Raw genomic sequence first — 72,089 nt, forward strand, 5'->3', positions numbered from 1 at the left:
ACTCAAACGGAGGAGATCGAGTCTTGTGGGGAAAAGTGCGCAAACCTCTGCAGAGTGTACAAACTAATCATGATTAGCCGTGTCCCCGGTTATGGACATCTTGAGTATCTGGTTCTTGAATTATCATGTTGATCTCAACACTTTATTTAATTAATTTGATTGGGTTGATGATTATTAATTTGGGATTGAGTTGGAGGAACCTTCTCAATGTTTTTAACAAACTTTGTAGTTAAATAAAATATATTCCTTTGATGTAGGAAAAAATTGGCCTTATGCAAAAATAAACTTAGAGCTTTCCACCAGCCAAATATGCATGTAGCGATAGCTATTATTCATCATTATCCTATGGTGTGAATTTGCCAGTACATTCAATGTACTGACCCTTTGTGGCTGCAACGTCTCATGTTGCAGGATCTTACGACGAGTAAGTGATACGTTAGGGTTACGATTTCTACACTCAACTTTGTCGTTGGTGTTGATGGGAATCCACAACCTTGTTGTTACATCCGCTATTTTGGATTGAGGTAATAGTATTTACGTTACTTTATACATGTGATTTACCTCTGTTATAAATCCTCGAGTACTGTGTGTGTCAGCATACCGATCCAGGGATGACACTTAAGTACCGAGACTTGACCGTCTGAGGTCGGGTCGCTATAAGATGGTATCAGAGCACATGTTGACTGTAGGACGTGACCCCTAGAAACTGGCAAGCCCATAGGAAAGCTTTTCTCTACAACTTCATTTTCTAAAAGATCTTTTATCTCTCTTCTCTTCTGAGCTTATTCAAATATTCCCTTTTAGTGAGACTATACCCCTTTCCCCTTTTGACCACATGAAGATCGACTGATGAGACCACTACAAGGAGTACAAGATATCGGACAACTAAGACCGCTTCAGAATGAAGAGGATTTTACCGTGCAGTATAATAATGGAAACTACAACGGTTGAAGACTCCGAAGACTAGGAGAATTTGAAGGCTCTGTAGAATTTCCAGATTGGTATGACCTAGGAAGGCTACCCTTATGGAACTTGGCAGATTATGGAGGTTGTCAATACCTGACATCAAGGTGTATCGGAGAAAGACCGGAATATGGAGCATTAGAACTCAAAGTTTTGTCAAGAAAACCCTAAGGCAGGAGAGATCAATTATGGAATTAAAGCTCATGGCGGAGATATGGACATAAACACGGATATCCATGATGTTAACGCTCGCCTATGCTAGTGTCATTGTGATGGGTTAAGCATGCATTTCCTCAGAAGGATTGGATGGCAAAAGGCTGATGAAGCACCTATCAACAAAAGATGAAGTTTTAACCTTAGCTGGTGTATCACCAGGGTTTGGAGAATTACATCAGGAGTTTTAAGATGGACCTGCAGGAAGCCGTATTTGATAAGGAAGCATTTCGTGAAGAACTCAGGACCCAGAAGCTAAAAGTAGCCAAGCTGGAGGAGCAAAACCTCGAGATACCGGAGATTCGTAAGGAACTGAAGGATAGTAGGTCTATGGTTCATGCCAAGGATGTTGAAACCCAGAAGTTTGGAACGCAACTCCAGAAATATTAAAGGACGTCACGAGAGACTTCGCATCAATAGAGATGATCTGGCAAAAGAACTTGAGAAGGACAAGCATGATCGGAAGAAGCCATCGGAGACATGAACAAGACTTGGAAAGTTTGGCGATGTTGAAGATTTATTGACCTTTAGAAGACCAAACCCCTGTTATATACCTACGTTAGATGCAACGTTTGTGAGCTGTCATTTATTTGATGTTTTTTTTCCGACAGCCACAATAAAAACCTGTCTTTTCAAAACTATTGTTTGTATTGTGTGTATCCCTCTCCATCTCTCTTATCCCCCCCCAAAAACCATGGACCCAATAGAGGATGAATGGAGAGGAACTCATGTTTCCTGGACCGATAAGTCAATTGGAGACGGACCGATGGATTCAGAACATGGAAGATCAAATGGAGAATAACTCTGTAGCCGAAAAGGATATGGCCCAGCATGCTCTTCAGTGCTTCGAAAGAGGTGCTGCTACTTGGTGGAGGATGTACCAAACCATCAATGGATGGCAAGGAGTGACCACTTGGAAAGAATTTAAGTTGACTTTGCCAAAGTCTCATTTTGTGTCCCAGGAGTTGAAGCCTTATGGAAAGGATATGAAGAAGCCTTGTGCATGCAAGCTCTGTGGAGAAATAGGACACAACCATAAAGAACACAAGGATGAATGCCCTCATTGTGAAGAAAGTCACCTAGCTGAAGAATGCCCCACTAGGCAGATTACTTGTTTCTTGTGAAGGAACTACCCACTATCCTGCTCAGTGTCGCGTTTACCCCATGGTTCGAAGAACCATCCAGCAGAAGAAAGAATCAATGAAAGGAGCCCTCATGGAAATTTTAGAAGAACCTGTGATGAAGGAAGAGGTGGAGAACACACCCGAAGCAGACCCAATTAAACCCTGCACCAAGTCATGCTATTCATGTGGAGAAGAAGGACACATATCCCAGAATTGTCTGAATGGGGACCTAGTAGAATTACCCACAAAGGAAGTAGAGTATGACCCACATGAAATAGAAGCCCTGATTGGAACGGAAAAGTCCAGGAAGAGAAGTAGAGTGGATACCAGGAAGGACCTGAGTCATATCACCTGTTTCAGGTGCAAGGAGTCAGGGCACTACTTCAGCAGTTGCCCAAAGAGGAAGCCGAGGACCCAAGGAGGCTATGTAATCATGAGGAAACCACGAGATTTTTCAGAAGTAGTATGTTTCTGTTGTAATGAAGCAGGGCACTTTGCCACGGATTGTCCCAAAGAGAAGGAGGCTTGAGCTAAATAGTTGAGTTGGCAACATAGTAGTAGTAGTGGGAACAATTCTTTTATATTGAGGTGTTGAGTTAAGGCATGCAATGGAAATGCAGGAGATTGTAGTAATTTGAGAATCAATAAAGTTAGCATCGTTGGTACTGAATTGGATTTTATGAAGAAGGATTTTGACCATTTTCGAGGATATGAGAAATATGATCTATGGAAGATTGGAGCATTTTAAGGGTGGTAGTACCCTATGAGGACACTTGAACCCTAGAGAAGATAATGATATTCCACGAAGTGGACTTCAGACAGAATAAGTAAGAGTTTTATCCCGATATGTGGGAGATCCCAAGTATATGAAGGGATGAAGTACCATTGGATATAAGGACGCCGAATGTTGGTAATATGGAGCAATTGTAACTCCATGATGAGTCTGAGTAATCACATCTTTGTTTGGTACCAATAGAAGGAAGGGAGACAGTAGAAGTGGATGGATTTAAGAATGCTAGGAAGCTGGATGTTGGATTAATGATCAGTTGCCCCGATGACGAGTTCAAGGTTTACAAGTGATGAGATGGGCCATAACCCACAGGCCCCAGGACCTGCCAAGAAGCAAGCACACTCTTGGTGAAGGAAAAACCCTGGAAGAAGATACGATTTTATTGACAGACGATTTTTTAGGAGTTACGCAAAACCTGAGAGTTGTGAAGGAACGATAGATGTTTGTTTGGCTTGCAGAATCCTTGGATTTATCCGAACTTAGTTTGTCGACAAGAGAAATTCTGCAATGCTTGTGAGGATGGCCGAGTGTTAGAAAGCGAGATTCGCTAAACCATGTACAAGGTATTGATTTGGGTGCGGGATGGATTGATCACCATACCGACTTACTCTTATTATTCGCCTTGCTATGTGGGATGGTAAATCTGAGTGACTTACCTATAGTAGAGAGACAAAGACTAAAATCTTGTTTGAACCTTAGAATGGTATGACAATTTTTTCCCTTGTATAAGGCAGCTGCTGCCAATCGTAGGATATACGGTGAGGTTCAACCCAGACCGATTTCCTGCGGGAGAAACCATAAATTGTTGACCACCATGAGATATTGATAGTTGTTTATTGTTGGCGCCAGACCGTCAGCTAAAAAGACCCAGTCTTGGTATAACCTTGCCAAGATGAAAGGACGACCCAAGGAATCGAGGAAAAGGTTATGCCACTACCGGAAGAGCCCAGAGAAGGAATTTTCCCAAGAATCTGAGAAGACCGACGCTGTCAACAATAAGGATGGAGTATATAAGTTTTGATGGAACCGTAATAATGATTTTAAGGGTGGTAGCACCCGAGACCCCGGAGTCAATCGATGGATTTTGAGAAGACCCCCGACCCTAACCTATTTCTTTCTAGCCTCTCCGAATCTCGAGGACGAGATTCATTTTAAGGGTGGTAGGTTTGTAACATCCCAAAATTCTAAATTTTGGAATGTTATATTAAATAGATAGTTTTGAATGATTGTTTGATTGTGGTGTGGTTGCTTGTGTGAAAATTGAGTGAAATTTGAAAGTTTTTGAAAGTTAAATGAGAGGGAATAAAAGGACTTTCCCAAACTTTCATTTTGCATTTATGATCTCCATGAATTCAAATTCTTTTCATCACAAAACCCTAGAGTGAAGATGACATGGCTTCTTCCATTTATTTAAATGAAAAGGGTTTTGAAAATATTTGAATTTTATTTGAAATACTTTCCAATTCAGAAACTTTAAGCAACTCAATGATTTTCATGAGAGAAGATAAAATGACTTCTTCAAAACATATGAAATATGAGTTGGAAGTCTAAAAGGATCAAATTCAAAGCCCTTTTGAAATCATTTTCAATTTGGAGTTATTTGGCTTTTATTCAAATTATATTGCTCCAAAAATAAAAATATAAGGAAAATAGGGAAACATGATTCCCTACATCAGAAAATTGGAGATAAATAAATTTGAAATCATTTTGGTATTTTTAAAATGATTGTTAATGGATTTTAGTAGGGCAGTAGCACTCTTTGAAGTATTTGATTTTTTTATCGATTTTATTTGACTCGAAAAATGTTCATGTCATAGAAAATCTTTTTCTGAAAATTTAGATATATTATATGCCTATATAATATTTCTATTTTTTTTCTTTATCTGGAAAAATGTTTTTTTTACTTCTTCCGGACCGACTAGGCCGAAACCCAGCCGGCCTAGTTCGCCCGCCGCGACCCAGCTGGCCCAGCGCCGTAGTCCCCGACCTCCCGTCGGTTTCCAGCCGCCTCACGACACCGCCGCCGCCTCGGCGTTCGAGCCGTCCCCGCCGCGGACTCCTCCTCGCCGCCTCTCCCTTGCCCCTCTCCCACGCCTTCCGAGGCCGCCCCCTCCATAAATACCGAGGCGCCGCCCCAGCTCTCTCTCTCCTCCTCGACGCGCCGCATCTCGCCACCGCCGCTGCCGAACTTCGCCAACCGCGCCGCCGCCGCGGCTAGACGCCGCCCGCGCCGCCGTAGTCCACCTCGCCGGCTCCGCCGCTTGCTGCGCCGCCCCATGCCGTCTTCGCCCGTCGCCGCCGACGCCCGCAGCCTTCGCCCCGCTCCTCACCAACGCCCGCCGCCGCGGGAAGCCGCCGGAGATTCACCGCCGGTTTTCAACGATGGACCGCACCGAACCGGTAATAAAACCGCCCCGGTCCGGTTTAGTCGTTTGGTTTTCTTAAGTTTTGTTTTAAAACCGGTTTTCTTTTAGTTAGATCTAATTAGCGAATGTTCATTAGATTGGGTTCAGCAGTGAACAGTTTCATTCGTTAGCGTTCGGTAGCGAACGTCCGTTCGATAGGATTTTTCTTTTTCTTTTAATTTTCGGCGAGGGACCTATTCATGATGATTAGTCCCTGTACTTCAAACGATCACTACTTTTTACTCGTTTGTCCAAATCCAATGAAACCAACGCCCACTTCTTCGTTATGATCTCCTCTATCCAGTAAAACAACTTAAACATGTTTTTGAAATTTTAAAATTTGAATTCAAACATATTTGTATTTGAATTTAGTTTGATCATAACTTAAGTTTTATAACTCCGATTTAGTTGATTCTTTTTGAAAATTGAAGCTCTTGACCTAAACTTTCTGATAAGGCCAAATACACATAATTTTGGTACTGTTAGAAATTGTTTTATGTTGCAAGAGTTATTTGCCTGGTTTTGATGTTTTCCGAATTGTCTTTTTCGTTCTTTCCGATCTTTTGAGTGATTGCTTATGTGTGGTTACTATTGCTTGCTCACGCTAGATTGACCGGAGTGTGACGAGTAGAACTATCAGGAGTTATGAATGCAAATCATCTTCATCAACCGTACAAGGCAAGTTCACACTTTGATCATATCCCTTTCATACCCAGTTTTTATGCATTAGTTTCACCCTCAAACATTGCATGGTTAGGAATTTGATAACATGTGGGTATTGGGAAGTAGTTGATGAGGTAGGAGCCTATTGTCCTGCATTCAAACCTTGGGAGTTACTTCTATGTTATGCTTATACTGCTATGCTATGCTCGTAGACATGGATTGGGTTTGAGTGTATCCATGACAGATGTGAGATTATTATTTAATGGTTAACTTAAGGTAGCTACTTTGATACACATCTGGGTGGATTGGTTGGGGCACCCTGGAGCACCCAGTGGTTTGCCCGGGCACCTGGAGAACCCAGTGCTTGCCCAAGGGAATCCCGGAGGACCCGTGTGATTACCCTATGGAATGCCACCCAGGCTCAAAGGGATCATAAGATTATTCATGCTAGAAACTTCCGTGTGCAGCCACAAGCCATTATGGGCTCTGGCATAGTTGAGTAAGTTGTGTGAGCTCTTGAAGAGGTGGACTAGCAGATGTAGGGGGATTGTAGGTGTACCGGTCTGCCCGGAGTAGAGAGTAAATGCTTCTGAAAGATTGTGTCTCGGTCATCCGTTTCTCAAACACCATGTAGTGCGAGAACTCAAACGGAGGAGATCGAGTCTTGTGGGGAAAAGTGCGCAAACCTCTGCAGAGTGTACAAACTAATCATGATTAGCCGTGTCCCTGGTTATGGACGTCTTGAGTATCCGGTTCTTGAATTATCATGTTGATCTCAACACTTTATTTAATTAATTTGATTGGGTTGATGATTATTAATTTGGGTTTGAGTTGGAGGAACCTTCTCAATGTTTTTAACAAACTTTGTAGTTAAATAAAATATATTCCTTTGATGTAGGAAAAAATTGGCTTTATGCAAAAATAAACTTAGAGCTTTCCATCAGCCAAATATGCATGTAGCGATAGCTATTATTCATCATTATCCTATGGTGTGAATTTGCCAGTACATTCAATGTACTGACTCTTTGTGGTTGCAACGTCTCATGTTGCAGGATCTTACGACGAGTAAGTGATACATTAGGGTTACGATTTCTACACTCAACTTTGTCGTTGGTGTTGATGGGAATCCACAACCTTGTTGTTACATCCGCTATTTTGGATTGAGGTAATAGTATTTACGTTACTTTATACATGTGATTTACCTCTGTTATAAATCCTCGAGTACTGTGTGTGTCAGCATACCGATCCAGGGATGACACTTAATCACATAGACTTGACCGTCTGAGGTCGGGTCGCTACACCGTTTTCCTATCATTGATCCGGAGTCTAATAGTGTTGCTAGCCACCTTTCTCATTATATCACTGCTATCTACCTTATGATCCACGAGCTGGCTCGAGAGTTGACTCGTGCTCGTACTGCTTTAGCCACTACCAGATCTTTCACTACTCCATCCTTTACGTGGTTTACTCCTTATATTCCATCCAGTTCTAGTTCACCTATTTCACCGGTTACTCCTCCGAGTAGCTCGGGCACCTCGACCGTGAATCCTCTCAGTGCTCCTGCTGAGTGGGTTTCACTTCTCACTACTCCCGTAGCCCGGATGCTTCACCCTGCACCTGCCCCGGAGGGAGAGCCCTCGAGGCAGTGTTGTCGTGTTACCTTTAACCCAGAGGTTTCAGTTAACATCGTCAGTTCTGGATCCGAATCCGCTTCAGGAGAGGACCCCACAGCACCAGCAGAGCAGTAGAGCGTTTGAGTATCCGCAGTCGTCAGGATGATGTACGGATGTAGTCGTACGAGTCATGATGCTCCGTTTCATGTATGAGAGTAGTTGAACTTGGCATGTTGTTTATCTTTCATGTATGAGTCTATGTATAATTATGTTGGAACTCTATTTTATTCATCGTATTTTCTTTGTTATTTTGCTTTCTCTCGGGCTTTGTTGCTGGCTTTTCCCCAATTTATTTTGGATGTTTCTCATCTCGGTTGCGTTGTCTTGGGAAAAATCCACAATAGGATGACGCGGCGAGGCAGCAGTAGCGACGCTCATGAGGATGCTCCTGTTCATCGTTCCGCACGACAGGCAGGACACTCCCCCGAGCCGTACGTTCCACCACCGCCTCCACCGCCAAATCCGCCCTCCACCGAGCAAATTCTGCGTATGTTTGAGGAAAGGAGGAATAATGATCTGATTGAAATATTAAGGAGTGTGCAAGCTGTGGTTGGACAGAATGGAAATCAGAACGGTCATCATTCCAAGCTGTCAGATTTTCAGAGAACCAAGCCTCCCAGTTTCAATCAGGTTATTGATCCCTTGGATGCAGACAATTGGTTGTGAACCATTGAGAGGAAGCTTGATATTGCTCGTACTGAAGAAGATGATAAATTTCCGTTTGCAACTCATTATCTTGAAGGCGCTACCGCCATATGGTGGGAAAATGCAAAAGCCATGTGGCCTGCCGATGAAGAAATCACCTGGGCAAAATTCAAGGATCAGTTTCGGAAATATCATATTCCTACTGGAATTATGAAGTTTAAGCAGCGTGAATTTCTCGCGCTCCTCCAAGGAGGTCAGTCTGTGGGTGAATATTTGCAAAAGTTCAATCATTTGGCCCGTTACTCCCTTTATGACGTGGCCACCAAAGAAAGAAAGATTGACAGGTTTCTTGGAGGATTAAACCCGCAACTCCAATGTACCCTCAGTATGTTTGATTTCCCAGATTTCCAAACTCTGGTAAACAAGGCTTTCATTGCTGAAAGGGAGCACAAGCTCGTATCAGACAATAGGCCTGCTAATAGCGATCACAAGCGCAAGTTCGAGCCAAGGAAGGAAGTGCAGCCAGTGCAAAAGGCTCGTACCTGGCAGCATACTCAGGTGGAGTACAAGCCCAATTTGTAGCAAAATGTTAACAAAACCACCACACAAGTCAAGAATGTCATGACCAACCCGGTGCGAGAAGAGTGCCAGCGCAACAATTCTTGCTTCAGTTGTGGGCAAACCGGACATTATGCTAGACAGTGTCCCAAGAACGGCAAGGCAAATGCTCTATTCAGGCCACAAGTCAACTTTATGGAGTCATACCCTACCCAGCAAAACATCACTAGGCACGTTCATCATCTCTCCGCAGACGAAGCCCAAGAGAACCCCGAAGTCGTCATTGGTATGTTTTCTGTTAATAACATACCTGCCGTAATTTTATTTGACTGTGGGGTTTCCCACTCTTTTATTTCACGGAGTTTTGTTGCCCAAAACAAATTTCCTTGTTCGCTTTTGGGCAAGAATATGCTGGTACAATCCCGGGATCTTTGATCAGGAGCAATCTGGTCTGCTGTAATCTGGAAATCAATATCAACGGAGCCCGTTTTCCAACTTCCTTGATAATCATTGAGTCTGTAAATCTGGACATTATTTTGGGTATGAATTGGTCGACCCAATATCAAGTATGCGTAAATTGCGCGACCCGAGAAGTCACTTTGACCAGTCAAGAGGGGCAGACTACCAAATTCTATGCTCGCAGGAGCATACCCAAGAAAGAAATGGTCTTCACCGCTGTGGCTGGTGAGTTGGAATTAATTCCTGTGGTCAGTGAGTTTCCTGATGTATTTCCAGAAGAACTGCCAGGCATGCCGCCCGATCGAGAGCTTGAGTTTGCAATAGATCTTGTGCCCGGAACCGCACCGTTATACAAGAAGTATTATGCTACCTCTTGAGCATTGCGTTGGTTTTCCCTTGAAGAGGAAAGGGTGATGCAGTAAAGTAGCGTAAGTATTTCTCTCAGTTTTTGAGAACCAAGGTATCAATCCAGTAGGAGACCACGCTCAAGTCCCTTGCACCTACACAAACAAATAAGAACCTTGCAACCAACACGATAAAGGGGTTGTCAATCCATTCACGGCCACTCACAAAAGTGAGATCTGATAGAGATGATAAGATAATATTTTTGGTATTTTTATGTTAAAGACAAAAAGTAAAGAAAACAAAATAAATGGCGCCAGAAATAGCTTGTTGACGGGAGATTAATATGATGGAAAATAGACCCGGGGGCCATAGGTTTCACTAGTGGCTTCTCTCAAGATAGCATAAGTATTACGGTGGGTAAACAAATTACTGTCGAGCAATTGATAGAATTGAGCATAGTTATGAGAATATCTAGGTATGATCATGTATATAGGCATCACGTCCGTGACAAGTAGACCGACTCCTGCCTGCATCTACTACTATTACTCCACACATCGACCGCTATCCAGCATGCATGCATCTAGAGTATTAAGTTCATAAGAACGGAGTAATGCCTTAAGCAAGATGACATGATGTAGAGGGATAAACTCATGCAATATGATGTAAACCCCATCTTTTTATCCTCGATGGCAACAATACAATACGTGTCGTTTCCCCTACTGTCACTGGGATCGAGCACCGCAAGATTGAACCCAAAGCTAAGCACTTCTCCCATTGCAAGAAAGATCAATCTAGTAGGCCAAACCAAACTGATAATTCAAAGAGACTTGCAAAGATAACCAATCATACATAAAAGAATTCAGAGGAGATTCAAATACTATTCATAGATAATCTTGATCATAAACCCACAATCTCGGCAAACACACCACAAAAAGAAGAGTTACATCGAATAGATCTCCAAGAGAATCGAGGAGAACTTTGTATTGAGATCCAAAGAGAGAGAAGAAGCCATCTAGCTAATAACTATGGACCCGAAGGTCTGAGGTAAACTACTCACACATCATCAGAGAGGCTATGGTGTTGATGTAGAAGCCCACCGTGATCAATGCCCCCTCCGGCAGAGCGCCGGAAAAGGCCTCAAGATGGTATCTCATGGGTACAGAAGGTTGCGGCGGTGGAAATAGGGTTTTGGCTCCGTATATGATGATTTGGGGGTACGTAGGTATATAGAGGAAGAAGTAGGTCGGTGGAGCCACGAGGGGCCCACGAGGGTGGAGGGCGCGCCCAGGGGGGTAGGCGTGCCCCCACGTTTGTTCTAAAAATCACGTTCCCGAAGGTTTCATTCTGTTTGGACTCCGTTTGGTATTCCTTTTCTGTGAAACACTGAAATAGGCAAAAAACATCAATTTGGGCCGGGCCTCCGGTTAATAGATTAGTCCCAAAAATAATATAAAAGTGTATAATAAAGCTCATTAATCATCCAAAACAGAATATATAATAGCATGGAACAATAAAAAATTATAGATACGTTGGAGACGTATCAAGCATCCCCAAGCTTAATTCTTGCTCGTCCTCGAGTAGGTAAATGATAAAAACATAATTTTTTATGTGGAATGCTACTTAGCATAATTTTCAATGTAATTCTCTTAATTGTGGCATGAATATTCAGATTTGAAAGATTCAAGATAAAAGTTTAATATTGACATAAAAATAATAATACTTCAAGCATACTAACAAAGCAATCATGTCTTCTCAAAATAACATGGCCAAAGAAAGTTATCCTGCAAAATCATATAGTCTGGCTATGCTCTATCTTCATCACACAAAGTATTTAATCATGCACAAGCCCGATGACAAGCCAAGCAATTGTTTCATACTTTCGAAGTTCTCAAACTTTTTTAATCTTCACGCAATACATGAGCGTGAGCCATGGATAGCACTGTATGTGGAATAGAATGGTGGTTGTGGAGAAGACAAAAAGGAATAAGATAGTCTCACATCAACTAGGCGTATCAATGGGCTATGGAGATGCCCATCAATAGATATCAATGTGAGTGAGTAGGGATTTCCATGCAACGGATGCACTAGAGCTATAAGTGTATGAAAGCTCAACAAAAGAAACTAAGTGGGTGTGCATCCAACTCGCTTGCTCACAAAGACCTAGGGCATTTTGAGGAAGCCCATCATTGGAATATACAAGCCAAGTTCTATAATGTAAAATTCCCACTAGTATATGAAAGTGACAACATAGGAGACTCTCTATCATGAAGATCATGGTGCTACTTTGGAGCACAAGTGTGGTAAAAGGATAGTAACATTGTCCCTTCTCTCTTTTCCTCTCATTTTTTTCTTTCCCTTTTTTTATTGGGGCCTTTTTTCCTTTTTTTATGGCCTCTTTTTTTTCGTCCGGAGTCTCATCCCGACTTGTGGGGGAATCATAGTCTCCATCATCCTTTCCTCACTAGGACAATGCTCTAATAATGATGATCATCACACTTTTATTTACTTACAACTCAAGAATTACAACTCAATACTTAGAACAAAAATATGACTATGTGAATGCCTCCGGCAGAGTACCGGGATATGCAATGAATCAAGAGTGACATGTATGAAAATTATGAACGGTGGCTTTGCCACAAATACGATGTCAACTACATGATCATGCAAAGCAATAGGACAATGATGGAACGTGTCATAGTAAATGGAACGGTGGTAAGTTGCATGGCAATATATCTCGGAATGGCTATGGAAATGCCATAATAGGTAGGTATGGTGACTGTTTTGAGGAAGGTAATGGTGGGTGAATGGTAGCGGCGAAAGTTGCGCGATACTAGAGAGGCTAGCAATGGTGGAAGGGAGAGAGTGCGTATAATCCATGGACTCAACATTAGTCATAAAGAACTCACATACTTATTGCAAAAATCTATTAGTTATCGAAACAAAGTACTACGCGCATGCTCCTAGGGGGATAGATTGGTAGGAAACGACCATCGCTCGTCCCCGACCGCCACTCATAAGGAAGACAATCAATAAATAAATCATGCTCCGACTTCATCACATAACGGTTCACCATACGTGCATGCTACGGGAATCACAAACTTTAACACAAGTATTTCTCAAATTCACAACTACTCAATTAGGTTGACTCTAATATCACCATCTTCATATCTCAAAACAATTATCAAGTATCAAGCTTCTCCTAGTATTCAACGCACTTATAAGAAAGTTTTTACTAATCTTGGATGCCTATCATATTAGGTCTAATTTCACTATTTAAGCAAATTACCATGCTGTTTTGTAGGACTCTCAAAATAATATAAGTGAATCATGAGAGAACAATAATTTCTATAAAATAAAGCCACCATCGTGCTCTAAAAGATATAAGTGAAGCACTAGAGCAAAAAACTATATAGCTCAAAAGATATAAGTGAAGCACATAGAGTATCCTAACAAATTCCGAATCATGTGTGTCTCTCTCAAAAGGTGTGTACAACAAGGATGATTGTGGTAAACTAAAAAGCAAATACTCAAATCATACAAGACGCTCCAAGCAAAACACATATCATGTGGTGAATAAAAATATAGCTCCAAGTAAAGTTACCGATGGAAGTAGACGAAAGAGGGGATGCCTTCCGGGGCAACCCCAAGCTTTGGCTTTTCGGTGTCCTTGGATTTACCTTGGGGTGCCTTGGGCATCCCCAAGCTTAGTCTCTTGCCACTCCTTGTTCCATAATCCATCAAATCTTTACCCAAAACTTGAAAACTTCACAACACAAAACTCAACAGAAAATCTCATGAGCTCCGTTAGCGAAAGAAAACAAAACACCACTTCAAGGTACTGTATTGAACTCATTCTTTGTTTATATTGGTGTTTAAACCTACTGTATTCCAACTTCTGTATGGTTTATAAACTCTTTTACTAGCCATAGACTCATCAAAATAAGCAAACAACACACGAAAAACAGAATCTGTCAAAAACAGAACAGTCTGTAGTAATCTGTATCTAACGAAAACTTCTGCAACTCAGAAAAATCTACCAAAATAGGACGACCTAGGTAATTTGTTTATAGATCTACTACAATTGGAATCATTATTTTATCACGTTCTGGTGATGTTTAACAATTGTTTTCGTGAACAGAAAGTTTCTGGAATTTCAGCAAGATCAAACAACTATCATCCAAGAAGATCCTATAGGTTTAACTTGGCACAAACACTAATTAAAACATAAAACCACATATAACCAGAGGCTAGATCAAATATTTATTGAATAACAGCAAGGAAAAATATTGGGTTGTCTCCCAACAAGCGCTTTTCTTTAAAGCCTTTTAGCTAGGCATTGATAATTTTAATGATGCTCACATGAAAGACAAGAATTAAAGCACAAAGAGAGCATCATAGAACACGTGTTAAACACATCTAAGTCTAACATACTTCCTATGCATAGGCATCTTATAGGCAAACAAATTATCATAGCAAGCAAAAATTAGCATATGCAAGGAAGAAGAAAGAGACGATAGCAATCTCAACATGACGAGAGGTAATTTAGTAAGATTAAAATTTCTACAACAATATTTTCCTCTCTCATAATAATTATATGTAGGATCATACGCAAATTCAACAAAATAGCTATCACATAACATATTCTCAACACGATCCACATGCATGCGAAGTTGACACTCTTCCAAAATAGTGGGATTATCATTAACTAAAGTCATGACCTCTCCAAACCCACTTTTATCAAAAATACCATAAGATTGAACATTCTCCAAATATGTGGGATCTATAGTTGACACTCTTCCAAACCCACTTTCAATATTATTGCAAACACTATTATCAATCTCATATTCATCATGGGGCTTAAATAAATTTTCAAGATCATAAGAAGAATCACCCCAATCATGATCATTGCAACAAGTAGTAGACATAGCAAAACTAGCATCCCCAAGCTTAGGGTTTTGCATATTATTAGCATGATTGACGTCAAGAGAATTTATAGTAAAATCATTGCGATCATGCTTTTTATTCAAGGAGCTATCGTGAATCTCTTCATAAATTTCTTCATCACAATTTTTAGATTCATGAATTTCAAGCAAAACCTCATAAAGATAATCTAGTGCACTCAAATCACTAGAAATTGGTTCATCATAATTGGATCTCTTAAAAAGATTGGCAAGCGGATGAGGATCCATAGATCTTAGGTTCTCTATTTAGCAATAAATACACAATTATTCCAACCAAACGAGCAAACGAGCCAAGTAAGACATTAAGGCAAACGAGAAGACGAACAAAAGAAGGGCGAAGAAAAGGCAAAGGTGAAGTGGGGGAGAGGAAAACGAGAGGCAAATGGCAAATAATGTAATGCGAGGGATAAGAGTTTGTGATGGGTACTTGGTATGTCTTGACTTGTGCATAGACTCCCCGGCAACGGCGCCAGAAATCCTTCTTGCTACCTATTGAGCACTTCGTTGGTTTTCCCTTGAAGAGGAAAGGGTGATGCAGTAAAGTAGCGTAAGTATTTCCCTCAGTTTTTGAGAACCAAGGTATCAATCCAGTAGGAGACCACGCTCAAGTCCCTTGCACCTACACAAACAAATAAGAACCTTGCAACCAACGCGATAAAGGGGTTGTCAATCCCTTCAAGGCCACTTGCAAAAGTGAGATCTGATAGAGATGATAAGATAATATTTTTGGTATTTTTATGTTAAAGACTAAAAATAAAGAAAACAAAGAATGATATCAGGGGGGTAGGCGCGCCCCCTGCCTCGTGGCTTCCTCGTTGGTTGCTTGACGTCCACTCCAAGTCCTCTGGATCACGTTTGTTCCGAAAATCACGTTCCCGAAGGTTTCATTCCGTTTGGACTCCGTTTGGTATTCCTTTTCTACGAAACACTGAAATAGGCAAAAAAACGACAATTTGGGATGGGCCTCCGGTTAATAGGTTAGTCCCAAAAATAATATAAAAGTTTATAATAAAGCCCATTAATCATCCAAAACAGAATATATAATAGCATGGAACAATCAAAAATTATAGATACGTTGGAGACGTATCATATTACCGGATGCCTTCATCAGAATTAGTGGAGCTAACGAAACAGCTTGATGAAATGCTCCAGAAAGGATATATCCGTCCCAGCTTTTCACCATGGGATCACCTGCTATCTTCGTGGATAAGAAGGATGGCAGCCTCCGCATGTGTGTGGATTACCGTCAGCTGAATGATGTAACCATCAAAAATAAATATCCACTGCCCAGGATTGATGACTTGTTTGATCAGCTTAGTGGGGCCAAGGAATTCTCCAAAATTGATTTAAGGACAGGATATCATCAACTCAAGATTAAAAAGGAAGATATTCCTAAGACCGCATTCACTACTCGGTACGGTCTTTATGAATATACAGTTATGTCCTTTGGTCTCACCAATGCCCCTGCATGCTTCATGCATATGATGAAAAAGTATTCATGCACTTCCTTGATAAATTCGTGGTGGTCTTCATCGATGACATACTTATATACTCAAAAAGTGAAGAAGAGCACAAAGAACACCTCAGAGTTGTGTTACAACGACTCCGTGACCATCAGCTATACGCCAAATTCAGTAAATGCGAGTTTTGGCTCAAGCGAGTTGGATTTCTTGGACATGTGCTGTCTGCAGAAGGTATAGCCGTGGACCTGAGCAAAGTAAAGGATGTGCTCGATTGGATGGCACCCACAACCGTATCACAAATCCGGAGTTTTCTTGGATTAGCCGGCTACTACCGTCGTTTCATTGAAGGGTTTTCCAAGATTGCTAAACCCATGACGGAGCTGCTCAAGAAAGATAAGAAGTTTGAATGGACTGAGCACTAGAGAAAAGTTTCAATGAGCTAAAAATCCGGCTGACAACAGCACCTGTGTTGACTCTTCCAGACATCTACCGCAGCTTTGATGTGTACTGCGACGCCTCCAGACAGGGTCTTGGATGTGTACTTATGCAAGACGACAAGGTGGTAGCATATGCATCGCGACAGCTACAACCCCACGAGGGAAATTATCCTACTCATGATCTGGAATTGGCCGCGGTGGTTCATGCTCTAAAAAATTGGAGACACTACCTCAATGGGAAGAGGTGCCAAATTTTTACCGACCACAAAAGTGTCAAGCATATATTTACTCAGCCCGATTTAAATCTCCGTCAACGAAGATGGCTTGAGTTAGTCAAGGACTATGATCTTGGAATAAATTACCACCCGGGTAAGGTCAACGTGGTTGCCGATGCACTCAGTCGAAAGCCTGTCAGCCTGAATACCATAATGGAATCCGTGCCTCCTGAACTTCAAGAGGAGATTGCTCAGCTCAACCTGGTCATAGTTGATGCTGGTCTTGCTAATATTATGGAAGTTGTACCTACACTCGAGGAAGAGATCCGCAAGGCCCAGCCAGGTGACACCGTCCTGCAGAAACGTGCCAAGAGTATGTTAGCAGGACAAAGTTCAGACTTTTCTAAGGATCACCATGGTACCCTCCGATTTCGTGGAAGGATTTGTGTACCTAGTCAGGTGGATTTAAGGAAGAAAATCATGTCGGAAGCACACGAATCTTCGTATTCTATTCACCCTGGAGGTACAAAAATGTATGAAGACCTTCGGCAAATATTCTGGTGGGATGGAATGAAGAAAGACATTGCCTATTTTGTGGCCTGGTGCGACATATGCAACAAGGTGAAGGCAGAACATCAGAAGCCAGCCGGACTTCTCCAACCATTACCAGTTTCACGATGGAAATGGGATGATGTCTGCATGGATTTTGTCACAGGGCTACCTAAGACTCAGCGAGGCAACGATGCAGTTTGGGTCATAGTGGACACCTTAACCAAGGTTGCTCACTTTATCCCTATCAGAACAACATATCGAGCCGATCAACTCGCACAACTGTATGTATCCAGAATAGTCAGTCTGCATGGAGGGCCTCGAACAATCACTTCTGACCGGGGGTCACTTTTTACCTCCGCTTTCTTTTCATGCCTCCACCAAGCTTTGGGGACAGCGCTAAAATATAGTACCGCTTATCATCCTCAGACTGATGGACAGACTGAGCGGGTAAACCAAATACTCGAAGATATGCTACGAGCCTGCGCTTTGGCCCAAGGGTCTAAATGGGAAGATTGCCTGCCGTGTGCCGAGTTCTCATACAACAATAGCTTCCAGACCAGTCTAAAGATGTCACCGTGTGAAGCTTTGTATGGCCGTAAGTGCCGCACTCTTTTAAATTGGTCTCAAACTGGAGATAGCCGTATTTTCAGAACGGATCTGATGATGGAAGCTGAGAAGCAAGTCAAGGAAATCCGAGACAGATTGCAATTGGCCAAATCTCGACAGAAGAGTTATTATGATGCAAAGCACCGACAGATCAGTTTTGAACCCGGAGAACACGTATACCTCCGAGTCACTCCTATGAAAGGAGTCAAGAGATTCCAGACTCGTGGAAAGTTGGCACCCAGATTTATTGGTCCATTCCTAGTTATCTCCAGAGTGGGTACTGTTGCATATCAGTTGGAACTCCCCCCAGAATTGTCAGGAGTGCACAATGTGTTTCATGTTTCACAGTTGAGGCAATGCATATCGCCGCCTGAGGAAAAGACTGCTATGACAGAAATAGAGTTGGCAAAGGATTTAACATATGAAGAGAGACCGGTCAGAATTTTGGATCAGATGGAAAGGGACACTTGTAGTAAAGCAAGGAAGTTCTACAAAGTTCAGTGGGAGCATCACACAGAGGCAGAATCGACTTGGGAACAAGAAGAATTTCTAAAGACACATTATCCAGAATGGTTTTCCCAAGCAACCGAATCTCGAGGACGAGATTCATCCTAAGTGGGGGAGGTTTGTGACAGCCTGGTTTTTGCCCTCTTCTCTTTGCCTGATTTTCAGTTGGTTTGGATTTGAATTTGAAATTTTGAATCACTTCAAATGGACTTAAACACTTGGGTACCCCCTTGACTTTCACCCAAGTGACTTATTTCTCTCCCTAAGCCATCATTTCTTCTCTGATCCATCTCAAAACAATATTATGAATATTTTTCTCTAATGAAAAATATTCATTTTCTCTCTAAAACCCTAACTAGCCCCTTGTGTCCCAAAGCAACCCCAGTTTTTCTTCCCCACAAAAATCTGAGAAAATTCCCAAATATTCTTTGAACCCTAGGGAACCTTCCTGAGCAAAAATATTTCATCACTTTTTGGAATATTTTTGCTACAAAAAATATTTTCTGTTCTGGACAAAAATGGTAGTTTCTACAGCAACTACCATTTTACTTGCTCAATTGTGGCTGAATTTTCTTGTGCATCATCACCTTAGTAGATGATTGCTAACCTCCAAAGCCCAGCTCCCAACTCTCAGTATTTTGACCATAGTAAGCTCTCAAAGTTTCTGCCCAGAAACTTACGACGAAGTTGAAATCCATGTTACTGCGCCTGAGCTCAAACCCAAGTGTGGTAACCTCTCAATCTACCACGGACTACACGCCAGACATGAAGTTTAGGCTTAGCTCGGCCTGAGGTCAGAGTTCACTCGGTGACCGCGTTCGTCCAGGTGTGCTAGCACGGCCGACGCGCTCTGCGTCACACCGGCGCCTCTGTTGCTCGCGTGATCGCTTCCCCGCCTGCCAAACCTTGCCAAACTTCGCCCCGATCATCGTCCCGACCCTCATAACTCTCTCTTGGCGCTCGCCGACGCCGGAGCTCGCCGCAGCGAGCACGGGCGCGGTCCGGCCAACCTAACAGTGCGTTGCGCACTGTGTTCGTCGCCACCCCCTCGCTCCTGTGCTCGTCTCCGCTCGCCCACAGTGCCCGCGTGAGCTGCGTTGCCTTCCCCCTCAATCACTGACGCCATTCGTCATCGGGCATCGTGTCCAGGTGTCCTCCGGTAGAGCCCGAGCCCCTCTCATCGCTCGGCTATAAATACAGCCCTCCCCAGCCTCCTCGAGCATCATCCACTCCTCACACACCTTCCACATACCAGTAGGAAGTCGTAGCCCGGCCGGGCAGGCCGTGGGCCGCCGTCCCCGAGCTTCATACAGCCAAAACTTTTTAACCATTAGTCCAAATGAATTGATTCTTTTTGCATTGTGTTCTTTATGTAGAAATCTAGCAGCTCACCAAAAATGAGATTTTTCTCTGCTGTCTAGATTTTCTGGTGAATTTCAGAAGGGTTCTTGATGTTTTCTTTTTGTGTTTATAATTGTTTTCATAAAGTGAAGCTTGTCTTGAGGATCACCAGGAGGATTGTCGAAGTAATGGGCCACGGGTAGCCTAACACGAGCCCTGAACCTTTCAAGACATTGGGCCGGCTGCGCCCAACGAACATCCAGAATGAAGCGCCGCCTTCTGGTGGCCGGCTGGCTCAAGTAGCCGGCGGCCAGAAGACAGCCAAGCTCTAGAAGACGGCACCAAGATGGGCCGACTCCTAGCAGGCGGCCTCCGGAGAGGCCGGCTCCAAGCAGGCGGCCCATGGCGCCCTCAAAGTCTGCGCCCCCATTAAGAAGACAAGACAGGATGTAGCTACAGTGTAGCCCATCACCCCCATATCCAGGGCAAGGCGCGGCCACAGTGCCCCGTACAGGCGGAGATCTCCGCACGGCGCGGCACTGTTGCCCCTCCACCCTTGACGTCACTCCTATCAGGCGGAGCCCAGCTCCCATGACGGCCTGTCGGTACGGCCTGCAGGCGGCGGGCCCTACCTGGCAGTGAGAGCCCGAAAGACGGCGGAAGCCTGACGAGTCGGACCCAAGGGAGGCCGGCCTCTAGCAGGCAGCCCACTCCTCCCTCGGGGTCCGTGCACCATTAACCAGATGAGACACGGTGTGGCTACAGTGATCTCCCACCAGGCGGCGGGACTGTAGCCACGCTCCCCTGACCAAGTATGTGTCATTAGCATTACGGCTACAGTAACCGGCAGCCGGCAAGACCCACGAGCGGCGGGAGCGGCCTGTCGGCTCCATACCAGATCAGTCGGTGGGGCCCACCAGGCGATGGGCCCCAACAGCCGGCGGAGAAGCCGGCGACCAGAGACACTGACAGCCGGGTCCTACACCCGGCTAGATTACCATTGTACCCCTGAGGGGTAGGCCTATATAAACCCCCCAGGACACCCATGCAAAGGGTTCCCAACCTGTTAGAACCAGACCCACACACAGAGAGAGGGGAGAGCTAGCCTTGCTTTCTCTTACCTCTGGCATACAGCTCGAGGAGCACCATTGTACTCACTAGTGCCTTAGTGATCATGCGGAGACCCCGCAGAGCAGGACTAGGGGTGTTATTTCCTAGGAGAGCCCCGAACCTGGGTTAAGTACGCCGGTGTTCGTGTCTACGCCTCATCCCGCTTCCGGGCACCGGCGGCGTTCTACTCGCTACCACCATGATAAGCCATCCCTTGGCATATGTCGCACCCAACCCCCGACATTTGGCGCCCACCGTGGGGCGAGGTGCACCGTCGTCCGGAGACCTGCTCTGGACGGGAACCATGTTCCTTCCTGGTGAGCGCAGCCAGCCTGGCACACCAGACGGCATCTGCGCCGACGCGCTGCACGGCGCGGAGGTCGCCCGCGCGGCGAGCTGCCTCACCGATCTTGTTGGCGAGATTCGCCTCTCCGACGAGCCCGCATCTGACGTGGGCACAGCTGCCCCGAGAGCCGCCTCGTCAGCCTCCTCGACCAGCTCCATGTCATCAGCGAGCCTGCTGTGGACTTGGAGTCGGTTGGTTCCACCGACCCGATGCTTGTCGACTTCGACACGGCGTCGCTTGACGCGTTCCCCACCAATGTGGTAGTCTACGACGAGCCACTCCCTCGCGCGGATAGCGGCAGAAGCACCGTCACGGAGGTGCTTGTCATTAGCCATGGCGAGCACTCTGGTGGAGGTGCTCGAGACCCGCTCGAGGCGGTGCTGCAAGACCTGGCTGCGCCCATCCCAGAAGACGCCGACGCCGAGACGCTGGAAGCACACCGCGTCCAGCTCGTCGAGGGCGCCAAGAAGCTAGCCAGCATGAGACGCCTTTCGGAGGCTTACCAGCGCGAGATGGACCGCGCTGTGGGCGGCACGCCGGCTCCTGGTGGGCCTAGCCGCATCGGCACGGTCCAGCTACGCGGCGCGGCCATTGCCAGCATGTTCGGGGTGGATCGCCCTGTCTACGCCACGCCCGCGGAGAATATACGAGTTGCCCAGGCGGCAGCAGACGAGCTGGACAAGTTCGAGTGCGACGAGTGTCGCCTCATGACGGAGCGCGTCCAGCGGCTCATTGACGCGGCTGCCGAGCAGCAAGAGGCCGGCTGCCACGCTGAAGCGCCCAACCAGTGGAACGACGATCCGCCTCCTCGCCGAGATCATGGCGCGACCTCCCGGACGCCGACTAGTCGCGTCCGCGATAGAAGAGACAAGGAGCCGGCTGCCAGCCGCAGCCGGACTCGCATCATCATCGAGAGCGACCAACACGGCCGCCCAAGAGCAGTGGAACGACGGGACGACTGTCCGCCTCCCCCTCCCCCTCGCAGGGAGAGGCGCGCTTCCCCGCCGCCTGTTGACCACCCGACACTTGGCGACCGCCTTGGCCGTCGAGAAGGACTCGGAGAGAATGATGCCCGCCACCGGATCGACCGCCTCAACCGATCCTTGGCGCTAGAAGAAGAAGACGCGTTGGGTCCGCCTTGTTTTGGCCCCTGAATCCGAGATGAGCCCTTCCCTAAAGGGTTCACGCTCCCAAGAGATACGCCCAAGTACACCGGCTCCGTGAAGCCAGAAGACTGGCTGGTCGGCTACTCCACGGCCGTCAGCATAGCGTACGGCAACAAGCGAGTTGCCGTGAAGTATGTTCCGCTCATGCTCCAGTGCACAGCCCGGACATGGCTGAATAGCCTGAAGCCCCGCAGCATCAACAGCTGGGTAGATTTCACCGAAGCCTTCATTCGCAACTTCACCAGCACGTACAAGCGGCCGCACAAGCCTCGCCAGCTCTCCTTGTGCGTCCAAGGCCCCAACGAATCAACTCGCGATTACCTCACGCGTTGGGCCAAGCTGCACAACTCCTGCGAGGGCATCCACGAGGTGCAGGCCATCGAGTACTTCACTGCCGGGTGCCGAGTAGGCACCCTCCTCAAGCATCGGCTCCTCTGCGATGAGACGGCGACCCTCGGCGAACTGCTGATCATAGCAGACAAGTATGACACGGACGACTCCTCCATGAAGGCGGAGATTCAAGTTGACGCATCTGGCAAAGTAGCTCGTCAAGCCCCTTGGACTCCGGCTGGAGACACCAGTCGGCGTCAGCAACAGAATGACAACAAGCGCAAGGCCACGCATCCGGCTTCCACAAGCCGGCAGTCGAAGACCAACAGCCGGAAGGGCAGCCCCTACCCAAGCGTCAGAAGGGCGGCGAGCCCAACTGGTTGCCCGCCTTCTCGTATGAGCAGACTCTTGATGCACCCTGCAAGTTTCACAGCGGCGCAAAGCCATCCAACCACACCACTCGGAAATGCCATTGGCTCACCAGAATCACCAAGGGTGATGGACTCCTGCCTCCTCCGCCTACCGGCCCGCCGCCTCCTCCTCCCCAACAGCTGGCGGCTCGGCCAGTCGGCGCAATACAAGATGAGTATCCTGAAGAGCATGGAGCTTATGTCATGTTCACCAGCGTAGCCGACGATAAGCACAGCAGACGGCAACAGCAGCAAGAAGTACATGCAGTAGCATCAGAGACCCCAGAGTTCATGCATTGGTCTGAGAAGCCTATCAGTTGGAGCAGAGTTGACCACCCGGAGGTAATGCCCTCTCCTGGTTCTTATGCCTTGGTCTTAGATGCCACCTTTGCAACGGAGAGGTGGGTTGCTCGCTTCTCCCGAGTCCTGATAGATGGCGGTAGCAGCATCAACATCCTATACCGTGACACTATGGAGAAGTTGGGAATCAAGCAGAGGCAGCTTCAGCCTAGTCGGACTGTATTCCATGGCATAGATCCTGGCCTTTCCTGCTCACCAATCGGCAAGATCCAGATAGATGTCCTCTTCGGAGACAAAGATCACTTCTGCCGAGAGCCAGTCTGGTTTGAGGTGGTGGACCTTGAGAGCCCCTATCATGCGCTACTTGGCCGGCCTGCTCTGGCCAAGTTCATGGCGGTCCCCCACTACGCCTACCTCAAGATGAAGATGCCAAGCACCAAGGGAATCCTAACCATAGTCGGAGACTATAAGAAGTCGTCCGCTTGTGCGGTAGACAGCAGCCGGCTAGCCGAGTCCCTCGTGATTGCAGCAGAGAAACGACTCCTTGACCGGGTTGTGGCAATGGCAGGCAAGCAGCCGGAAATGTCGCTAAACCCCAAGGAGCCGGAAGCTGAGGGCTTGTTCAAGCCGGCAAAGGAAACAAAGAAGATACCCTTGGACCTGGAGCACCCGGAGAGGCACGCTGTCATAGGTGCAAACCTTGACAGTAAATAGGAAAGCGAGCTCATCGATTTCCTCCGTGAGAATCGGAACATCTTCGCATGGTTTCCCAAGGACATGCCGGGTGTTCTGACGGATTTCGCCGAGCACAAGCTACATGTCCGACCTGATGCCAAGCCAGTCAGGCAGTCCTTGCACCGCCTGTCAGAAGAGAAGAGAAGAGTCGTTGGAGAAGAGATAGCCCGGCTTCTAGCAGCCGGCTTCATTATCGAAGTGTTCTTCCAAGAATGGCTAGCCAACCCAGTCCTTGTGCTGAAGAAGAATAAGCAGTGGCGCATGTGCATCGATTATACCAGCCTCAGCAAAGCTTGGCCCAAAGATCCGTTTGCCTTGCCAAGGATTGACCAAGTGATAGACTCCACAGCTAGATGCGAGCTGTTGAGTTTTCCGCATGCATACTCAGGGTATCATCAGATCAAGCTGAACCCGGCCGACAGGCCGAGGACCGCCTTAATCACACCATTCGGAGCCTTCTGCTACCTGACCATGACGTTCGGCTTGAGGAATGCCGGCGCCACGTTTCAGCGTTGCATGCAGAAGTGTCTCCTCAAGCAACTCGGCAGAAACTCCCATGTCTACGTGAATGATGTGGTGGTGAAGACGGAGAAGCGTGGCACGCTGCTCGAAGACCTTAAGGAAACCTTTGAAAACTTGCGCCGATTTCAAATCAAGCTCAACCCGGAGAAATGCGTCTTTGGAGTACCAGCCGGCCAGCTTCTTGGCTTCCTGGTCTCAGAGCGCGGCATAGAGTGCAATCCTGTGAAGATCAAGGCCATCGAGAGGATGGAGGTGCCCACCCGACTGTTAGACATGCAAAAATTCACCGGCTGCTTGGCATCCATCAGTCGTTTCATCAGTCGGCTGGGCGAGAAGGCTCTTCCCCTGTACCAGCTCATGAAGAAAACCACTTTTTTTGAGTGGAATGATAAGGCGGACGAAGCTTTTCTCCAGCTCAAAAAGATGTTGACCACTCCGCCTGTCCTGGCGGCTCCGACTCCTAATGAGCCCATGCTTCTCTACATCGCCCCCACCAGCCGGGTGGTCAGCACAGTCATAGTTGTGGAACACAAGGAAGACGGCAAAGCAGTACCAGTCCAGAGGCCGGTGTATTACCTGAGTGAAGTGTTGTCCGTCTCCAACTAGAACTACCCTCACTGTCAGAAGATGTGCTACGGCGTGCATTTTGCCGCCAAGAAGCTGAAGCCATACTTTCAAGAGCACCCAATCACTGTGGTCTGCACTGCTCCGCTTGCCGAGATCATTGGAAGCTGAGATGCTTCGGGCCGAGTGGCCAAATGGGCCATAGATTTCACCCCCTACACCATCTACTACCAGCCTCGCACCGCCATCAAGTCCCAAGCACTGGCCGACTTCCTCGTCGACTGGGCCGAGACCCAGTACCTGCCGCCAGCGCCGAACTCCACCCATTGGCGGATGCACTTTGATGGTTCCAAGATGCGCACCGGTTTGGGAGCCGGCATCGTCCTCACCTCTTCCAAAGGTGCTAAGCTCAGATATGTGCTGCAAATTCACTTTGCCGCTTCCAACAACGTAGCTGAATACGAAGCACTCATACACGGGCTCCGGCTTGCCAAGGAACTCGGCATTCGCCGGATCCTTTGCTATGGTGATTCCGACTTGGTGGTCCAGCAGTCGTCAGGCGACTGGGACGCCAAGGACGCAAATATGGCAAGCTACCGCTTCCTCGTCCAGCAACTCAATGGATACTTTGAAGGGTGTGAGTTCCTCCATGTACCAAGAAATGACAATGAGCAAGCAGATGCCTTGGCACGGATTGGCTCCACCCGGCAAGCAATACCAGCCGGCGTAGCCCTACAGCGCCTCCTCAAACCGTCTGTCAAGCCGTCGCCAGAATCAGACTCCATCTTCGTGCCAGCTCCTCGTGAAGCAGTCGGATCTGACTTGAGGATCCCAGCAGCCGGCGCGGGGACTTCGGCAGGCGGCTCGGGGACTGCAGCAGTCGCACCCGGCCCAGGGACTTCATAACCCGGCCTGGGGACTCCAGCAGTCGGCCCGGGGACTTCATCGACTCAGCAAGCGGCAACCGACTCCAACTCGCCGCCTCCCGGCCCAACCGCCCTCGTGCAAGTAGCGGTCCTAGCAGTCGAAGAAATAGCAACACCTTCATGGGCTCAGCCCATCCTCAACTTTCTGGTGAACAAAGAACTGCCGACTGATGAGATCTCGGCCCGACAAGTGCAACATCGGGCAGTAGCATACACCATTGTCAACGGAGAACTTGTGAGGCGCAGTGTCACTGGTGTGTACCAGCGCTGCGTCGAGCCGGAGAAAGGCCAAGCAATCCTCAAAGATATCCACCAAGGCGAGTGTTACCACGTGGCTTCAAGATCACTTGTTGCCAAAGCTTTCCGCCATGGTTTTTTCTGGCCGACTGCTCTAGAAGATGCCAAAGACTTGGTCCAGAAGTGCAAAGGGTGCCAGAAGTTCCGCTCCAAGCCACATCTGCCGGCTTCTGCACTCAAGACTATCCCCATTCCCTGGTCCTTTGCCGTCTGGGGGCTGGACATGGTGGGACCATTCAAGACAGCACGTGGCGGCATGACTCATTTGCTTGTCGCCATGGACAAATTCACCAAATGGATAGAAGCAAAGCCAATCAAGAAGTTGAATGGTCCGACTACTGTGTCTTTCATTGCAGACATCACCATTCTGTATGGCATACCTCACAGTATCATCACCGACAATGGCACAAACCATGCCAAAGGCGCCTTGGCCCGTTTCCGTGCGACGCAGGGCATCCGACTGGACTTAGCGTCCGTTGCCCACCGCAGTCAAACGGCCAAGTGGAGCGAGCAAACGGCCTCATTTTGTCCGGCATCAAGCCACGACTGGTCGAGCCTCTAGAGCGTTCGATCGGCTGTTGGCTCGATGAGCTGCCGGCCGTCGTCTGGAGCCTGCGCACAACTCTGAACAAGTCAACCGGCTTCACGCCTTTCTTCCTCGTCTACGGTTCCAAAGCCGTCATCCCGACGGACATAAAATTCGACTCCCCTCGAGTCACCATGTACACCGAAGAGGAGGCAAAAGAAGCACGAGAAGACGGTGTTGATCTGCTGGAAGAGGGCCGGCTGTTGGCACTCAGCCGGTCCACCATCTACCAGCAGAATCTACGCCGATACTACAACCGGAAGGTCAAGACAAGATCCTTCCAAGAAGGAGACCTTGTGCTCTGGCTGATCCAGCGAATAGCCGGCCAGCACAAGCTCTCGGCACCTTGGGAAGGCCCCTTCATCATCAGCAAAGTTCTGGGCAACGAATCCTACTACCTGATCGATGCTCAGAAGCCCAGAGCACACAAAAGAGACGACTCCGGCAAGGAGACAGAGCGGCCATGGAATGCAAATCTCCTCCGAAGATTTTACAGTTGATGCAGTATGTACCACGCTACCCTTTGTATTAAGTACGAAGACTCCGGGTCCCCCGAGAAGAGCTCGGGGACTACCCTCTTTTATCTATATGATAAGTATTATGCCTATGAATGTGTTATTTCATTATTTCGCCTGGCACCGGGTTCGACGAGTCGGCCCGAGGGCTCGCCGCCTTGTGCTATGTGGTGCTTCCAGCAGTCGGACAAGTAGTGTGTTGGCACCTAAACCTTCTCCTGCCAGAAGCTGCAGCTCGCAGAGCGACTGTCCGGTGGGCAGGAGTCAAAGGCAGAGAAAGGGTGTCCACATGAAAAATGGCTAAGGACCCAAAGCATGTACATAGCTCAAGCCGGCTTCCCGCCTCACCGACCGGCTTCTACTTAATTTGCTAGCGCTCTAGTGGGCTAAGTACTTGCCCTCCCAAAAGTAGCTAAGTACTTGACCCAGCTGCAGTCCGCAGAGCGGCTGTTTGGCTGGCAAGACAGCTGCCAAGGGAGGGCGGCAAAGGAAAAAAGCCAAGGAGCGGAAAGCAAGAAAAGGCAGAACTCGGCAAGAATATTTACATGTCAAAAGGACCATTGGCCAGCATTCAACAGAGTTTGAAATACACCCCGCGGGTGGAATTGTGCAAATTTAACAAAGTTTGTCGAGACTGATAAAGCAGGAAAAATAAAAGTCGACGGCCTAGGGAGCGGCAGAGGGGTTCGGCTAGGTGGCGGAGTCGGTGGTGCCGGTTGGTGGAGTGGACGGCTGGTCGGTCTCCGCTTGGTCGCCTCCAGCAACAGTCGGCGCACTCGAGCGTGGCTCACTGTTCGAGGCGCGGTCAAGCTGAGGCTGGCCATCCGCTCCAACCTCTGGCACATCTTGTCCACTTTCCTCGTCCTCCTCGTCTTCTCCCTCGTCGCTGGAGTCGATCACCTCGGCCGAGTCCTCGCCATCCTCCGGGTTCAGCCCGAACCACTCCGGTGGCGCCTCGGCACCATTCTCAGCCAGCTCCAGGATGAAGATGCTGGTGTTGGTGTACTCGGTGATTGCCACCGCCCGTTTGACAGGATCACCCTCCACCGCCACCAGCTCCTCCTGGGCCTCCTGTCGAAACGTGGTCAACTGGGCTAGATTTATCCCAGGGTACCACACATTGACAAATTCCAAGGCCCGGCGTGCTCCAGCCCGGGCCGAGGAACCCTTCCAAGCCTCAAGGCGGCCGGCCGCCACCTCCAGCCAGTCGGCAGTCTGACTGGGAGTGCGCGGGGCCGGCATGTCTGGCCAAAGGGCGGAGATCGCCTGGGCCCCGACACGCTGAAGATGACGCAGCATCCGATGAGCCGGCCGAAGGCGGGCCTGGATGCTGAGAAGCTGCTCACTAAGGGTCCGGGGGGCATCGGCGGCGGTCTGCGCACCTTCCGCCCTCCGTTCCTCGCGATAAGCCTCAATAGCCTGGTTGGCAGCGTCAGAATGGCCAGGGAAGAAGTCTGCTCAGGCGGAAAGCAAGTAAGGCAGAAGTCAGAAGCTAGAAGCCGGTCTGGTCAGCAGCTGGCGGCTCAAAGAATGAAAAAAGAAGAAGCTTACCATCAACCATGTCTTCAATACTACCGAAGCCGGCAGTCAGCATCGTCTCCTTGTCGACCCAAGCGGAGCGTTCGGTCTCGAACTCGGCGAGGAGATTGGACTCTTTCACCTCCGCCTCCTTCTGGGCCTTCTGGAGAAGCTCCGCCTACTCCGCCAGATGCGTGGCTAGCCGGTCCCGCACCTCGGCCAGCTTGCTGCACTCTGCCTCCTTGGCACGCAACACGGTGTTGGCTTCGCCCAGCTGCTGCTGCAGGACGGCGTTGGCCTCTGCAAAAGTAGAGGAAGAAAAAGACGTCAACAATCGACAAGGAAGAAGTGCAGTTGCCGGGGAGATCCGGCCCGACTGCTTAGCAGTCGGCCCGAATCTCGGGGACTACATCCCGTGGGTGCGCTGTCGCGCCCCCGCTGAGAAAGAGGTTATCAATGATCAGCAAAGAAGAAATGCAGTTGCCGGAGAGATCCGGCCCGACTGCTCAGCAGTCGGCCAAATCTCGGGGACTACAGCCCGCGGCTACGCCAGCGCGCCCCCGCAGAGAAAGAAAACGAAGACTTACTCCGGCTTTCCGACAAGTCAGCTGTCCATTGGTCCAGCTGCCGGACATTGGAGTTGAAGGTGGCCGCGTGAAGGTTATGATAATCCTACAATAAGGATATCAGACGAAGTTAGCACTCGGAGCTTGCAAATTAAAGTTCCGAGCCGCGTGCTCGGCAGCCGGCCCGAAACTCGGGGCTACACCCAGTGGGTGGGCTAGCTTGGCCCCATAGAGAAGTACAAGAATCAAAGACGGAGAAGTAAGAAACATACCCGAATGGCCGCTCGTGAATCCAAGAACGCCTTGTTGCAATGCTTGAGAGCGTCGGCCTCAGCACGGAGCTTGGCCTGGACGTCTAGGACCGCTTTGTTTAAGGCTCCCGTCCCGCCTCCCCGCACCCAGTCAGCGGGCACGGCGCTGGTCGCTTCGGCATCTGGTACAGATGAGCTCGCGGCGCCGGCTTCCAGCGGTTGTGGCGCTGAGGCTTCCTTCGCAAGACGACGATGCGTTGGTGTGAGGGCCTCAGGAGTCGGGCCCATCACCACCTCATTTCCGGCTGTTGGCGCCGGTGGGGCGGCCGGCTGCTCGTCTCCCGCCCCTCCAGATGGTGGTGGCGGAGGCGCGGCCACGTCCGGCATGGCGAAATCGCCGCCTTCCCTCTCCACGATCGGGTGCTCGGCGCCGGCTCCCCCGGTCGGCGTCGTGAACTCTGGTGGAGGCGGCGCGAAGTTCAAGGTAACGACGAATAGCGGCTCCTGGCGGCGCGCGGCTTCTTCAAGCCGCTTCTTCAAGCCGCTTCTTCGCTGTGGCATCGGCCTCGGCCTCCGCCAGCTTCTTCAGCACGGTGGCGTCCGCCTTGTCTTCCTCCGCCTTCTCTAGGCCGGCGGCTTCCTGCTCCCCGCGCGCCTCCCGCGTGTTTCGCTCCTGCGCCTCCCGGAGGTCGGCGGCCGGATCGATTCGCCGGGTGGTGGTGGAGGTCTCCGCCGACCCAATGACGGAGGCGGCGGCCGACTTCTCAAGAGAGAGCGGGGCCCTAAGTAAAGAATAATAAAGCAAGGAAGCTCAGACAGAATCAACAAGAAAGGAAAAGCATAAGAAAAGATACTTACGCCGACACCATGGGAGGCGCCTTCGGGAGCTTCTGCAACTTGGCCGCCTTCGCGGCGGCCTCCTTCCGCCTGGTTACAGCGGTCGGGTTCTTGGCCTTCTTCGGCACGCTGCCAAACAAGACGACGCCTTGTTTACGCTTACGCGTGCCGCCTCGAGCAGTCGTCTCGGCGGAGGGGCCCGCGTCCGCCTTGCCGGCACCTCGCGCAGGGCGCGGCTCGTCTTCCTCATCGTCATCGTTGGGCCAAGTCTCGATGCCGCCTCCTTCTTCGGAGCCGCCTGCTCCATCACCGCCGCCTATAGTGTCGTGCTCCAGGGCGCCGCCCCCAAGTCGGGGTCGTCCACGTGGCTCGCCTCCCGGTCCGGCTGGTAGATTCCACCCGGCCCCATGATGGCGGCCATCGCCGGAGACATATAGATATGCGTCCAAAAGATCGACTGTTCAAGACCAAGATCAAGACCGAGATAAGTACTAAAAAGGGAAGAGCTGAGAAAATTACAGCAAGCGGCGGGTTGTCGCGGGAGTACGGCCTCTTGCCGAACCGCCAAGACCCCTCCGACAGCTTGAGGTAGGCGATCTCGTTCACTATCCGGGACACCTTGGTAGTCGGCATGTCCCTCATGCACATCCGGCTCGGGTCGCGGTGCCTGCTCATTCGACAGATCAGATGAGGCCGGCCTTGAAGCGGGAGAAGCCGGCGCTCGACAAAGTCGACCAGCAGGTCAGACGCCATGAGGCCCTCCGCCTCCGTCAGCACCTGGAGCCGGTTGATGGCGGCGGTGGCGTCGGCCGACATGGGCTTCGGCTTGTAGCCCCAGTTGGCCCGAGGCTCAGCCGGAGGGCCGGCTTCGTAGGGTGGCAAGTTGATGAAGTCGATTGCCAGGTCGACGTTCTCCACGTAGAAATATGATTTCTGCCACAGTTTCACCGACTGACAGCTTGATGGCAGGGAAGACATTCTTCACCGATGGCCGGTGCACCGCGACGAAGGCGCCACACTGGGCCGCCTTCTCCTTGGCGGAGGTGCCCAGTTTGGTGTAGAAGAAGGCTCCCCACAACTCGATGGTGGGAAGGATGCCAAGGTAGCCCTCGCATGCCGTGACGAAGGCGGACAGCAGCGTCACGGTGTTGGGCATCAAGTGATGCGGCTGAAGATGATAGAACTCCATGAAGGAGCGGAAGAATCCGCTCGCCGGCAGGCCGAAGCCGTGGACGAAGTGCGAGCGGAAGACGGCCCGCTCGCCTCCTTGCGGCACCGACGAGATCTCCTTCTTCGGCGACACGCGCACTTTGACGAAACCCTCGCCGGGCAACCGCCGCGTGGCGCGGAGGAAGGCGAGATGGTCATCGATCACGAGCGAGCCATCCCAGTCCCCTCCCTTCTCGCGCGCCATGGAGAACAAGCGGGATCGAGCAAGAAGCCTGGGGCGAAGGAGCCTAACGGCGGCAAGCTGCGGCGGCGCCTCGGCGGAGCGCGGAGGTGCGGCAGCAGCAAGGGGAGGAAGAAGATGAAGAATGGCGAAGGGAGAGGAGGGCGCGCGTGCTCCGCCGCTCCCCCTCCTCTCCCTACTTATAGCCCTCGGGCTACGAAGCCGAGGGGGCGGGGCGTGGGATCGTGGGATTAACTTCGCCCACGACCCCACGACGCCGCGTTTATTTTGCAGGTTACTGCGCAGTAACTCCCCTCGGATTCGCAACCGTTTCCCCCGGCCGCAGTGGATCCGCCCATGCGCCGAGGCCCGGTAGTGGTAGGCCCGGCCCGCTGTCACGTCCCATCGAGAGCGTGGGTTGGCAGGCTGGCGCCGCGTGGCATACTTGCAGTGGGCGGCGGGCCTAAAGGCTTAGAAAGCACGCCACCTGGTTCCCGCCTTGGCATTTCAAAACATCACACGAAGCTGCCTGGTCGCGTCCGACTCCCAACAGGCGGCACGCCAGGAGATAGACGAAGCACCCAGCAAGAACACTCGGAGAAGGAAACTTCTAAGGCTTCTCGACTTATCGGCCGCGACGCCTCACCAGCTTCGGGGACTACTGTCGGAGTAATGGGCCACGGGTAGCCTAACCCGAGTCCCTGAACCTTTCGAGACATTGGGCCGGCTGCGCCCCACGAACATCCAGAATGAAGCGCCGCCTTCTGGTGGCTGGCTGGCTCAAGTGGCTGGCTGCTAGAAGACGGCCAAGCTCCAGAAGACGGCACCAAGATGGGCCGACTCCTAGCATGCGGCCTCCGGAGAGGCCGGCTCCTAGCAGGCGGCCCACGGCGGCCTTAAAGTCTGCGCCCCCATTAAGAAGACAAGACAGGATGTGGCTACAGTGTAGCCCATCACCCCCATATCCAGGGCAAGGCGCAGCCACAGTGCCCCGTACAGGCGGAGATCTCCGCACGGCGCGGCACTGTTGCCCCTCCACCCTTGACGTCACTCCTGTCAGGCGGAGCCCAGCTCCCACGACGGCCTGTGGATACGGCCTGCAGGCGGCGGGCCCTACCTGGCAGCGAGAGCCCAGAAGACGGCGGAAGCCTGACCAGTCGGACCCAAGGGAGGCCGGCCTCTAGCAGGCGGCCCACTCCTCCCTCGGGGTCCGTGCACCATTAACCAGATGAGACACGGTGTGGCTACAGTGATCTCCCACCAGGCGGCGGGACTATAGCCACGCTCCCCTGACCAAGTATGCGTCATTAGCATTACGGCTACAGTAACCGGCAGCCGGCAAGACCCACGAGCGGCGGGAGCAGCCTGTCCGCTCCGTACCAGACCAGTCGGCGAGGCCCACCAGGCGGCGGGCCCCAGCAGCCGGCGGAGAAGCCGGCGACCAGAGACACTGACAGTCGGGTCCTACACCCGGCCAGATTACCATTGTACCCATGGGGGTAGGCCTATATAAACCCCCCAGGGCACCCATGCAAAGGGTTCCCAGCCTGTTAGAACTAGACCCACACACAGAGAGAGGGGAGAGCTAGCCTTGCTTTCTCCTACCTCTGGCATACAGCTCGAGGAGTACCATTGTACTCACTAGTGCCTTAGTGATCATGCGGAGACCCCGAAGAGCAGGACTAGGGGTGTTATCTCCTAGGAGAGCCCCGAACCTGGGTAAAGTACGCCGGCATTCGTGTCTACGCCTCATCCCGCTTCCGGGCACCGACGACGTTCTACTCGCTCCCACCATGATAAGCCATCCCTTGGCATATGTCGCACCCAACCCCCAACAAGGATTGTGAACCTCATCTGCACTAAGGCAAGCCACATCAACATTTTCATGGTGCCATTACAATATTTGTGATTTTTCAACTTGAATTAATGGTTTAATCCATGCATTTAAATCACTAGAATAATATTTATATTCTGTTGGTTCCTTGTTTGAGTTGATATGCTTAGTTTACAGAAGTTTGAAGCTGATTTAGTTGGTTAAGTAACTAGAAGTAATATTTGTTATGAAGAAGTAATATGGTTATGGATATAAGTAATTCTTTTTGAGTTATTTTCTTAAATGAGATAAATGATAACTTTGCTAAGAAAAGATTCTGTTTGAAGTGATGATAAATGATAACCACAGGGGTGTTATGAGCTGTTGATGTCTATGCTTAGTGTGGATATGGTTGACCCAGTTATTTCCGTTGATATATGATGCATATGTTTGTGATGCATTTTCATGGCATATCATGACACCGGTTACTTTCACCTTAAGTTGAACCTGATAATAACTCAACTTGAACATATCGTTGATCGGGTCATGGTGCCACTGAATCGAGTTTTCCCAGTGCAACCACATTTGCCTTTATGGGAAGGCCTTTATTCGGTCTGTTGTCATGCCTCTAGTCGGTGCCTCCAACGAGGGAAGGTTATGGGCGTGCGGTACCCTGGCCCGGTAAGCAGACATAACCTTGTGTGCCCATTTTTGTTGTTATGGTACCTTGTTCCCGTTTGGGACCGTTTAAGTTTTGCCACAACGGTGGCCGTTGGTGTCTTTGGTAGACACAGGGCCACCCAGGACTAGCCAAGTGGGGAGTGAGTCGGAGTGGCCGGGAGAGTGTCATGGCAATGGAGGGGTTTCGTCAGAACGCCGTTGGTCCACCTGAATGGGAGTGCGAGGCCATGGGTTCCGTGGTGTGGGTACAATGCGCTACCTCTGCAGAGTGTATTAAATCTATCGATAGCCGAGTCCACGGTTACGGACACGCTCGAAAGTAGGTCACACCATGGGTCAACGTTTAATTAATTTTGCACACTAAGATATGAACTTTGCACTGTTGAGAAGATGATGTTTGAGAAAACACCGTGTTGATGGAGACCAAGTTGTTGGTCCGTTTGTGATCTCGGTAAGATCACCATTTGGTTACGAGGTAACCCGATCAAAGACCACGAGGTTGGTCCGTTTGTGATCCGAGAGCGATCACCGTTTGGTAAGCAAGTCCGAGGGACTTATATCACAAGATCATGATCACTGCATGTATGATGTGATGTTGTATTAGTAAAGCAATTGGTTAAATATCATGATATTGCTTGTCATTATGTTTATGTTTGTTGTGAGCTTGCAAGTACATTCAATGTACTGACCTGGCGTGTCATGCCAGCTTTCAGGAAAGTCTCGTTGGAAAGGAGTGATGTCCGAGTCTAGATCGTGTCCACATCGGTGTCCATGTGCTATGGAGTTCCGCTACGACGTTGTTCCGCTGCTGCATAGTTGTTATGATCGAGGCCCCTTTATGTTCACTAAATAATGTACATATTGTTCAGCCGCACCGTGTGTGCCGCTTGGCCTCGCCGCCTGTCGTAATATGAACTAAGATCCGCTAGCATCAATAAAGCGGTTGCTCTCTGTACCAAGATGTTGTGTGTTGCCAGAAGACACGGTCTCTGGGCTGGCAATGCAGGGTAAACCGGTTGCTCCGAGCCGGGGTGCCACAAGTGTCATGTAGTCGACGTTCACGTAACACCACTAGAGGAAAGACAACATACATCTTATCAAAATATCGAACGAATACCAAATTCACATGACTAGTTATAACAAGACTTCTCCCATGTCCTCAGGAACAAACATAACTACTGAAAAATCATATTCATGTTCATAATCAGAGGGGTATTAATAAACATACGATCTTCCACCGAATAAACCAACTAGCATCAACTACAAGGAGTAATCAACACTACTAGCAACCCACAGGTACCAATCTGAGGTTTTGAGACAAAGATCGGATACAAGAGATGAACTAGGGTTTGAGAGGAGATGGTGCTGGTGAAGATGTTGATGGAGATTGACCCCCTCCCGATGAGAGGATCGATGGTGATGACGATGGTGATGATCTACCCCTCCCGGAGGGATGTTTCCCCGGTAGAACAGCTCCGTAGGAGCCCTAGATTGGTTTCGCCAGGTTCCGCCTCGAGACGGCGGCGCTTCGTCCCGAAAGCTTCCTTCTGATTTTTTCCAGGGAAAAAGACACCTTATACCAGAAGATGGGCATCGGGCGGCTTCCAGGTGGCCCACGAGGCAGGGAGGCACGCCCAGGGGGGTAGGGCGCGCCCTCCACCCTCCTGGACAGGGTGTGGTGCCCCTCTGGTGCTTTCTTCGCCAATATTTTTAATATATTCCAAAACTGACTTTCGTGGAGTTTCAGGACTTTTGGAGTTGTGGAGAATAGGTCTCTAATATTTGCTCCTTTTCCAGCCCAAAATTCCAGCTGCCGGCATTCTCCCTCTTTATGTAAACCTTGTAAAATAAGAGAGAAAAGGCATAAGTATTGTGACATACACTACTGCAGGATGTTGCTAACACGACACTACGATCAGAGACCCTTCGACGAAACTGTGTGCGATGCCATAATCGCAAACGGTGGTGTAAAATAACCATCAAAAAAGGTGCAACGTTTGCGATGGAGGATGCATCAAACACGGTTCAGATTTTAGTTGCGTGTGCAATGCAGGGCATACGGTTGAATTCAATCAACCATTTGCGATGAGGCGGAACAAAAGAAACGGGCAGACAGATGAAGGTGTGTGCGATGTACAGCATACGCTTCACTCGGATGAACTGTTTATGATTAGGAAACACAAAAGAAACGGTCAGCAAGATCAAAGGTGTGTGCGATATACGTCATGCGGTTCACTCGGCTGAACTGTTTGCATTGAGACATGAGAACAGAACCGGTTCAAATGAACAAGATGTGTGTGATACGAGGCAAACAGGTCTGTAATCAGAAATGTGTGCGCAGACCGATAAGAACACAGACGATTACTGCTAACAAGCCGTGTGTGTTGTGAGCAAATGATTGCTGGTATACAATTGTGAGTGATTGATGAAAACATCACCGACGGGTTCCATTGTTTAGTCCGTGTGCGATGTGATTTGCTTTGTCCACACACCATCTACGCTCTGTCTATAGAGCATCAACATATATACTTAAAAAGACAGCATTGCATAACCAAATTAAGCATACAATTACACCTCCTTGGGCGCGTACACGACGTGAGCTTTCTCGAGTTTCTCCATCCAGGCCGAGTGCCAGGCACACTTGTCCTTGTTGCACGAATCCTTCATGTCTCTGTAGTATGGGTCGATGATGGCCTCGGCGAGGTGAACCAGTGAGTCCTTCTCATGCTCCTTGCTGCCCCAGATCTTGTATTGGTCCTGGATGTCGACAAGATTCTGGCAGGCAATGCCCGAACTCTCGAGCGCCTTTACATCGTTGGTGATGTCCACCGTAGCGAACATGTAGTGGGGGCTATTGACAAACCTGGCAAAATGCTCGCAAGGCCTTGTGGCCAGGCAGTAGTGGTAGATGAGGACATGGTGGCGCACGCACATCTGGGCGACGGCGACCTTGGGACGAGACCCAGCACGAGCGCGGGTGTACTCGAGGTCGAACCCGACCACCTTGTACTTCTCCTCGGCAAGCAACAGCTCCATGATGTGGATGGAGTGCTCCACCCAGACCGGATCGTTGGTGTACACCACCGAGAGGTCCATGAACCTTCTGTGGGTGTCCACCACGGCACGCATGATGAACTGCTGCTCGTCGTCGGCAGCCGCTCGGAGCGCCATTGGAGCCGCGCAGGATACCCTCTAAGAATTTCTTGTGGTGGGTGTGCTTCTTGCATTGGTGGGGCGCGATCGAAAGGTTGAAGAGACACAAGGGTAGGTTAAATGGCCGCTGTCATAAATGGGGGCTGGCCGGCCTGTAATCGTCACGTCTTGTCATGGCGTTCATAGCGGAGGATTCCAGAATCCAGTGCACGCTTGACAACACTGCACCCCAGGCGTGGGCTCGAAGAGGCGCCAAATGTATCGTCGGTGAGCCTGTTCCCGCACTACCGTGCTGTTTACCGCGCAAGCTTCCCGCCCGGCTAGTTTGGCCATGCGTCGGCTAGAAGAGGGACAAATCATGGGCGTTTATTGGCAAAAAGCTTTGTAAAAATGAAGTGTGTGGAATGACTTCGGTCATAAGTTTACCCTTGGGTGATGAGGTCAAAGTTACACAGAAGGGTGTTGATGGACACTCGAGTGCGATAATTAATTGTGCGCTCTACAGTGCACATGGTGGAAGAAACCAACTATGTGCAATAATGTCGAAGATCGCAGTCGAGTTAGCTATACAGATCGTGTGCTATGAGATCAACAAGGTAAACTGATTCGAGAATGGTTAATAAAATCTAAGACCATTGCATATTAAGGTCAAAATAGTGCTAGCAATATACGAGTCTCATACGATGCCATTTCAACGATTGTACCACAAAAGCTCGAAATGCTACAAGGTTCAAATTCCAGAGTTATATGGCTCAAATTCGAAGATTACAAGGTTCAAACTGATATTGGAAATGAAATTCAGCTCATCAGCTGCAAACGCTTGCGCTGATGCACTGAACATGGATATCAGAGAGGTTTAAACTAATATCACCGCTTCTAAGTCTGGCTTCGAAACCTCACAATTTTTGCAAAGGGGTCAGCCACTGAGAAGTCATGTATGGGGTTGACTCGATGACTTACGATTACTCTGTCATCTGAAGTTCGAAAATGAAATTCAACATTTTTGGAGCCTACTCCATTCTGCCACAGTCACCGGCGCTGATCAACAGACCATTCATTTTTGCGAAATAAATGTAGGGCAAACCTCATTTCCTTCAGCACCCTTGCTCTGAGAACAAAGAACCTGGTGAATATAATCTCCGGTAAGGTCCCTCGGTAGGAGTTCAAAGTAATTTCTGAGAGATGCAGATCTAGGCATTCGACGTGATTGTTATATTGTATCACATTATCCACCACTGGGCCTAATCTTATCTGCAAAAGAAGAAAACGTGTCAGTGCCTACATGTAGTTTTGAACATTACTACAGGCCTAGCTATTTGGTTGGCAGGATTTGTAAAATGCACTAACATGCCATCTTCGATCTGACATGATTAACATGGGCATTTGATTACATTCTAGAAAAATGTAGCCTTCTTCACAAGAGGTTGGAGTGGATGAAAAGTTCCCTAAGAAAACTAGTACAGATGAATCCAAAGGAGAAATGCATATTGATTGTAACCATATGGATCAAGCAACCAATATGGGGGGGCATGTATGTACTGAAATCCTCCAAAAGAACCTTCGGAAATCGTAGTACATTGTCATTGTAAACTTGGAAAAGGTGTCACAAATTCAACTCCCTTATGGTTAACATTTAACAGGAAAGGAACATCACCTCGATATATAGCTTCTCCCGGCACGGAAAGCATCTCAGGAAACTGACAACTTGCTCCAGGTCGGGCCCGATAGATTCTAGTGCCAAGACCTTCACTGTGCGCAGTTTCCGGGTCAAGCTTGTCGGAATCATTTTCTGAATGACAGACGAACAAACATCTTCAAAATTAGAAATAATGTTAATTTGTAGAAGGAGAGGTAGAAGGCGGCTGTTGTACCTGAACGGGTGTGGATCCAATAACAAGTTCGGAGTATTTGTCAGACGAGTAGCCCACCACAGTCAATTTCGGCGCAGAAATGACATTGATTCTTGTTGGACCTTCTTGATCAACTACAAGTAATTTCTCAAGTGCAGGTGTGTCCTGGATGACCATACCATGGTCCACGTTTTGTGATGTCTTCCTGCCGCACCGGCAACACACATAAATAGTCCGGAGAGTCATGGAGGTGATGTGGAAGGTACTCAACCCATTGATCTCCTGAAGATGAAGGTACTCGAGTGCAGTACAGCCACGGAGCAGGCGCTCCATGTCACCCTTTGAGAGGCAGACGGCGACGAGCTCGAGGTGCTTCAGTCGTGGTAGAATCAGAGCGGGCGCGTCATTAAGGGGGGACGGCAGTTCCTGAACTTGGCGACGCGCAGCGTGGGCGCGAGGCGGTGTGCGGACGTTGGAACGACCGCATATGCCCATCATCAAAAGTGAGCTCCTCGAGCTGATCTAGGGCAGGGGATAGGAACCAGTTGTCAAGCTTGGCTCAGTCCTTGCCGTTGGAATGGAACTTGCCCATTCTAAGGCCTTTGGTTGGGCCAAGGTTACTTCCGAGGATCTTGGAGAATGCATCCAAGCTTTTGCGATAGCCATGGCAGAGCTCATGGGTGTCGATGAGGTCGAGAGGGCTGGAGTTCCATAGGGGGCGCCACCGCCGGGAAAGGAGGGTTGTCCGCGCCCCATATTTGATTGGGAGGAGGGAGATGATGACTCTCAACATATCATCGGGGAGGCTACTGATTAAGTCTAGGCCTGCTGGAGTCGCTTGCAGTTCTAGCTCGCCCCGCCTCCGCTTGTTGGCATCCCCGTTCTCCACCTCCGGAGTCTTCTTGTCAGCGGTGCTTTCTGATAGAAATGGGAGTACAGAGAATATTTAGTTAAAATAGGGCAATAAAAAGTGTATTGGCAACTAGAAGTTATTAGGTAGGAATATAGTAAGATAAGGGAATAAGAATTGGTTGCTTAAATACTACACAATTCATTTGACATTGCTGGGTAAGTCAACATATGCAGATAGTTGAAAAGAAAACTTACTTCGAACAAAGTCTGGATGGATGATATTGTCGGGGAAGTTATCATATATCTCATGACCAGGCCCTTCTCTGTGCAGTGCAATTTTAGTGCCAGCTTTTAGTAGATAAAACTTTGCAATCTCATTCCAAAAGCCAGTGCCAAAATAGGAGTCACCACGTTGATCAAGTCTTACAGTAGCAACGATTGTAAATCCATGGTTTGTGTGCAGTATGACATTCGTGGAGCCTTGATGTAAGTAAAGGGAAAAATTATGCACTACATAATCTGTTGCATAGCGAGGGATGTCCTGCAGAAAATGGTAGGGTTGTTAAAGAAAATATGGTAACATGCAAATATGGGCCCAAATTGAAAAAACTGTACAGCAGTTGAAATCGAAGGACAAAAGTCTATAATTAAATAGATAGGGTAAACATGATGTCATGGAAATATGAGAGTAATCGAAAGAACAATACATCATTAATTTGCCTAATATAGAAAGTAGAGGGGAAAATCCCCTTTGACGTATATGGTGCATGTGGCACCTTTTACCCAAATGTAGCAATATTTAGAATATGTTCAGGAAAGTAGGCCATGCCAACCGATTTAGGGTGAGATTGAACATACCACGCGCGTCCTCAAGTTATCTGGTATGATGAGATGGAATCTTTGGCGGTGGTCGCCAAGTCCTGAAGTGTCGGTGCACTGTACATTCTATGAATGAAAGAAAACCCTCAAATCAGCTCGAATAAAAATGAATTCACGGCGATTTCCGCCGGGTGATTAAAGGAGGTAGATGAACTGGGATAAGAGATGAGATAATATCTCGTTAAATTAGTTACCTTGTAGTCCATGAGAAAGAACCCTCAGTACGGCAGATTCCCCTACCGAGCGGAGCTGGGTCGACCGCGAGCAGCGTCGAGAAAGTCGATGGCGATAATCGGCGGCAAGCGGAAGTGGCGAAATGTGGTGGGCTTTGCCGGCAGCCTGCCGGCGGCGGCAGGCGTCGAGCTAAGTGTTTACCGCCGCGATAGGCGGTGCCATGGCATAGACGCGGAGGAGCTTGTGCAGGTGTGAATGGGGAACGTACCGGAGGGGCCGAGGGGGTGGCGGGCGGGGTGAGGGTTTTTGTGATGTGGGGATGGTGAGGGTTTTCTTTTTCTTTTTTGAATTGGGTGGTGAGGGTCTTCTGTCCTACAAAAATTTTGGGGGCGACGGTTTGCTAGAGCGAACCGTGTGTGATTGACGCAGCAGGCAAAATGATAGTCATTGCACACGGTTCCAATACTGGGAACCGTGTGTGATTGACGTACTACCTCCGTCCTGGTTTATTGGTCCCCCATTGTATTTTTTACCAAAATTTGGCGAAATATTTAACATACTCACACATAGATAATAAGCGTACACGTACATAAGAATAGTTCAACCATAAGTACATAGTTCAACCGTCATTAAGCATACTCAAGCGTACATAGTTCGATCCATCCCACATCTCATATCACATGCGGCCGGCACGATCCTGAAGCTTCTCCAGGTACTCGGCGTACGCGCCGTGCGCCATCCTGCGAGAATACTTCTGCTTGAAGGAGCCAACGGCCCGTCCTCTTGCATGCGCCAGAACTCTTAGATACGTGTCATGAATCTTGTGGTTGCAAAATGGGCATCCATAGCCGTTGTTCCAGGTCCTAATATGCCTGTTATGCATTCCCGCATAAAGCTCCCTCGGGATTCGCCTCTTGTACCTCCTCTAGGCATCTTCATCCTCGTTGTCCACATCGTCAGACAGCACCTATACATATAGTAAAACAAATTTGGCATCAAATCACTGATTACATGCCGTGAAGTAGGATTAGGAATTTATGGCTATTTATTTATACACATGCAAAGATTATGGTTTGATTTTTAAGCACAGTTGTCTATGTACAGACCAATCTTGAAGAAAATAATGGCACAAACATATGTAGGTCATTCAAAAATCAATTGTCAAGTCCTGGCTAGGAATTATTAGCACGAACACTAACCCTAGTCGGATTACTAGCAGAAATCATTTGCACAGATGAAACAACTAATCACTTATCACCTGTACCATTCAAACAATCAATACAATACACGAATCTAACGAAACTCACTCAGATTTCATTGATTGGGAGAACATAACCACATGATTTCTATTCCAAAAAGGGGGAGGCAGGAGTAACCAGAGAAACCCTATGATCTATTTGACACATAAATGGGTATAGATGACTAACCAGTTGTCCGTCGTCGTCCGAGTCATCGCTGGAGTGGTCGTCGGAGTCGTCGCCGGAGTGGTCGTTAGAGTCGGTGTGGAACTCCGCCTCCGGCTGTGGAAGCTCGACACCGTCGACGACATCAGGGTGCAGCGATAACTTGCCGGCAGTGACGGCAACCTCTGTCTCCGTCTCCACGCCGTGCTCCGGTGCTTTAGCGGCCCCGGCGTCGCCACTCCTTCTGATGGGGCACTTCAGCGGCATCCTCATACACTGACGGCTTTGAGGACTGAGAGCGGCATCGAGGATGCAAGCGGAGAGAGAGGATTGTGTGTGCGTAGCGAGGATGGGGGTGCGGCCGCTCGGGCGCACCATCAATATGGAGTAGTGGGAGTTGTGGGAGAGAGGTGGGCGGCGGTCAAACCGATGGCTCGCCTCCCGGTGAGCCTGCGCACCGGACTGCTGGCATGCCTACCAAAGTTTCACACAGCTACTCGCATGCCTCCCGATGACGCTGCACAGCAAGCACGCCTCCGTCAATTCACACACCTGCACGCACGCCTCCCCGTCTGCCTGCGTGGCGGACTGCTCGCATGCGTCCCATCAACTCATGCCTGCTCGCACGCCACACGGGTCGCGCAGCGGCACGTATATTGTTTTTCTATTTGGATGATTAATGCTGCCGCTTTGTTGCTTAACCGAAGCATGGCACGTATCCATTGTTGGTCTAACGCTCACGGTTCGAATAAATAATCCGTTTGGGATATTGGTTCCCAATTATTAATAATCTCTCGGCTGTAATTAGATAAAGATTACATCAAAACTGGTCTCAAATTTGACAAAAAAAAGTACAATGCCACTTTGTATTGGTGTCCATATGACAACACGATAAGTTTTATGAACTTCAAATAAGTTTTGCATGTACTAGAATTTAAAAATCAAGATTCTCAATGTTTGAAATTTGTTGCACGGGGAGTAAGCATGCACCCAGTGAGACACATGTGTTTTTGCAATCCATTTAGGTGCACTGTCACGTGTGCATGTAGCTCAAATTTGATTTTTGCACATTATACCCATAGAAAATCAATCAATCAATGTACTAAAATGTCTAAATGATCTCTGTGATTTTTTTGAAATTAAAACGTCCCTCCTTTGGTAACATGTATGTTCACCACGGGATAATTAATTTAACATGCATCGTAGTTGCGGTGGATTCGCGGTGTGTGTGTGGGTGTGCGTGTCTGGGGGTGGCAAGTGGCTCGCAGTACACTACCAGTTGTGAGCCACCGTGTGGGTTGGCCGTTTTGTTAGGCAGGCTGGTGCCACATCAGAGTCGTGAAATCGTTATTTAAAACATTACACAACCCTTTCATACATAAATGTTTTGGCCACATGCAATCGATGGTTGTCCTACACGACACTCGATACTTGCGTGTGACGCTTTCTGTGGGCCCACGAGGTCGTCGTCCATCACTTTGATGAACAGCCGGCGGTGAGGTTAATTTGACCAGCAAGGTAGAATCTTTTTTGTTTGTGTTATGGTGGTATATAGTACGCGTCGAAGAGGTGAGAGGGGACTAGCATATATACTATACGTATGCGTCCGTGAACAAGTACACCTCACTCAGTGTCGGGACTTTTTGGTTACCCAGGCACGTGCCACATCAAAATTGTGAAATTGGTTATACAAACATCACACAACACCTTTTTGGGCCACATGCATATATATCCTAGCTAGGACACTCACGTGTGACGCTTCCATCTGTGGGCCCACGAGGCCATCGTTGATGCATGCATGCAAGCATCACTTTGACCTACATCGGGAGAGGTTAATTAATTTCACCATCAATGAGGATTCTTTTGGGTTGTACATATATTACGGCAGGAGCATATAGTATGTGGTGAAGAGGGGGGAAGGGGACCATCATATGTAGTACGCTTGATGTGAACCTCGCTCTGTGTGGGTGCATGGTTTACGGTTTTTGAGGCATGTGGCACATCAAAGTTGTGCATTTTGGGTATTCAACATATATATGTTTGGCCCACATGCAAAGCAGTGGTGGTTGTCCTCTCGCACCCACTTAAGCGGTTATCAGCGATATCGATGCTTTCCATCTGCGGGCCCGCTTGGTCCATCACTTCTTTTTGCCTGACAACAAGAGAGGTTAATTTGACTTAGGAGGGGATTATTATTTTTGCTCTGGGATGACATGCATGATACACTTTGAGCACACACACATGCATGTGTACGCATGAATCCCTCCCATCGAGTCAAAGTGGATAGTACAACGACACCATCATGAACCGATCTCGCTCTGTGTGGGGAGCTAGTGTACGATTTTTGACACACGCGCCAGATCAATGTTGTGTATTCAAACATGCATGCACGCATCACCTCCATACATATGCATGTAGTGGTTGCCTTCGAACGATACACTCCCTCGCGTGGTTATCGGCGACAAGCCTATATATTCGTGGGCCCGCGTGGACATCCATGATTACCTTGACCAACAACAAGATAGGTTACCATGGCGGATTCTTCATTTGGTTCGTGTTATCGTAGTATAGGTCATGGTGAGATTCAGACCTAATTAAGTTTGAGCGCATATACTATGCACGCATGCATGCATATATGAATCTCCGTCGTTGGCTTGAAGTGTGGTGTAACATACATATGCATCGTCAACCTAACCCTCACTCAGTGTGGGGATTTCTAGTTCGAAATCACGGTGCCACATCAAAGTTGTTCATTGTTACTCAAAAACACACCTCTCCATACATATGTTTGGGCCACACGCATGCAGTGGTTGCCTTCGGGGACTAGCTACTTGCGTGATTATGAGCTAGCCCATCTCCGGGGTCGCATGGATGGCCATCACTTTGACCAACAACAAGAGAGAGGTTGTACGACCAAGGTGGGTTATTCTTGGTCCGTTTTACGATCCATCTTGGTGAGATATATGCCTCTCTGGCCCGCCGACTGAAAGTGTATGTGTGTGGGGGGGGGTGCTACATCGCACTTTGCTAGGTGAACCTCGGTTGGGGGGCATGCATTCATAGCTTAATTAGGATTCCCTTCATGGGGACACGAGGGGGGTGGGGGCTGCTAGCTACTTCGCACTTTGCTAGGTGAACCTCGGTTGGGAGGGAGGGGGCATGCTCATAGCTTAGGATTCCCTTCGTGCCGACACGAGGGGGGCTGCTAGCTCTACTTCACACTTTGCTAGGTGAACCTCGGTTGGGGGGCATGCATTCATAGCTTAGGATTCTCTTCGTGCCGACACGAGGGAGGGGGGCTGCTAGCTACTTTGCACTTTGCTAGGTGAACCTCGGTTGAGGGGGAGGGGGCATGCATTCATAGCTTAGGATTCCCTTCGTGCCGACACGAGGGGTGGGGGTGGGGGCAAGCAATACTGTGCGCTTTGCAAGAGAGGTGCCACATCGAAGTTGCATTTGGTATTTGAAAATCAAACCACCCTTTTGATACATAAATTTGGTCCACATGCAAGTGTGCTCGTGTTCTCACCCTCTCCGCATCATTTTTCGCCAAATTTATGAACATTAGACAAAAGTTGGATGACGCAACAGACACGGTTCACTCAAACTAACCGTGTGCCACGCCGGTGCACCTGTCACGCACACATCCGCACAGTACATTGGGCTCCACGAGGCTCCCCCTCTCAAAAATATCTACCCGCCTCGAGGGTTTTTCTGTTTCATAACACACAGTTGTTATCTCTGGACCATGTGCGATGTTTCTTGTTCCCAATCCCGCCTGCATCAAAAATATCTGCCCGCCTCGAGGGTTTTTCTTTTTAATAACACACGGTTGTTATCTCCGGACCGTGTGCAATGCACTATCATCAAAATTTTCAATAGCCCGGCATTTCACTCCCGCGTTTGACTCCCGCGTAGTAAAATTTTCAGTACCCGCGTCATTTCCTCAAACACCCCGCGCCCCCTCCACACACACACACACACACACCAAAACCTCCTCGGGTGTGCACGCATACACACACACACACCCTCCCTTGCTCGAAACCCTAGCAAAGTCCCCGCCGCCGCCATCGCAAGGCCTCCATTGTCAACATCTGTCGGTTTGCCCGTGCAGCTTACCCACCGATCTCCATACCCAGGCCGCCCTGAGTTTTTAGATGACGCCTGCCAAACGCCCCCTTTCCCACAGATCCCCATCCCCATCCCCCACTCCAGAGCGTCGCAGCCTAAGCCCGGCTATGCTTTCCGTGGAGCTCGAGGAGCGACTGGCCCAAAAGAGGTGTATAGCGGTCTCTTCGCCCGACGTCGCCGAGGAAGCTGATGACCATTACTATCGGCAGGCACTCAAGCAGCGGGCTAGAGTATGCGGGCATGTCTCGTCCGCCGGCTACGACATCGAGGTCATCGATAGTGATGCCCTGAGGCGGGCTGTGTCACAGGTTAAGTGGCTCACCCCCAACCCCTCGGGTTCAACCGCCATCGATCTCATCCATGGCCCCGCCGCTGATCTCCTCTGGCTCGCTGTCAACAATTTGCCATTCTACATCGCCATCGAGCCCCTTTTATCATTTTTGAAGGACACGTTCTGCGACGCTGGCTTGGGATCCACAGCTTCCAAGTTAGACCTCATCGACGGCGACCACGAGGAGGGCACCCTCTCCGGCTCTTCCAAGGGGAAAGAGTCCATCTGCTCTTCCAAGGGGAAAGCACCCGTCTGCGACATCAGGGAGGGCACCCTACAGCCGTGCTCTTCCAAGGGGAAGGAGCCCATCTGCGACAACATGGAGCGCATCCAGGGTCCGTGCTCTTCCCACGGGAACGAGCCCATCTGTGACAAGTGAGGAAACCCATGATTTGTTTATTTCAGTTGTTCACAATGTGATGCTCTATATGTGCAATTATTTACTGTGCATTACATTTCATCAATCCAGTTTTAAACATACCAATAGGAATGCATATATTTGCTTGCTGTTAAGCCTGTTATAGCTAGCCTATGCCTCTTTTAAAGTTTTTTGATTGTTCGGTTGTTTATAGTTAGCATATGTTCAGTTTCAAATGCTATCTTTGGTTGTTCGTAGTATGCCTTGTTTATTCCAGTTATTCACAACGTGATGTTCTATATGTGCAAGTATGAACTGTGCAGTTCAATTTCATCAGTACCAATTTCAACAATACCACTATGAATGACTACATTTGGTTGCTGCATCTTGTAGTTAACACGCCTTTCCATTTTTATTTAACCATAACCAGTGTACTTAGACCGGCACAATACCAGTTTGAATGACCATGTTTGCTTGTTGTTAAATGTTAGGCCTGTTGCAGTTAGCACACCTTTCCACTTGTTTTGTTTTACTAGCGTGCTTAAACCTGCACACTGAAGCTATCTTTTGGAGATTATTTTGTCTGCCATGTGTAATTTTGGTAGATGTTTAGCCTGTTGTGCTTAACATGCTTCTTCATGTACCTACACAGGACAAGTTTGGGAACGACTGCTATTTTCCATCGAGGTTAGTTTCATCCCATGGCTTATATCTTCTCACTGTTCAGGATATCGGTAGCTGGTACCATATAGGCCGGCGGCTGATAAGGGACTAATCGGTGAATCGGACTTTTAACTGAATATATCTGCAACCCATTTTTCCTTAGGTTAACTAGGTCCATATGTAATATATCTGAGGCTACATAGCAACATGCACTGTACTTAATGTCTAAATATGCAATCCTAGGCTACATAGCAACAAGGAAGAGTGTTACATTAATGTTCTAATGATGTCTAGATAAACGTAGAAGAGCAGCAGCAACAACAGCAACAACACAGCCCTGTTTGGATACTCAACTTAGCTAGAGGTTAGAGTTAGTTTCTAGCTCATTACTAACCCTGAACTAACTCCATCCAAAGAGTTGTTTGGATGGCAGGGTTAGATTGATAATAAATGCACTAGGAGAACTAGCTCCAATTAGCACCTCTTGGGTTGGATACTAGTTTTTTTGGGTGGGTTATAGATGCAACTAGCTCAAACTAGCCCTCATGCTTAGATATACTTTAGAGCTATTTGAGCCCGAACTAGCTCAAACTAACTGTAACCCATGGATACAGCAGCAGATAATTTGTAAGAATGAACTAAACTCCTTCCGGCCCATAATATAAGATGTTAATCCATCTAATATGTGAGTATATTGGATGTTATAAGATACTCCCTCCGTTCCTAAATATTTGTCTTTTTAGAGATTTCAAATGGACTACCACATACGGATGTATATAGACATATTATAAAAGAGTGTTGTACTACATCATTGTGCAATTGCTGTTTAGCTTCTAATATTAACTTGCTGCTTTTAGGTATATATGTCATTGGTAAAGATCCGTGTTTCGACCCTTTCTGCGTATGGGGCAATGAGATATCGATGAACCAACATCAAGTGAGGAAGTTGATAAAGATTGTTAGTAAAATGGGTCCAAAGATGGCAATTAAACTATTTGTTTACACTTTATCCAAGACAACAGCGAACTGCGGGATGGTAAGTAAGAACTCTGCAGCCTTCTTTTTACTTCCCATATTGAGTTGTGTTAGATGACAATGTCTGAAATCTTATTCCTTTGCAGTGGTTGCCAAAGCAGATTACTCAAGATTACCTGTCAAACTACATGATTGGTGGGCATGCAAAGGTTAAAGTATTTCTATCAGAACACGATGATTATCTAGATGTTTTCATGAAGACCGTGAAGGATGGGCGGTCGACCATCACAAGGGGTTGGACTAGAGTCGTGCGTGCCTTCTGCATGGAGGAGGGCACAATATGGGCAATCCGGTTCACCTTGTTCAGCAACCAGAATATATTTCGCCTCTTTCTTTACCGTCTTCAATAGTACAAGTATACAACTGTGGTTCATCATTCTTTATTTGGTTCTTATGTAATTCTTGAACATATGTACCTATGAATCGAATAATGCATTGGTTGTTTGAACCTAATGGATATGAATAAAGCTGTAGCATACATTCAAGTTCAAATCCAAATCTGGTACAATTTGGAAAAGCAACAATTAAATTACGGTGAAATTATGCTCTCTAGGTTTTAACGGCACACACGGTTAGTAAAACACAAACGTTTGCGATATGCACCATAATCCGAGACGGTTCACAGAAAGGAAACGTGTGCAAGCATGCACATAGTTGCCGTTTGCAAAGCGTGTGCGATGTCAGACAATATCACAAACGGTGCGGGCAAACTAAACATTTGTGTTAGTTGCCTTATCGTACACGATTCGCAACCATGAACTGTTTCTGATGAAGTATGCATCATAAACGTTGCACCACAGAATAGCGTGTGCGATAGCCGTCGTGTACGATGATGTTACGACGGTCCGACGTTTCGTAATCCTGTCCGACACTCGTACGATGATTAGCTAATCTTCTTAACGGTGAACCGTTTGTGATGGGCCGCGCATCGTAAATGTAGCACCACAGAATACCGATTGCGATGGCAATGCGAGCAGACACGAGTAGGAGTACTGTAGGGGCCCTATCCCCGACGGTTTCTGGGTCGTGTGGGAAGGACCCCCCTATCGCCCACACTCACTTGGCGACGGTCCAAAAATGCCGTCGCCGAAAGGGGTTTTAAACCGTTTGTTTAGGACCGACGCGCACCAGTGATAATGTGTAATAATAGCCCTAATGCAACAAATATCGATATAAAAGCATGATGCAAAATGGACGTATTATCCGCCTCCTCCTCCTCCTTCGGCGAGTGATCAGGGAACTCCATCTCCTTCTCTTCCTCCTCCGGCACGTGAGGGCACTCCGCCTCCTCCGGCGCGTCTGAGCAGTCCGCCTCCTCCTCCGCCTCGTCAGCAATGGCGTACGACAGACGCCACCGCTCCGGCTCCTCCGGCGCGTCGGAGCACTCTGCCTCCTTCCCCGCCACGTCAGCAATGACAGAAGAGAGACGCCGCCGCTCCGGCGGCTAGCAGTACAAGCAGAGGCAGGAGGCAATTCAGATACAGTCCATCTCTCAAGGCTCCGAAAAAGTTACCATATGAGAGGACCGAGAAGGAAAACGAGGAGATCTATGCTGCCGAAGTGAGGGACTTTTTTGCAAAGAAACTTCCACCTCCGAAGGAGACGATAGATCCGGTGAAAGCGAAGCACACTACCAATGCCCTGAAGCGACCACCACCGCCTCCGCCGGATTCCAACTATGTTCGTTGTCTTAAAAAGACATATCAAGATGCGCGGCGGTCGGGAAGTACTTCTAGTGATGCAAGGTTAGCAGAACGAAGAAGTGGGAAGAAATTCCCCAGCTCGGCGAACAGGCGAACCAATCGTGCCCCTCGCTCAAGATGTCTAGCGATATCGTCGCTAATCATCCGGGGATGGTGCCCGGTACCAATCCTGCTGATTACGTGAGCAATGATGCAGAGTTTGAAACAATGGAGGTGGACGAATTTAGATACCAGTACGGGCAGCCTCTCGTCAAACCTGATCATCTCCTCTAACAACGATGATGCGAAGATTCCATGAATGGTACATGGAAACCTGCAGCGAGTCTGGGAAGGATACTTTGACGCTGAGAATTAAAGAGGAGCACGACCTCGTTGGAATTGATATGTTGTTTGTTGAATTTGACGAGTTATTCCAATTATACAATCAAAAGGCCCTCGACAAAACACTCGTGACTTGCTACTGTCGGTAAGTACTACTTCTGTAATTAAGTCTCTACTAGCAAACATGCCCGTGCGTTGCAACGGGAAAAACAAAATAATCACCTGCTCCCCCTACTACGTCCAACTCATATTTCCACAGCCTAAGAGATTGCATGGTTCAAATCCGTGTTTCGTTATAGAGAAAACACATGTTGCCATGAACAAATATTAAGCGTGTCCAGGAACTATATGTCACGACACAGTAGTCAAAAAAGAAATGATGGATCAACCGAGTGCGGAATTTTTTGGGATGCTAGTCCAGGACATGGGATATGATTTCTAGTGAAATGACTTGGATGCACAACGCTAACTTAAGATAATTAGTTCATTTTAAAATTTTAAAATTAAATAGAAAAAACATTATCAACAAATAGTAGAACCTGTTTGTTTTTGTATAAAAAAATGAATACAATTCAAAGACTGCAAAGTAAAGATCCTAGGGTAACAAAGAAATAATTAAGGAGGAGCACGATGAGAGCATGCCAGCTCTCGAAAGTAGTCGATCATGTAGAATATTATGTAGAGAAGTATGTCGCCAGCACAATCCAGAATTATCGCCCACATGTCGCTGGCTCAATCTTGCCCTAGTGGCGGTTTCTTGCACGGACCGACCCCATCAATGTATTCGCCATACGTGCTCTTCCGTGCTCGCCACTGGTAGAAAAAAGCCCTTTAGTCCCGGTTCGCAAAGGCCTTTAGTCCCGGCTGTGCAACCAGGACTAAATATGCGCGACTAAAGACCCCCCCCCCTTTAGTCGCGCCTCTTACGAACCGCGACTAAAGGCTTTAGTCCCGGTTCTCGTGGCTAGCCGGGACTAAAGGCCCGTCCACGTGGGCGCCAGGGGTCCGTCGGGGCGGAGGACCTTTAGTCCCGGTTCTCGTGGCTAACCGGCACTAAAGGCCTCCTCCGCAAGTTTAGGGTTTTAGCCCCCCTAAACCTGGTTTCTTTTTAATTTGTAGTGTTTTATTTCTTTTATATTTTATTTGTGTTTTATTTTAATTTTGATGAAGTTTCAGTACACATATTCTACGCTACTATATACATGCATATGAAATTTCAAACAAGAAGAATTAAGAGGAATATATAATATATATTCAATCTCGGGTGACCATATACAACTTCGAACAAGTTTCCATACACAATTAGGATGGATGACCATATACAACTTCGAACAAGTTTCAATCTCGGGTATGCATATAAATTTCTTCGTCCTCGGTATAGTGTTCTCCTTTAGGATTGATGACTTCCCTCATGAAAAATCCTGCTAATTCATCTTGAATTGGTCGGAAGCGAGCTTCTGGACTAAGCCTCCTCCGCAAGTTATCCGTCGCCTTCCACACGCTATCCGATGCCTTCCGCTCAGAGGTGTGTCTCCGGATGTTCTCACAAACATAGTATCCATATAGATTGGTCCCCGGTGGCTGCTTATCCACATTAACTAACCTTCTAAAATCTAGCTCATGTTTGAATTCACCGACAATTTCTTCTGAGAACCGTCTCCAAACCCTACAGGGCAAAGAAAATTAAATGAACAAGGGAGTTATTAGTTACTTGATATTAGGAAATGAACGAAAGAGACCGATCGATATAGAGCTCAAATGATTGAAAATAATTACTTTTGCAGCATTTCTCTCATGTCGTCCCAACGCTTTGGATCCCAATCCATAGAGTCCATGATTAGAACTCTGGAGGTGTGAAGTTCAATATTTAGCAGAATCCAGTGGAACCTGCGGACACGTTACATGCACAGTCATGCATAACTCATCGATTAGACATACCATGCATGGAGTAAACAAAAGAGAATGGGCACAAGAGAGAAACACTCACCCAAAATGGTAAGGAAATAGAATATGACTTTTGAGTTGATGCTTTCTAAGAAACTTGTACAAGTCTTTCTCCACGTCTTCGGGGTGATGTTGTAACACATGTCCATTAACGATATGTGGGTCAATGAACCCAACATCATGGATGTTTCTTATTTTGCATTCCCAAATCTTTAATCTGCATAATAGCGTACGCAACAATATAGTTAGGACAATATATATATATAGTGCAGGAAATGAAGAACGAGATGAGGTAGAAATAAATCACTTACAGAACGTAGCAACTCAGCATAGATTTGTCGAGGTCGCGCAGATTGAACAGCTGGAACAATTCACTCATATGAACTTGTACAGAGTACCGTTTGGTGTGATGCTCCTCTGTAACATCCGCATAAACATATTCTTTGTCGGCCCATGTTATGAATTGCTTGTACCAACGTAGCAGATTTCGCATTTGTGGTGGTAGACTCTTTTCCCGCGCAGGCTCGACGAGAGGCCCATTCCGCACATATTGTAATGCTATCTCACATACTGGCGCATCCTCAAGGCCTAAGAAGGCACGAAGAGTCAAACCCATCTCGGACGCTTGTTTCATGGCACTCGCTACAGTCAATCCAAGTGCTGCCGCAGCTGCTATGATCTCGGGGTCCTCTTCCGGACCGGCTTTCACTATGAGCGGGGGGATCGATTGTTTCTTCTGCATCCCGAGCTGGTCAACTTGTTTCCCGCTTTTTTTACTTTCTTCTTTCTCCTCCTTCAATATTTTTGCTTGCCTACGAAGTTCATGTCCATAGTCATCAAGCATATTCAGCTCGGCTTGGGACGGTGTCGTCAAAAAATCCTTAGCCCACTTCTTTTGCTTCTCAGTGAATACTTGCTTGGGCTCAGGCTCTTTTATCGCCTTCATATCCGCCTTCCATTTCTCATAATCAGCAGACGCGGCCAATTTGGTTTCAGCTTCACTAAGTTCCCAAGGCCTTGGGAGGAGAGGCTTCAGTGATGGCTCCGGTACCCTTGTGGTCTTAGGTACATAAGGGTCCGGGTTAATAGTCCAGGAGCGGGTTTCCTTGCTGTCCGCCTGCTTCTGCTTCTTCGCCGGAGGTGGATTGGGGGCGTCGTACCCGCCGGAGGAGGATTGGGGGGCGTCGTACCCGCCGGAGGTTGTGGATCGGGGGACGGCGTCGAATGGCGTGAAGGAGGTGTAGGTGAACCACCACGACCACCACCACCGCCACCACCGCCACCACCACCACCATCGGAGGGGGTGGACTTGCTAGCCTTGGCGCCTCGCCTGGAAACACTATGTACTTATTTTTCCATAGAATGATCTGGCGCTTGACATCTCCAAGTCTTCTCTCCCCTTCGGGTGTAGCTTTGTCAATCTCCAGGTCCTCAAACCCTTGGACTATGTCTTCCACCGTGACACGAGCATAGCCATATGCAATGGGGTTGTTGTGGTGGAGTGCTCCAGGTGTACAGGGTAAAGCACTGCCGCTAGCTACCTTCGTGGAAACGTTCCCCACGGGATAATGCAGATCACATTCTTTCATCTCCTTTACATCATCCACGGGGTAGTGAGGCTCCGGTGCACGAATCTCGATCATCGGTGCACTAGCACCAGGCGGGGCATCCGTGGAAGCCACGCTGCTTCTCCGCTGCTGGCTTCCGCGATCCGCTTCATGATCTTCATGCGGCCCTGCAGCCGATTTTTCTTTTACTAGTTCATGCACGGTCTGCTTCAACTCATGGAGTTCCGATGCAAACTTCGCCATAAGATCTGCATCCCGGTCCGTCTTTCTCTTACGGCTTCTGTAACAGTACAGGTCATTGTCCTGGGAAAACCCTACTTTCCACGGAACTTTGCCTTTGCCTCGTACACGTCCTCCGTGTTCATCATTCCCGAGGGTTGTTGTCAGTGCGTCTTTCTCTCTGTTGAACTTGATCAAGCCCTCTTGAGCTTGGGTCATTGCGTCAATAAGGGCTTGGGTGGGAGCAAACTTTTTCTGCCGGTGAACACACACCCCTGTCTCCGGGTCTAGCGATCCCCCATGCCCGTACCACCAGCTTTTGGCCCTTGGGTCCCATCCCTCTGTACCTAGAGGGATTCCTCGCACCCTCAGGTCCTCCTCCATCTTCTGCCACCTAGGCTCCGAAAGGCGGTATCCTCCTGGCCCCATAATATGATGGAACTTTTTCTTACTCGCATTATCCTTATTTTTTTGATATGTCCTTGAAATGCTCCGATTGCTTTTGCCTCACAAATTCTGGCCAATCATCTTTCAGTTTCTCATGTTGTCCATTGAAATCCGGAGTCTTGCCCTTGTTGACATAGTCACGGGTTAAATTTTTCTTGAAGTTCCGGAATGCTTCGCCCATCTTCTAAAGAGCGAACTCTTTAACTAGCCTCCTCCTCTCACGTCCACCCGGAACCTCGTTACCGAATTCATCGACTTTGTTGTATTCCGGAGGTAGAATGAAATGTTCCATAAGCTTTCTCCAGCAATCCTTTTTCGTTCTCTTGTCGACAAAACTGAAACCAAGACGTGCCTTCTTTGGCTCCTTCCATTCCTGGACGGTGATCGGGACGTTGTCTCTAACAACGACTCTGCATTGGTTGATAAACTTTGAGGTGTGCTGTAGGGGCTTGCCGGTTTCACTGACAAACTCAATGGCATATGTTTCTCCTGTTTTCATCGCCTTGGATTTGCCATGCTTTGTCGTACTCGATCCGGCCGAGGGCTAAAAAAAGAAAGAGAGTCGCGCGCGTTAATACATATGTATTCACATTTCAGTAAGTTTGTATCACGAGAGGCTCAATGTATATATATACCTCGCCGAAGGTAGTTGCTACTTGCAATTCGAGATCGTCGTTTGTTGACGGTTGACCTCCGTCGACAATGTCCGTTCCTTCACCTTCTTGATTATCGCCTTCTTGATCACCGTCAAGGTTCAGAAAAGAAGAGACTACATCCTCTTCTTGCTCATATTCTGAGCCCGTTATTCTTCGGAAACATATTCTTCAACATTTTCAGCAAATTTTCAAATGATGAGTCACCTACACCTTCCTGTGCCTTCCATTTTAGCAAATCCAGTGTGCAGCCCAGCTTTTTCAGACTATTATCGCATCCTGGATACAACGACTTTTTGTGATCCTCTAACATGCGATCCAAATTCTCCCTATCCTTGTCAGTTTCGCAGCGTCTCCGTGCATCAGCAATGGTCCGACCAAGATCATCAGCGGGCTCATCATGTGCCTCTTCTTCACCTTCACCTAACCCTTCCCCACCTTCAGCATCATCCTCCATGAAAGTATCACCGAAATGATCATGATAGTTGTCATCGATATCATCCCCTTCTTCATCTTCTTCCATTCTAACCCCTATTTATCCATGCTTGGTCCAATAATTATAGCTTCGCATGAAACCGTGCCGAAGCAGGTGCATGTGAACGTCTCTTGAGGAGGAGTAACCCTTCTGATTCTTACAGACAGCACATGGACAGATAATAAAACCTTGCTGCTTGTTCGCATTTGCCACTACGAGGAAATCTTTCAAACCCGTAGTGAACTCGCCGGAGAGTCGGGGACCGTACATCCATTGCCGATTCATCTGCATTATTATTATATAAAGTATATAATTAACCATCATGCATTTGTTAAACTAACTAGCTAGAAATAATACAAATTAAACAATGAACTACACACATGCATATTTTATCAATGACACATGAAAGGTTCAAGTTGCTAACCGCGATCGCGGAGGAAAAATAAATGAGAAAGCTCAAGTGTGGCTCGGACACTTCATATCATGTTTGTTTCAGGCTCTCGGGCATTTCATCGAACACCTTGTGTGCATAGGAGGAACCAAAAGCAAACCCACCACCCCCTTCTGAAAATTGTGAAGTGAGCTGAGTGGAGTGAAGTGAGCTGAGTCCTATATATAGGGATGGGCCTTTAGTCCCGGTTGGCCTGGCCAACCGCGACTAAAGGCCTTCGGGGACCTTTAGTCCCGGTTGGCCAGGCCAACCGGGACTAAAGCCCCTCCCGTCCGCCAGCTGGATGGGCCTTTAGTCCCAGTTGGCCTGGCCAACCGGGACTAAAGCCCCTCCCGTCCGCCAGCTGTCGACCGAGCGCGCTGGGCCCAGATAGTTGGTCGCGGGTCTCCTCCCGAACCGCGACTAAAGACCCCTTTTGTCGCGGTTCGATTATTTTGGGGACTAATGGGGGCGTATGGAAGCCTCTTTTTCTACTAGTGCGCCACCGTGCGGCCAGCTCAATTCAGCAGGAGCCGAACCTTAATTTCTGTATGTTATACCGATCACAAATAATGTTCTGTGCACATCCGTATTTTATTATTTGAATGCACATCCGTAGAAATCTTCAGTTACACAATCCCACTTAATTAGGAGCCAATCAATCCCACAGTACCATTTATTACCAGGCACAAATATGGTGTGTGCATGTCTCTCTTCTATTAGTGTACATTCCTCGAAAAGTTTTTATAATTTGTTTAATCAGATCCCACAAATCCAGCCCCTTCCATTTAATTAGATTCGACCAGCACACATCTATATATTTGCCACATATGAGTGCTAAAAAAATTGTGCCGCGCATGTAAATTCTATATTGGGTCTCTTTTTTGGGGGGTACATGTAGCCACACCGGTCCGCTTTTTCTTGATGATTCTTGAGGTAACTCGTTTATTTTCTAGGCAACTCGTAGAAAAACTGGTGGGATTTAGTATATAAAAGAGCGAGGACGAACTATTTTATTAGATTACGAATCTTGCTTTTGAACAAAATCATTGCCTAGCTCTGCTGGTCGCGCCCTCCTTAACTGGGCGGGAAGTCTGCAGTTCGATCCCATTGCGTGCAGTATTTTTTATATCTATTTGTCTCATAGACAGGTGAGAAACATAAATCCTAAAAGGAATATTAAATCTCAGCGGACAATCTTTATTCGTTATTATAAAATCAACGGTTATAAATAGATGACGTATGGAGAACTATGAAAGCCTCGGTCCTTTAATATTAGGTAAAGATACATAGCTCAACTCTTTTATTGCATGTATATATAATTATCCTCACTATATTATGCAGATTAAAGATCGTCGAATGCAGAAAAGCACAAATCTATGACATTGGGTTCACTAACGCAAATATCATACATGAATGGACGGTTAAAAACAGAGTCATAGATACCGAGGACAACTTGCTACAATCATTGCTTAAAAATCAAAAAAGAGAAAATACTCTTTCCTTACAATTTCAAGTGAGTGTTACTGTCTTGTGCATATTTGGTTTCCCTTACTCGAGGTTATAGTAATGTAATTGATGAGTTATGCATGCGTGCGCAGCTTCCACTTTATTCTGCTAGAGATTAAGGTTGAGCGGGGAATAGTAACTGTCTTAGACTCGAGACGAAAATATCCCCAGGACTGGACATGACTGAAATGCTTAAGAAGTAAGTTCAATCGATCATTATCGCACCATATCGGCAACTTTGTTCATTTCCTGATATGAAGTAATTATTTTCTTTGTCTGGCAGGGTTTGGAAAGAGTTCACCGGAATTGTTCCGGCACTGCCGAGGGAGCCGTGATTTACACACCCGAAAGTAAGTACTACTAGCTAGTTCCGCGCATATCCCATTGATTCTAGTTTCATCAATATCATTTATCATGCTTGATTATCAGTTTGATTGAACTCTATTTCTCGTAAAGTGTTTGTGGCAGGAAGCCGAGAATGATGTTTGTGGATACTACGTTTGCGAGTTCATCTACAACGCGACGGCCTCTAAGCGGGGCTACTCTGAAAACAATATGAAGTGCGTAAGCAATAATATTCACAATTTTATTTTATTACCATCATTTGTGTTGAGTTTCATTCATATATATGTATTGAACCCCTTCTTCAAATTAGATTTGGCAGATGCGGGATGAACTCCTACCATATGATCGCATACGAGCAATTCAAGAGGAATTGGCGGGATTCTTTCTTGACCACGTCATACATAAAGCCGGAGAATACCATGTGGAAATTGATATAGACATGAGATGTTCGGGATTGTAAGAGATCTTATATTGTATATATGTAGCTAGTAGCGTCGGATAGATATACAAAAACTTGATGTTCGACCAATCTCTCGGGGTGTAATTAATGGTTCCTTCATTTGCTTACTAGCTAGCGTGTCGAGTTCTCTCTATATGTATAGTAGCTAGCGTCGACCAAGCACGGAGAAAGAGAGGACACTTCTCTCTATTAGCTAGCTAACACAATATGAAACCCCTAAATTAACCCTCCAAAACCCCCTAACCCCCCCCCCCCCTCTTTCAAAAGAAAAACAAAAAACCCAGCTCCTGCCAGATGCTGACGCGTGGATGCCTTTTGGTCCTGGTTGGTGTTACCAACCGGGACTAAAGGTCCTCCTGCCTGGGCGCCCCGCAGTGGCCACGTGGAGCCCCTTCTATCCCGGTCCGTAAGCGAACCGGGACTAAAGTTTTTGGGCTTTAGTCCCGACCCTTTAGTCCCAGTTCCAGAACCGGGGCTAAAGGGCCTCTGGAACCGGGGCTAATGGGCCGTTTTCTACTAGTGTTTGAAGAATACACCAGGGATGAATCGCCTATTCTGATTGATCTTGTATTTCAAATGAAGTCGTGAATGTGTATCGATGCGCTATTGGTGTTGGTGGGTTTCTTAAAAACATTACTCACTCTGTTTCAAAATATAAGGTGTGTTACTTTTCTAAAAAGTCAAACATTTTTAAATTTGATCAAATTTGTAGAGAAATATATAAAAATCCATAATACCAAATCGGTATAATTAGGTCCGTCATGAAATTAATTTCCATATTTTTTGTTTAATATTGTGGATGTTGACATTTTTGGCTCTAAACTTGGTCAAAGTTAAAGGAATTTGACTTTCCAAAAAATTAATACCCCTTATGTTTTGGAATTCACGGAATATTTAGTTTGGCGGGGCGGGGAGATGATGGAGTGTGTTTTATTTTTTTATAATTCGATGATTTGGTGGGCCTTTCTCGATGTGATACAGTGTTATCTGCTAAGAGACCCATATTTATGTGGAATTTTTTGTTGTGTCGGTAGCTGCATGTACTATATTAGTGATACAATATCACATGGCGGCGTTTATTTTTTCTACGTGGTGAGAGGGTGCGTGGGGTTGATATATTTTTATAGGATACCTCGGTCGAATTGAAGACCTTCAAAATTAGAGAACAATAGTGAACTAAAGTAATTGAATGGAAGAGCTCCTTGAGAAATTGTTGACCCATTCAAAATTGAGTCTCTATTTTAAAATTGAAGACCTCAATTAATTGTGTGTCCTTAAAATTTAGGAAGCATAATGTATAGTATAAAAAAATTGAATGAGAGAGCTTCAGAAATTATTAACCCAGTCAAAATCGGGAGACCCGATTTTAATTGGAGACCTCAATTAATTGTGAGGCTTTAAAGGGAGCTTAGTGTTATAGAGGATACAGTTGTAGTTTTTAACATAGTATGTATCTTGTACTTATATGAACACATGTGCAATATATAAAGAGACGGGTGTGTGATTCCCTCAATCCTGCTATACCTACTTTTACATGGTATCAGACTTGGTCATCCTCATGTCTTCCTTCGCCCTACTACCGCCGCCACGACCGGAGGGATCTTCTCTCCAACCCTAGCCGCCCTCCTCGCAGGCACCAACAATACCCTTGTCGTCAGCACCACGTCTGGCTCCTCCAGCACCGAGCACACCTTCCGCTCCTTCATGGCCGGGGTGATCCCCTCTACCCCTCACCGAATGCTCCCGTGGTCGTCGTCTAGCTCGATCCCGTCCGCCCACCCATGGTGTCTGAAGTGCCCACACCTGGGTTGTTCCACTTCGCCCATTTTCTTACCATCAAGCTGTCAGCGGAGAATTTTTTTTGTACTGGAGTGTGCAGGTCCTTCCTCTACTCCGTACCCACAATCTTCTTGGCTACGTCGATGGCTTGCTGCCGTGCCCACTGCCGACTGTCGTGGGAACCATGGCTGACAACGCGCAACACATGGTCCCCAACCAAGCGCACACCATCTGGGTCAAGCAGGACCAAGACATCCTCTTGGCAGATCTCGGGGTAGGGATCCTAAGCTAAGTGTCTAGGCATGAAGGTAACATGCACGAGAGGTTTTAACCAAGTTTGGGATCTTCGAGGAGATAATACTCTACGTCCTGCTTGTGTTTATTACGTTGGAGTAAGTACACAATAGTACATGTGGCTACCTAGAGATTGTAATTTGTCCTGTACGAGCCTAACCCCTCGGTTTATATAGATTCCGGGGGGTCCTAGGATTATAGTATCCTACTGACAACGTACGAGGAAATGGAGTCTTCTACGAATCCAGCTTCTTGGAGCACACGTCAAGTCTTCTGGGTCCTTCCGTTTATGTGTCATGGGCTGCCCGATGTGCCCACCACGAAACCGATAAGAGGATCCTCGGCCCGACCGAACAGGCTGAAAGACGGCATGGTGAGAGCCCCCCTAGCCGGGATACCGTCACCTCCTCCCAGCGGATCAATGGCGAGATGCCAAGGGTTCATGGCGAGGGGCAGAAACAGACAATGCGCCTCCAAGTCCCCTGACAACAGAGGAAGCGTGCCAGTGGCGGAGCCGAGCGTGCAGGGCTCTACGCGGAATTGCTCGGAGAGGGGAGATGTAGTGGGAAGATGCGATGGGAAATGGAGACGAGGAGAGAGTGCCGGCGAATGGGTGGATGGAATAGACCGAGTTGTGTTCGTTCGCCTGGTACCTACCCTCAGCGAACGAGTGTGTGCTTGCGACGTGGCTGGTTAATCGTGCGCCAAGATTCGTGCCTTTGATCCAATCAAAATATTTGACATTGCCCAAATATCATTTCTGTAGGGAAAATATCATGTAAAACTAGCAAAAAAGCATAAGGAGAAAAAAAGAAAAACCGGTCCATTCCTGCAAAATGGGCTGGCCCATATATTGTCGTTAGCGGTTTGAGTGTAGCGCATCAGCCAGCCGCCTGATTAAGCCGGCCCAGCGTGGACACATGCTTTCAACCATTTTTTTCGTTTTTCCACATTTTCTCTTTTATTTTTTGTTTATATTTATAATTTTGCTTGTATTTCGAAATATTCTGAACATACCTATTATAAAAAAAATCACTTTATATTCAAAAGTTGATTTTTAAATCATGCATTTAGAAAATGTTAAATGTGTATAGAAAATATGAATTTTATGTATACATAAAATGTACAATGCATATGGAAAAAGGTAGTAACCAAAAAAAGTAAAAGTTCTGATTTTTTTAATGTTTATCATGCATTTAAAAAAATGAGTATAGAAAAATGATTCCAATGCATACCACAAATGTACAATGTCTATGGAAAAAAGTAGACATAAAAAATATAAGTTTTCGAAAATCTTAATCATGTATTTGGACAATGTTAAATGAGTATATAAATAATGTTCCTGATGTATAAAAAAATGTAGAATATGTATGAAAACATTAAACATAAAAATATATGTTTAAAAATATATTAATCATGTATTTAAAAAATGATAAACATGTATGTACAAAATGTTCCTGATGTATACAAAAAATCTACAACATTTATGAAAAAGTAGACATAGAAATATATGTTTAAAAAAATTAATCATGTATTTCCAAAATGTGAAATGCATATATAAAAATTGTTGCTGGTGTATACAAAAAATGTACAGTGTGTTTGGAAGAAAGTAGGCATAAAAAATATAAGTTCTCAAAAATGTTAACCACGTATTTGAAAATGGTAAACTTGTATATAAAAAGTGTTCCTGGTGTATATGAAAAATGTGCAGTGTGTTTGAAAAAGTAGACATCAAAATATATAATTTATCAAAAATGTTAATCGCGTATTTGACAAATATTAAACATGTAGTATATAAGAAGTGTTCCTGGTGTATACAAAAATGAACAAGGAAAACCAATAGAAAAATAAAGAAAGAAAAACAAAGGAAACAAAGAGAGAAAAGCAAAAAACATTAAAAGCCGACAAAGAAAAGCCAGTGAAAACTGTGAAAGGACCATTCCACGGTGAATCGAAAGCTCTGATGATGTGTTAGGGCAAAACATCCCGCATCCATCCGAACCACGGAAGCCATCTAACCCCGATCTATATTGATTTGCTGGGCGGTTCGGACACGATTTCTCCCACAAATTGGAGATAAAGTGGGGGAGGCTTGCGGGAGCCGGACACCCGAAACGTAGGACTCCGACTCCCCCGTCCCACCCAGTACCCCCTCTCGGTCCCATTTCTTCCACTCCATCCGTCTCTCCCTTACTTTGCATCCACACCCTCCACCTCCGCCGCCGTTGTTATGAGTCTTCAGCCGCCACGGAGGCATTGCTAGACATCCGCAACTAGCACCAACACGCCCGCTCGACGTTACAACGGAGCTGCCCACCCTGGAGCCGTTTGTACCCAGGTACACCCCGCCCCCTGTCGATGACCTCCATGGTGGACATCACGCCCGGCAGGTGTTCGGTCAAATGCCATTGAGCTTATTTTTCAAATGCTATGTCATTTTTTAGAGTACGAAGGATGGTGAGCTACTCGACGGTGGATGTGAAGGAAATATGCCCTAGAGGCAATAATAAAGTTATTATTTATTTCCTTATATCATGATAAATGTTTATTATTCATGCTAGAATTGTATTAACCGGAAACATAATACATGTGTGAATACATAGACAAACAGAGTGTCACTAGTATGCCTCTACTTGACTAGCTCGTTAATCAAAGATGGTTATGTTTCCTAGTCATAGACATGAGTTGTCATTTGATTAACGGGATCACCTCATTAGGAGAATGACGTGATTGACTTGACCCATTCCGTTAGCTTAGCACCCGATCGTTTAGTATGTTGCTATTGCTTTCTTCATGACTTATACATGTTCCTATGACTATGAGATTATGCAACTCCCGTTTACCGGAGGAACACTTTGTGTGCTACCAAACGTCACAACGTAAATGGGTGATTATAAAGGTGCTCTACAGGTGTCTCCAAAGGTACTTGTTGGGTTGGCGTATTTCGAGATTAGGATTTGTCACTCCGATTGTCGGAGAGGTATCTCTGGGCCCACTCGGTAATGCACATCACTATAAGCCTTGCAAGCATTGTGACTAATAAGTTAGTTGCGGGATGATGTGTTACGGAACGAGTAAAGAGACTTGCCGGTAACGAGATTGAACTAGGTATCGAGATACCGACGATCAAATCTCGGGCAAGTAACATACCGGTGACAAAGGGAACAACGCATGTTGTTATGCGGTCTGACCGATAAAGATCTTCGTAGAATATGTGGGAGCCAATATGGGCATCCAGGTCCCGCTATTGGTTATTGACCGGAGACGTGTCTCGGTCATGTCTACATAGTTCTCGAACCCGTAGGGTCCGCACGCTTAAAGTTACGATTACAGTTTTATTATGAGTTTATGTATGTTGATGTACCGAAGGAGTTTGGAGTCCCGGATGAGATCGGGGACATGACGAGGAGTCTCGAAATGGTCGAGACGTAAAGATCGATATATTGGACGACTATATTCGGACTTCGGAAAGGTTCCGAGTGATTCGGGTATTTTTCGGAGTACCGGAGAGTTACGGGAATACGTATTGGGCCTTATTGGGCCATACGGGAAAGAAGGAAAAGGGCCTCAAGGGTGCCCGCACCCCTCCCCTTGGTCTGGTCCGAATTGGACTAGGGAAGGGGGGCGCCCCCTTCCTTCCTTCTCTTTTTCCCTTCCTCTTTTCTATTCCATATGGGAGGTGGAATCCTACTAGGACTAGGGAGTCCTAGTAGGACTCCACACTTGGTGCGCCCCCTCCTAGGGCCGGCCTCCTCCTCCCTTGCTCCTTTATATACGGGGGCAGGGGGCACCCCATGGACACACTTGATATACGATATTCTTAGCCGTGTGCGGTGCCCCCCTCCATCATATTACACCTCGATAATACCGTTGCGGAGCTTAGGCGAAGCCCTGCGTCGGTGGAACATCATCATCGTCACCACGCCGTCGTGCTAACGAAACTCTCCCTCAACACTCGGCTGGATCGGAGTTCGAGGGACGTCATCGAGCTGAACGTGTGTAGAACTCGGAGGTGCCGTGCGTTCGGTACTTGATCGGTCGGATCGTGAAGACGTACGACTACATCAACCGCGTTGTGATAACGCTTCCACTGTCGGTCTACGAGGGTACGTGGACAACACTCTCCCCTCTCGTTGCTATGCATCACCATGATCTTGCGTGTGCGTAGGAAATTTTTGAAATTACTACGTTCCCCAACAGTGGCATCCGAGCCTGGTTTTATGCGTTGATGCTATGCACGAGTAGAACACAAGTGAGTTGTGGGCGATATAAGTCATACTGCTTACCAGCATGTCATACTTTGGTTCAGCGGTATTGTGAGATGAAGCGACCCGGACCGACATTACGCGTACGCATACGCGAGACTGGTTTCACCGTTGCGAGCACTCGTTGCTTAAAGGTGACCGGCGGGTGTCTGTCTCTCTCACTTTAGTTGAACCGAGTGTGGCTACGCCCGGTCCTTGCGAAGGTTAAAACAGCACCAACTTGACAAACTATCGTTGTGGTTTTGACGCGTAGGTAAGAACGGTTCTTGCTAAGCCCGTAGCAGCCACGTAAAACTTGCAACAACAAAGTAGAAGACGTCTAACTTGTTTTTGCAGGGCATGTTGTGATGTGATATGGTCAAGACATGATGTGATATAATGTGTTGTATGAGATGATCATGTTTTGTAACCGAGTTATCGGCAACTGGCAGGAGCCATATGGTTGTCGCTTTATTGTATGAAATGCAATCGCCATGTAATAGTTTTACTTTATCACTAAGCGGTAGCGATAGTCGTAAAAGCAATTAGTTGGCGAGACGACAACGATACTACGATGGAGATCAAGGTGTCGCGCCGGTGACGATGGTGATCATGACGGTGCTTCGGAGATGGAGATCACAAGCTCAAGATGATGATGGCCATATCATATCACTTATATTGATTGCATGTGATGTTAATCCTTTATGCATCTTATCTTGCTTTGTTTGACGGTAGCATTATAAGATGATCCTTCACTAAATTATCAAAGTATAAGTGTTCTCCCTGAGTATGCACCGTTGCGAAAGTTCTTCGTGCTGAGACACCACGTGATGATCGGGTGTGATAGGCTCTACGTTCAAATACAACGGGTGCAAAACAGTTGCACACGCGGAATACTCAGGTTAAACTTGACGAGCCTAGCATATAACAGATATGGCCTCGGAACACGGAGACCGAAAGGTCGAGCGTGAATCATATAGTAGATATGATCAACATAGTGATGTTCACCGTTGAAACTACTCCATCTCACGTGATGATCGGACATGGTTTAGTTGATATGGATCACGTGATCACTTAGAGGATTAGAGGGATGTCTATCTAAGTGGGAGTTCTTAAGTAATATGATTAATTGAACTTAAATTTATCATGAACTTAGTCCTGATAGTATTTTGCAAATTATGTTGTAGATCAATAGCTCGCGTTGTTGTTTCCCTGTTTTATTTTTGATATGTTCCTAGAGAAAATTATGTTGAAAGATGTTAGTAGCAAAGATGCGGATTGGATCCGTGATCTGAGGATTATCCTCATTGCTGCACAGAAAAATTATGTCCTTGATGCACCGCTAGGTGACAGACCTATTGCAGGAGCAGATGCAGACGTTATGAACGTTTGGCTAGCTCAATATGATGACTACTTGATAGTTTAGTGCACCATGCTTAACGGCTTAGAATCGGGACTTCAAAGACGTTTTGAACGTCATGGACCATATGAGATGTTCCAGGAGTTGAAGTTAATATTTCAAGAAAATACCCGAGTTGAGAGATATGAAGTCTCCAACAAGTTCTATAGCTAAAAGATGGAGGAGAATCGCTCAACTAGTGAGCATGTGCTCAGATTGTCTGGGTACTACAATCGCTTGAATCAAGTGGGAGTTAATCTTCAAGATAAAATAGTGATTGACAGAATTCTCTAGTCACCATCACCAAGTTAGTAGAACTTCGTGATGAACTATAGTATGCAAGGGATGACGAAAGTAATTCCCGAGCTCTTCGTGATGCTGAAATCGACGAAGGTAGAAATCAAGAAAAACATCAAGTGTTGATGGTTGACGAGACCACTAGTTTCAAGAAAAGGGCAAAGGGAAGAAGGGGAACTTCAAGAAGAACGGCAAGCAAGTTGCTGCTCAAGTGAAGAAGCCTAAGTCTGGTCCTAAGCCTGAGACTAAGTGCTTCTACTGCAAAGGGACTGGTCACTGGAAGCGGAACTACCCCAACTATTTGGTGGATAAGAAGGATGGCAAAGTGAACAAAGGTATATTTGATATACAGATTATTGATGTGTACTTTACTAGTGTTTATAGCAACCCCTCGGTAATTGATACTGGTTCAGTTTCTAAGAGTAGCAACTCGAAACGGGAGTTGCAGAATAAACAGAGACTAGTAAAAGTGAACAAAGGTATATTTGATATAAAGATTATTGATGTGTACTTTACTAGTGTTTATAGCAACCCCTCGGTAATTGATACTGGTTCAGTTGCTAAAGAGTAGTAACTCGAAAACGGGAGTTGCAGAATAAACAGAGACTAGTAAAAGGCGAGGTGACGATGTGTGTTGGAAGTAGTTCCAAGATTGATATGATCATCATCGCACACTCCCTGTACTTTCGGGATTAGTGTTGAAACTAAATAAGTGTTATTTGGTGTTTGCGTTGAGCATGAATATGATTTGATCATGTTTATTGCAATACGGTTATTCATTTAAATTAGAGAACAATTGTTGTTCTGTTTACATGAATAAAACCTTCTATGGTCATACACACCAACGAAAATGGTTTGTTGGATCTCGATCGTAGTGATACACATATTCATAATATTGAAGCCAAAAGATGCAAAGTTAATAATGATAGTGCAACTTATTTGTGGCACTGCCGTTTAGGTCATATTGGTGTAAAGCGCATGAAGAAACTCCATACTGATGGGATTTTGGAATCACTTGATTATGAATCACTTGATGCTTGCGAACCGTGCCTCATGGGCAAGATGACTAAAACGCCGTTCTCCGGAACTATGGAGAGAGCAACAGATTTGTTGGAAATCATACATACAGATGTATGTGGTCCGATGAATATTGAGGCTCGTAGCAGGTATCATTATTTTCTGACCTTCACAGATGATTTGAGCAGATATGGGTATATCTACTTAATGAAACAAGAGTCTGAAACATTTGAAAAGTTCATATAATTTCAGAGTGAAGCAGAAAATCATCGTAACAAGAAAATAAAGTTTCTACGATCTGATCGTGGAGAAGAGTATTTAAGTTACGAGTTTGGCCTTCAGTTAAAACAATGTGGAATAGTTTCACAAATTCATGCCACCTGGAACACCACAGCATAATGGTGTGTCCGAACGTCATAACCGTACTTTATTGGATATAGTGCAATCTATGATGTCTCTTACCAATTTACCACTAATCGTTTTGGGGGTTATGCATTAGAGACAACTGCATTCACGTTAAATAGGGCACCATCAAAATCCGTTGAGACGACGCCTTATGAACTGTGGTTTGGCAAGAAACCAAAGTTGTCGTTTCTTAAAGTTTGGGGCTGCGATGCTTATGTGAAGAAACTTCAACCTGATAAGCTCGAACCCAAATCGGAGAAATGTGTCTTCATAGGATACCCAAAGGAGACTGTTGGGTATACCTTCTATCACAGATCCGAAGGCAAAACTTTTGTTGCTAAATTCGGAAATTTTCTAGAGAAGGAGTTTCTCTCGAAAGAAGTGAGTGGGAGGAAAGTAGAACTTGATGAGGTAACTATACCTGCTCCCTTATTGGAAAGTAGTTCATCACAGAAACCAGTTTCTGAGACACCTACACCAATTAGTGAGGAAGTTAATGATGATGATCATGAAACTTCAGATCAAGTCATTACTGAACCTCGTAGATCAACCAGAGTAAGATCCGCACCAGAGTGGTACGGTAATCCTGTTCTGGAAGTTATGTTACTAGACCATGACGAACCTACGAACTATGAAGAAGCGATGGTGAGCCCAGATTCCGCAAAATGGCTTGAGGCCATGAAATCTGAGATGAGATCCATGTAGAACAAAGTATGGACTTTGATTGACTTGCCCAATGATCGGCGAGCCATTGAGATTAAATGGATCTTCAAGAGGAAGACGGATGTTGATAGTAGTGTCACTATCTACAAATCTAGAATTGTCGCAAAAAGTTTTTCGACAAGTTCAAGATGTTGACTACGATGAGAGTTTCTCACTCGTATCTATGCTTAACTCTGTCTGAATCATGTTAGTAATTGCCGCATTTTATGAAATCTGGCAAATGGATAAACAAAACTACATTCCTTAATGGATTTATTAAAGAAGAGTTGTATATGATGCAACCAGAAGGTTTTGTCAATCCTAAAGGTGCTAACAAAATATGCAAGCTCCAGCGATCCATCTATGGACTGGTGCAAGCATCTCGGAGTAGGAATATACGCTTTGATAAGTTAATCAAAGGATATAGTTTTATACAGACTTGCGGTGAAGCCTGTATTTACAAGAAAGTGAGTGGGAGCACTACAACATTTCTGATAAGTATATGTAAGTGACATATTGTTGATCGGAAATAATGTAGAATTATTCTGCAAAGCATAAAGGAGTTTTTCAAAGAAAGACCTCGGTGAAGCTGCTTACATATTGAGCATCAAGATCTATAGAGATAGATTAAGACGCTTGATAAGTTTTTTTTTTCAATGAGTACATACCTTAACAAGATTTTGAAGTGGTTCAAAATAGAACAGTCAAAGAAAGAGTTTCTTTCCTGTGTTACAAGGTGTGAAATTGAGTAAGACTCAAAACCCGACCACGACAGAAGATAGAAAAAGAATGAAAGTCATTCCCTATGCCTCGGCCATAGGTTCTATAAAGTATGCCATGCTGTGTACCAGATCTATTGTATACCCTACACTGATTTTGGCAAGGGAGTACAATAGTGATCTAGGAGTAGATCACTGGACAGCGGTCAAAATTATCCTTACTGGAATAAGGATATGTTTCTCGATTATGGAAGTGACAAAAGGCTCGTCGTAAAAGGTTACGTCGATGCAAATTTTGACACTAATCTAGATGACTCTAAGTCTCGGTCTAGATACATATTGAAAGTGGGAGCAATTAGCTAGAGTAACTCCATGCAGAGCATTGTAGACATAGAAATTTGCAAAATACTTACGAATCTGAATGTGACAGACCCGTTGACTAAAATTATCTCACAAGCAAAACATGATCACACCTTAGTACTCTTTGGGTGTTAATCACATAGCGATGTGAACTAGATTACTGACTCTAGTAAACCCTTTGGGTGATGGTCACATAACGATGTGAACTATGGGTGTTAATCACATGGTGATGTGAACTATTCATGTTAAATCACATGGCGATGTGAACTAGATTATTGACTCTAGTGCAAGTGGGAGACTGAAGAAAATATGCCCTAGAGGCAATAATAAAGTTATTATTTATTTCCTTATATCATGATAAATGTTTATTATTCATGCTAGAATTGTATTAACCGGAAACATAATACATGTGTGAATACATAGACAAACAGAGTGTCACTAGTATGCCTCTACTTGACTAGCTCGTTAATCAAAGATGGTTATGTTTCCTAGCCATAGACATGAGTTGTCATTTGATTAACGGGATCACCTCATTAGGAGAATGACGTGATTGACTTGACCCATTCCGTTAGCTTAGCACCCGATCGTTTAGTATGTTGCTATTGCTTTCTTCATGACTTATACATGTTCCTGTGACTATGAGATTATGCAACTCCCGTTTACCGGAGGAACACTTTGTGTGCTACCAAACGTCACAACGTAAATGGGTGATTATAAAGGTGCTCTACAGGTGTCTCCAAAGGTACTTGTTGGGTTGGCGTATTTCGAGATTAGGATTTGTCACTCCGATTGTCGGAGAGGTATCTCTGGGCCCACTCGGTAATGCACATCACTATAAGCCTTGCAAGCATTGTGACTAATAAGTTAGTTGCGGGATGATGTGTTACGGAACGAGTAAAGAGACTTGCCGGTAACGAGATTGAACTAGGTATCGAGATACCGACGATCAAATCTCGGGCAAGTACCATACCGGTGACAAAGGGAACAACGTATGTTGTTATGCGGTCTGACCGATAAAGATCTTCGTAGAATATGTGGGAGCCAATATGGGCATCCAGGTCCCGCTATTGGTTATTGACCGGAGACGTGTCTCAGTCATGTCTACATAGTTCTCGAACCCGTAGGGTCCGCACGCTTAAAGTTACGATGACAGTTTTATTATGAGTTTATGTATGTTGATGTACCGA

This window comes from Aegilops tauschii, chromosome 3 (assembly GCF_002575655.3).
Source record: "Aegilops tauschii subsp. strangulata cultivar AL8/78 chromosome 3, Aet v6.0, whole genome shotgun sequence".
In the NCBI taxonomy this organism is placed as follows: domain Eukaryota; kingdom Viridiplantae; phylum Streptophyta; class Magnoliopsida; order Poales; family Poaceae; genus Aegilops; species Aegilops tauschii.